The sequence below is a fragment of the Triticum aestivum genome, chromosome 7D (genome assembly GCF_018294505.1).
Source record: "Triticum aestivum cultivar Chinese Spring chromosome 7D, IWGSC CS RefSeq v2.1, whole genome shotgun sequence".
NCBI classification, from domain to species: domain Eukaryota; kingdom Viridiplantae; phylum Streptophyta; class Magnoliopsida; order Poales; family Poaceae; genus Triticum; species Triticum aestivum.
Window position 1 is genome coordinate 638,636,846 of NC_057814.1, and position 72,089 is coordinate 638,708,934.

General features: G+C 45.1%; 1 protein-coding gene and 2 pseudogenes across 1 annotated transcript; 1 reads left to right on the plus strand and 2 right to left on the minus strand.

Moving 5' to 3' along the window:
- Nucleotides 1–25,266: 25,266 nt before the first annotated feature.
- On the plus strand, nt 25,267–32,293 carry LOC123165802 (protein argonaute 1D). Its single transcript, XM_044583533.1, has 22 exons — nt 25,267–25,520; nt 25,773–26,586; nt 26,690–26,839; nt 26,939–27,072; nt 27,815–27,924; nt 28,205–28,311; nt 28,444–28,582; nt 28,729–28,845; nt 28,954–29,061; nt 29,260–29,331; nt 29,467–29,589; nt 29,702–29,867; nt 29,951–30,072; nt 30,154–30,291; nt 30,413–30,555; nt 30,649–30,711; nt 30,862–30,925; nt 31,005–31,140; nt 31,236–31,309; nt 31,403–31,497; nt 31,599–31,630; nt 31,755–32,293. Exons 2-22 carry the CDS (start codon nt 25,787–25,789, stop codon nt 31,955–31,957), a joined length of 3,096 nt encoding a protein of 1,031 aa, XP_044439468.1. The 5' UTR covers nt 25,267–25,520; nt 25,773–25,786; the 3' UTR covers nt 31,958–32,293.
- Nucleotides 32,294–32,631: 338 nt separating this feature from the next.
- On the minus strand, nt 32,632–36,362 carry LOC123171513 (DNA (cytosine-5)-methyltransferase CMT1-like; annotated as a pseudogene).
- A 6,973-nt stretch (nt 36,363–43,335) lies between these two features.
- LOC123171753 (uncharacterized) lies at nt 43,336–43,474 on the minus strand (annotated as a pseudogene).
- Between the last annotated feature and the right edge of the window lie 28,615 nt (nt 43,475–72,089).

The window sequence follows — 72,089 nt, forward strand, 5'->3', positions numbered from 1 at the left end:
GACATTCTCTTTTGAATTAGGGAAGGCCTTATGGTGCAAATTTATCCCAAGATAACTGACTACTAGAAATTCTCCATGGAATGAGTTATGGAATAGGCTGAAAAGATATCATTCTTGAAAAAGTTCTCTTCGTGTCACTGCATGTTCCAAGAATGACATAACACAACTTCTTCGGCAAGTTAAAGCTTAGAGAGAGTGAAATAAAATTAGAAAAAGACAACTCTTAAAAGATATGGGAGAAAGAAACTTGTGCTTATGGATTGCAAGTTGAAAGTGCAACTATCCCCGGGTGGTTTTGGTGATTATTAACAACATATAGCTCATTGAGCTAATGCTATTTCAAGATAAATATTTCAGGAAAGTTCATTGATTGGCATGGCATGGATTAGAATTGTGGACCCCTCAAAATGCTAAGGACACATATTGGCTCATGCTCAAGACTCTACATTTTACTTTTAGTGATCCAAGATCACATTGAGTCCATAGGAAAAGCCAATACTATTAAAAGGGGATGAGGTGTTGCTTAACGGCTTGCTTGCTCAAAATGCTTAGTGATATGCTCCAAAAACCCTCAACCACTTTCTCATATCCACATATGTCCCAAACCAAAAGTCAAACTCGGCCCCACCAAAATATTCTATCCGGCGCCACGGAGTTCACTTGACATAGCCACTGCCACAAACCCTAGTCACTTCGGTCTCACCGAGATGGGATTGCAAACTCTCTGTTTTCCATTGTAACGTTTCGGTCCAACCGAGATGAGCGATCGGTCCCACCGAGTTCGCAATGCAAACTCTCTGTTTCCCCTTCGTAACATTTCGGTCTCACCGAGATGAGCGAATCGATCCCACCGAGTTTGCCTGGCCAACTCTCTAGTTAGCTTATTACCAAAGTCGGTCTCACCGAGTTTGTGTAATCGGTCACACCGAGATTACGTTATGCCCTAACCCTAATGAAATCGGTCCCACCGAGTTGACATGTCGGTCCCACCAAAAAGCCTAACGTTCACATTTTGAACTAAATCGGTCTGACCGAGTTTTCTGATTCGGTCCCACCGAGTGTGGTGAATTGTGTGTAACAGTTAGATTTTGTGTGTAGGCTATATATACCCCTCCACCCTTCCTTCATTCGTGAGGAGAGCCATCAGAACATGCCTACACTTCCAGCATACATTTTCTTAGAGAGAACCACCAACTCATGTGTTGAGGTCAAGATATTCCATTCCAACCACATGAATCTTGATCTGTAGCCTTCTCCAAGTTGCTTTCCACTCAAATCATCTTTCCACCAAATCCAAATCTGTGAGAGAGAGTTGAGTGTTGGGGAGACTATCATTTGAAGCACAAGAGCAAGGAGTTCATCATCAACACACCATCTATTACCTTTTGGAGAGTGGTGTCTCCTCGATTGGTTAGGTGTCACTTGGGAGCCTCTGTCAAGATTGTGGAGTTGAACCAAGGAGTTTGTACGGGCAAGGAGATCGCCTACTTCGTGAAGATCTACCCTAGTGAGGAAAGTCCTTCGTGGGCGATGGCCATGGTGGGATAGACAAGGTTGCTTCTTCGTGGACCCTTTGTGGGTGGATCCCTCCGTGGACTCGTGCAACCGTTACCCTTCGTGGGTTGAAGTCTCCATCAACGTGGATGTAAGATAGCACCACCTATCGGAACCACGCCAAAAATCTCCGTGTCTACATTGCGTTTTCTCCCTCCAAACTCCTCCCTTTATCTTCATGTGCAATGTTTTACATTCCGCTGCTATACTCTTAGACTTGCATGTGTAGGTTGATTGCTTGACTTGTGCTAAGTTGTTAAAATCGGCCAAGACTTAAAATTGGGAAAAGACTAGATTTTTATTTGGTCAAGTAGTCTAATCACCCCCCCCCCCCCCCCTCTAGACATACTTTCGATCCTACACAAGTTGATGAACTACTTGAACTCCTAAAAGATGGATGATGAATATCATCTTGACCACCTTAAAAAAGCCATCATGGAGTATAGCTTGAATAATAGATCCTTGGGAAAGAAGATAATCACTTGGAACATAAAAAAAAAGATGGGATACTTGGTACCTTGATAGTATCAGTTGACGAAGAATGAAAGAAGCCAAAAATAGAGTGAAAAGATGACAATTGGCATCACAAGATATCAAAATAATTTGAATCGCCTAGCGTAACAAGGATAAAAATTGTAGTATTTTTCACTTCATCAGCTGAAAAGCTTGATGAAAAACAATGGACTTGACATACTACTTATCTTTCTTAAATAGATTGAAGAGAGATAGCAGAAACTTGGAGAATCTTTCAACGAATCAACGGAAGAGTTTGGAACAAGAACGAAGAGACTTCGACGGAACAAAGAGACCTAAGAACGAAACGCCGGCCGTTAGAGCACCGTTGCAACATCTCGCGTCGAAGTTCCAGCTATGCCCGCGGCACGTTCCAACAAAATCTCACCGCGGCTGCAGCTTTTCTGCGGCTCCCAGTCAGCCCGGTTGAGCACTATTGCATCATATCGTGGTTGTGGCTCTAGCTTTGCCCGTGGCCGGTTCTCAAAAATTTTGACCACAGTTGCAACTGCGACATCACCCGGTTCCAGCGAGCGATCACCGCGTCTCCAGCATCCAGATGCATTCATCGCAAGCCGAAGTGGTTGTGGATTGCTGCATGGCAAGGGTCTATAATGACCCACAAGTATAGGGGGTCAGTGGTAGTCCTTTCGAAATGTAAGAGTGTCGAACCCCACGAGGAACAGAAGGAATTGATAAGCGGTTTTCAGCATGGTATTCTCTGCAAGTGTTGTAAGATACTTTTGATAGATAATTTGATAGCAAGATAATTGTAACAAGTAACAAGTAACAAAAGTAGCAAGGTGGCCCAATCCTTAATGTTGCTAAGGATAAGCCGGTGGAACTTCTTATAGTGATTAAAAAGCTCTTGAGGACACACGGGAATATCTTCTAGTTATTTTCACCATGATTCATCGACTTACGTTCATTGCCTTGATAAGTTGTTATGTGGGTCGACAAGAGCTAAGGTACTATTCTTACTTGTATAAACACCTACTTATGATTATACCCTCCATGCAAGCATCCACAAATACAAGCGGGGTAATTACGATAAATCTAACCATAGCATTAAACATATGGGTCCAAAACATCCCCTCACGAAACAATTCATAAATTGGGGTTTAGGTTTTAGTCAATCCGGCAACCCATCATCTACAAACTAGTTCCACGATGTCTTGCCCTAGGCCAAAAGATGGTGAAATGTCACGTAGTCGACATTCACATGACACCACTAAAGGAAGAACAAGACAACATATCATCAAAACATCGAACGGCGTTGAATTTCGCATTATTACTAATAACAAGACTTCTCCCATGCCTTCAAGAACAAATAGAACTTCTCACAACTCATAATATTAAACATGTTCAGTCTGTATAAATGCAATCAACAATTTGAACATAAGATCTTTCACCAAGTAAACCAACTAACATCAAACTACAAGATGTAATCAACACTACTAGCACCCCCAGCAGGTACAAATCTGAGGTTTGATACAAATATTTGTCAAAAGAGATGAACTAGGGTTTGGAGATGACACGGTATTGGTGAAGATGTTGATGAAGATGAATCCTCCGACGATGAGAGCGTTGGTGAGATGTCTTCAATTTTCCCTTCCCGAAGGGAAGTTTCTTCGACAAAATTGTTCCGCTGGAGAGCAAAAGTGCTCCTTCACTGGTTCCTCCTCGAGACGGCGGCGGAAAGTCCCGAAAGTGTTTTCTTTATTTGTTCTAGGGTAAATGGCTTCATATAGGAGAGGCGTCAACAGTGGACCTCTGTGAGCCCCACAAGCCTAGGTGGCGCGCCCTGAGGGGTAGGAAGTGCCCCTTGGCTTGTGGGCCCACCGAGGCTCTTCTTCGGCGCTTCTTTCTTCTACTATTTTATATATTGCAAAATAAATCTCCACAAAATTTCACGTAATTTTGAGATTCGGAAATAGTTATCTCTGTTGTAGTTTTTTCAGGTCTGAATTCTAGGTACCAGTAATATCTCTCTCTATGTATCTTGCAGTTTAAGAGAGAGAAAGCATTATAATTGCATCATAATAAGGAATATAACTCGAGTAGGGCGTTTTGGTGCCCAGGCTCATCTGCACCCGGTTAGAAAAAATTCATAAAAAATTCAAAACAAATTAAAAAATTTCGAAATAAAAATTGTGTGGTAGACAATCTGATGCGTGAGGCCCGCTCCAAATTTCAAGTCATTTGGTCATATGAGCAGCTCTCAGCAAAAAAGACAAATCGAGCCAAAACAGTATATGAACAGTAAATATTTTTACAGACCCCCAATTTGTCTTTTTTGCTGAGAGCTGCTCATATGTTCAAATGACTTGAAATTTGGAGCGGGCCTCACGCGTCAAATTGTCTACCACACAAGAACTTTTTGAATTTTTCTAGTATTTGTTTTGATTTTTTTCGTCGGCGCGGGTGCAGATGAGCTCGGGTGCAGAAATGGATTTTCGATATAACTCCAAAATAAGATACAAAATAGATGATGCAAAATGAACTTATCAGGTTCTCGCGCACGGGCATGTCGCCGCCGACGAGGGAGCTTGTGGTGGTTTGTGACCAGCGTGCAGGAGCGAATCGCAATTGTGGAGAGCAGAGCATGCATGGCTGGATGAAGAAGAAAAGGCTAAAGGGAAGACCAAGAAAAGGATAAGGGTAGGAGAGGGAGGCGGTCGCGCAACACCCACCACGTGCACATGTCTCGCACGCGCGAGGGGGGGGGTGTTCATGGGCATTGGAGCCACCATGAGACAGAGGCACGAGCCTGCCGACCGATTATAAACGTTTCCCTTCAAGAAAAGAGAGAATATATGGAATAGAAAAATCAATATAAGGCTGCTCGTAATAGAGAGTATCATACACTAATATCATGCATATGATACTAGTGTATGGCACTACCTCCGTAATACATAATATTATACGTTAGTATCTTAGGTTGTCTTATTAATTGTCATGCATAACACAAAGTAGTACATCATTTAATATGATACGGCATCATGATATTGATACCGCATTCTCTCTTTCCTCATTTAACATGCATGATACCGTTTATGATACTCCCATTACAACTAGCCTAAGCATTTTGATGGAACTACTATTGAACAAAGGGCTTGTGTGTCGTGCATGCATGTGGCGGCATGCATCAACACTTTGCCTGCTTCTTCCTTGCTAGGTGACGGGTGTTTCTATCTCGATCTTCCAATTAGTCTTAAGATAATGCCTATAAACCACAAAGGACAAAACATGCATCAAGAAACGGTACCATGCAACTCGGATATTTAAATGCAGTGGAGTTTGGTTGGCTCGCGTGGCTAGCTTGGTCCCGTCCCGGCCTGTACGACACGGCGCGGGACATGGTGCACCAAAAAGGTTTTGATCTCGTGATGATGGCCAGGATATCATGTATGTACGCACATGCATGCAGTAACTTTGACTTTGCACAAAAAGATTTACCCCTCTCTCTCTCTACCGTTTGTGTGATGATGCGATGTATGTACACTGGGCTGCAGGGACGTGCACCGGCCGGCCGGACTAACATGTTTCAGAGCTCGGAGGGATTTATCTTGCAGGAATGGAAATAGAGGCCAGGCGATGAATTTTGTGGTATTGCCTCGTGGTGAACTTATACTCCATGAGTCCATGTGCAGGTGAAGACCGGTTCAGCTAAACCTACTTAGCTAGCGCAAACAAAGTGATTAGCCGAAAGAGTAGAGAATCCTATATATACATACGTACGTACGTACGTACATACAACGTGTATATATGTCATACCCAACGTGCATGCTAAAGATCTAAAAGCATCTCCACCTGTTGCCCCCCCCCCCCCCCCCCCCCGCCTCCCAAGGAGGCATAAAAATCGCCGCCGCTTGGGGGCGAGCCGGCGTAGAATCGGCTCTGGGGGCGGTTGGGCATCCAGCCGTCTCCCCCAGGCGCCGATATTGGCCCATTCCTGGCCGCCTTTCGGCCCACTTTCGACGAAAAATGGCCCTGATATCGGCGCGAATCGGTCCATATTCGGCGTGGTTTTTGTGTCACATATTCATCACAGCAAAACAATAAAAATCAAACTAGTACAACAACAAATAGTTCAATACAAATTATATAGTTCAAGAAATAAAAACTCATATTTCATCACATGTCGAGCTAGGTGTCGCCCTTGATCCTCCATAGATGCTCCACCAGATCCTGCTGCAGTTGTTGATGCACCTGTGGGTCTCGGATTTCCTGACGCATATTGAGGTAGGCAGTCCAGGTTGCCGGTAGCTGGTGATCAACTTCGGCTAGAGGACCCTGCCTGTAGTATGTTTCACTGTCAAACACTAGCTCTTCCTACTCGCTCTCGATGGTCATGTTGTGCAAGATGACACACCATGTCATGATCTCCCACATTTGATCTTTCGACCAGGTCTGAGCAGGGTACCGGACAACAGCAAATCTAGATTGGAGCACACCGAATGCCCGCTCGACATCCTTCCTGCAAGCCTCCTGCAACTTGGCAAAGTGGGACTTCTTGCCTCCTGGCACAATGTTTGAGATAGTCTTCACAAATTTAGACCATCTCGGATAGATGCCATCAGCTAGGTAGTACCCCTTGTTGTAGTGCTGCCCATTGACCTCGAAGTTCACCGGAGGAGAATGACCTTCAACAAGCTTGGCAAAGACAGTGGAGCATTGCAGCACGTTGATGTCATTGTGAGTTCCTAGCATACCAAAGAAGGAGTGCCAAATCCAGAGGTCCTGTGTGGCCACCGCCTCAAGTACCACACTTCAACCGCCTTTGTCGCCTTTATACATCCCCTGCCAAGCAAATGGGCAGCTCTTCCATTTCCAATGCATGCAGTCGATGCTTCCAAGCATCCCAGGAAATCCTCTTGCTGCATTCTGTGCTAGGATCCGAGCAGTGTCTTCCGCATTGGGTGTTTACAATTATTGCGGTCCAAATACTGCCACCACTGCCCTGCAGAACCTGTAGAAACACTCAATGGCCGTGGACTCGGCCATGCGCCCATAGTCGTCCAGTGAATCACCGGGAGCTCCGTATGCAAGTATCCTCATCGCTGTCGTGCACTTCTGCATTGAGGTGAATCCAAGTTTGCCGGTGCAATCCTTCTTGCACTTGAAGTAGCTGTCGAACTCTCGGATGGAATTCACAATCCTGAGGTAAAGCTTTCGGCTCATCCGATAACGGCGCCGAAATACTTTGTCGCCATGTAGTGGAGCGTTGGCGAAGTAGTCGGAGTAGAGCATGCAGTAGCCTTCCAGACGATGCCGGTTCTTTGCTTTCATCCGCCCCGGCGCCGAGCCACCTCGCCGCGGCTTTTCATTGCTCGCGAGTAGGCCGGCGAGGGCGGCGAGGACCATGAGATGCTCCTCTCCCTGGACGTCGGCTTCGGCTTCCTCCTCCAGCAGCGCGGCGAGCGCCTCCTCATCGTCCGAGTCCATCGCCGAGCAGGCAAATCACCACCGAACACCTAGCGGGCGTGGTGGGCGCACACTGCCCTGAGCGACCGGAACGCCGGAAAAATCGCCCGGACGGTGGTGGAAAGGCTGCCGCGGCGAAACCACCTCTCTTTTCCGACGGGGAATGACCTATCTAGTGGTGGTGGGCGGTGGGCGGCGCCGGGATCGGCAGGGTGCCGCCGAGAGCGCGGGGGGGGGGGGGGGGGAATCTGGCCGGTTGGCTTGACTTTTTGCCTAACAGTGTGGGCCAGGCGTGCTTTTCCCTTGCGCCAGAGCCCCTGAGCGCCCCCAGTGCGCCGGGTTCGTCCTGCGATCGCCGGGCCCAAAAACGGGCCGAGCTGGCGGATTTCGACGTCTTGAGGGCGCGACTGGGGCGTTTTTTCGGCGCCGGCGTGTAAAAAGCCACCTGAGGGCCTATTGGGGGCGCGGCTGGAGATGCCCTAACGGAGGGGAGTAGCTGCGAATAGCCATGCATCTGGTCTTGGACTTGTTCTCTCCTCCTCATGTCGTATACTACTGCATGCTACTGCAGGTCATAGGATCAGGCAATGAGATGTGTGTGCACAAGTAGTGGTCCACGGATAGTGCTAGCTAGCTGCTCCATGCATGCACTGCTACACGCACACGCTAGCTGGTAGCTTGCTTGCTTGATTGAATGATTGATTCTGACTCGTGACTTCCGGATTGAGTTGAAATTTTTCAGAGATTGGTTCAGATAGGTCGCAGTGGTGGTACAAAAGAGAGACCACGCATCCGATCGATCGCTGCTGCATGCATGGCTGGTAGAGATCAGGCCGGACGGAGAACATCACAACTTCTTGACAACTATCCAAGTGTTGGTGGTAGCTGCATGGCTGCATGTAAGTAAGTGGCGTCGAGCCATGCCATGCACGTGACAGATACTTTTTCAATGGCATCTACGTACTATACAACGAGTGTCTATATTTTTCAATAATTTTTTTTACTTAGCCATATATAGCATGGATAGAGATAATCCAACCATATATTGAGAGTTCACTCCCTGCCTCTACATAACGAGGTGAAATGCACATATCACATATATTGGTGTGTACATAACATAACATGATACGTCACTACAGGAAATGTTTTATAAGCCGAGTGCCCAACAACACTAGGCTTATGCCGATTTGCACTCGGCTTATCGAATCATAAGCCTAGTGGCCAAAAAATAGCTCACACCTTATAGACTAATGCACGGCAAAACATGATTTTTCCTGTAGTGTGTGTTTGACTATTAACGAGAGCTAAGATAGGCTGGCACGCATCATTTTTGTTTTGTTTTCGTGAGAGGGGGGGGGGGGGGGTAAAAGGCCGCCTCATTCATTGGTTGAGAAGAAGAGAATTACCTGGTTAGTCACTGAAAAACTGGACGAAAACCACTATAAACTTGTCCACAACCAAGCTAAACTCAACATAGGCCCAAACTCGACACAACCCATGCATCCGATTTGACTGCATGCATGCATGCACGTATGTACCACAAAATTTGCATGCAGTGGTTACTGTGTCATGGTCCTGGTAATTCATCATAAAAGAAAAAAGACAAGGAATGACTTTGAGATTAATTTAAGACTGCAACCCCTTGCTTGCTTGTGTGCCACTGCCAGACCGCGAGAGGTGGGGGTGAGGTCGGGTCGTGGCCCGCCTGTCGGCCACCTACATTGCTTTTTGCGCCAAGTCATGCATGCATGCACGGTGCGTGTGTCTGTTGGCTGTGCTCCGTGGTGAGGGTACTGAACTGATCAACTGAGCCGAACTGAATGGGTTCGTAGTAGTAGTAGTACGTTTTGATCTGGTCGCTTGTCTTGTTGCTGCTGTTCCACTGCTACTCTGCTAGTGCTAGTGCTAGTGCATGCATGATCACACACGCACACGCCAGTAGCTTGATTGATTGATTCTGACTTTTTTTGGGAGAGAGATTGATTCTGACTCGTGAGTGCACCATCTTCCCATGCTCCATGGTGTTTTCTAACACTGATGGCTGAATGAATGCACCATCTTCATTTCTTCTGTGCACAACACAGCACATGCATTATATGGCTGCTAATTAAGTTCAGGTTATTCAATAAGGCATTTTATCAAATTAATAAATGGTGGGGTTCAGCATTACGCAGGGTTTTTTTTGCGGGTAAGCATTACACAGGGTTAACAAAGGATTGTATCTTTTTCTCTAGGGAAGGCCATCATGCCTAGCTTTATCAACTCTGAGCAAAATTACATCATCCACAGATCTGTTGACGACACGACCCGGAGGTTCGTCAACCCAAGTCTCGGAACAATTATAACAGAAACTAAATTTGGCTAGCTCATGGGCCGCGGTATTAGCCGCGCGGAGACAATGCGTAAATTTGACCTTCTCAATTGTTGATGTCATCTCTAAACATTCAGTGAAGATTGCAGCAGCCACATCCCACCATTGTGTTTGTCCTGTACAAAAGTTGGTGACATCAAGAGAGTCTGCTCAGCTTCAATGCGGAGAAAACCCTCTGCTCTGGTGCCTCATTGCTTCGAGATGATGCCTCGAGGAAATTACCTGTAATAGCAAGACCCGTGATCGGCCATCTAGTAGGAGGTGGGCTTGCGTGACTTGACGTCGGATCCGCCAATAATACCAACTTTCCTCAACAAAATAAGAGTCACTAATACTGACAAGGCAACAACCAATAGCCGGAACATCTTCAGTCTTGCTAAGTCTCAGTTGAACGAGTCTTCGTTAAGTCTCAATCGATACTATATTTGTGAGTTCTTACATTGAGATCCGTATAAAAGTTTCTTTTCAGCTTTTTCTTTTTCTCCCTTGCATGTTATGTCACTTGACTGAGACTTGGTTAAATATCTGACGTCTGAGACCTAGCCATACCCTTACAGTTTAGCTTTGGCACATAATATGCAGAAGACTTGTTGGCAGGTGGTTCAGCAAGAACTCCATCACCACAACTATCTGATTGCGGAAGCACATTGAAAAAAAATCTGTGACGCACATCTTGAGCCCCAGAGTGGTTAACTGGGAGCTCTCCACTTACAGGGATGATGTGTCTATTAGCCAATATAGCTTTCAAAGGAGTAAATTGCACAAACCCCCCACATTGAAGGCTAGGTTAGCAGAAAACACGAGTTTATATTATTATTTTTGACAGAAAACACCATGTCTTGTGTAATCTTCTTGCAAAAGCCAATGATCAGCGGATTTGGCTCTCTTGAGTACATTTTCATGACAGATGGGTATGTTAACAACAACCACTCGAATCTTATAATGTAAACCATCTAAGAACTTAGTGCCGAAGTAGACTGGATCAAATCCCGGATTGTGTGCGAGGAGGTGGTGTGTCATTTCTTCAAATGGACTCATATACTATGTCATTGCGCCTGTTTGAGAGATGCGCCTGATGTTGACTGCGTCTGAATTTGCCGCATAAAGCAGTGCAAAGTTCATCGCAATCAAAGGATTTTGTGCTTGACTCATGTCACTGCAACCATCTAGCCACGCTACCGGTGAAGGGAAGAGTAGCAACGCGAACCCACATCTCACCGTGCACAACATACACATCGAAGTACTTTTCACACTTAGTTTTCCGGAACTGTGGATTTTCCCCCAATGAATTGCGGAAAATATAAGCATGCGGAATGTGTTGTGCGCCATGTTTGAGCTCGGTGTCGGGAACACGGCTCAGATCCAGACCACTAGAGACGAAATCCGTAGGAGGATAAGAGGGAAACACACCCTTGACCGAAGGCGATTCCGGGGTGGTGACTACCCCGTGTAACAAGCCCTCAGGGTTGCCGATCTCGCTTTGGCCACTTGGCCCGTGGTGCCCTGGGTCGAAGGCTGGTCACGTCGGAGCCATACACACCACTTGCTCTCTCACTGCAGGCGTAGGATCTGCGAGCGCCGGGTGGAGCACGATCCTGCCCACCTGGGTACCGAGCTTATCTAGTGGATGCTGGAGGTTGGTGACCGCGGGATGCCAGAGCTTGAGCGAGTGCTGTATTGCCTCCAACTTGACATTGTTGGCGGCTCGACCTTCATTGACCGATAGAAGGAGTGCCACGAGTTGCTCTTCTATCGCTGCCGCCTTGAACGCTTACTTGGTGGTGTAGCATGGGCGGGGGGTACGCCGTCTCCAGGTTGGCTAACCTCTGATACCAACTATTACAGTCCGGTCTATAGATCTGAGGAGGAGAGGGGGTAGTTGGTAGGAGAAAGGGGAAGGAGGAGGCCATAGGAAGAAGAAGGGCGACTTCTCTTCTCTCGAATTTGTATGTTACAATCATCGATGATCCTCCACGGGATACAACCCACGCACTTAACGCCACCTGCTCGGCTTGCAGGCCGCTCACCACACACACACACGCACTAGTGGGTCCCGTTTGTCAGGTTTCACTCCTCTCTTCATCACTCTTCTTGTTGTCGTCAGTCTCCTCGTCACGGATGTGGCACACGGTAACAGTCATGACACACCTTCTTCTTCACCCCCCCCCCCCCCCCCCCACACACACACACACCACATTAGCGCACTGTCATCCTCTCTGACTACCCTCCAGCCATGTTGGCACCGTCTCCACCTTGGGGTATGTCTCGCCATCTCCTACTAGCGGGATTCTACATACGCAACTTCCATGTGTTGATGCATGGCTGCTAGCTAGCGGCGTACATGAGCCATGTCAAGTCATGCACGTGACATTTACTCGTAGTACACAACAACATCGCCGTGTATTCCTTTCTTTTATTTTGTTAACGATGCACGAAGCTAACTTGTGTCTTGTGGGCGTGTACATGACGTTCGATTAGTCTGGCTTTGACTCGAGATGTATGTCGCGAACTGACAAAAACAAGAACAAACAAACAAACAAACGAAAAAAAAAACCTTCTTCTCCGTACTAAAAGAAAAACAAAGTCTGGGCATGTGTTTGACTGTCGACACAAGTGTGCCATTGATGCACGCACGTGCGGATCACAGTCTCAGACGTTGTCACCCTGCGAAAGTCGTAGGGGGTTACTAGTTTATGAGGTCCTAATAATCAAATTCAGACAAGGAATGAGTTGGAGACTGATTGGTTCATGGGTGTTGCTCCATTGCCTGTGTGCCAACCGGGCTGCTTGATTGCACGTAGGCCGGAGACCACGAGAGCAGCCTGGCCACCCGTGATCCGTGAAGCGTGGGGTTGGTTGGTTCGTGGCCCACCCGTCGGCCGCCAACATTGCTTTCGGTACGACCGCATGCGCGCATGATCCATGTGTCTGTTGACTGTGTGCGGTGGTGGGGGCGATGAAGTGAAGTGAACTGACCAACTGAATGGCGTCGTGGTACGTTTTGATCCGGTCGCTTGTCTTGTTGCTGCTGTCCCACTCACTGCTGCGGCCGGTGGCAGTGCATGCGTTATTGATGGCGTGGATTCTACGTACCCCCTCACACTCACTCACAGCAGTCTGAGTGTGAGACTGCGACCCAGTCATCAGCATGCATGGCACTGGCAGGCAGGCCGAGATCTTTTGCTGCCCAGACCCAGCTCCTGCATTATTGATGGCGGAGAAGGGAGGGCGATCGATCGATATCCATTCGTTCGTCCGTTCGTTCGGACAGTGTACGTGCTGCTACTCCACTCTAGCTCCAGCTGTGCCTGCTGTGCGTGTGCGCGCGCGCGCGAGTCTTATCCATCTCACGTACTGCATGCCCTTCCTCGATTCCCAGATGCATCATGCATGCACGCATACACGCATGTTCCTAAATGTAAGTCTTTTTGGAGATTTCACTACAAACTACATATGGATGTATATAGACATATTTTAAAGCGTAGATTCACTCATTTTGCTCCGTATATAATCCATAGTGAAAGCTCTAAAAAGACTTACATTTAAGAACGGAGGGAGTACATACATACAAAAGTATACGTACATGAAGCACGAGCACATATCCTGCCGTTGTACGGGTTATTACATACATACAGTCATCAGGCTTGTACTCATCTTAAGCATGGAGGAGTTGGCTGCCACATACTCCTACCATGCATGCAACCAGTCGAGTAACCATGCTTCACTCCATCCATCACCTTTGTGTTGCCTTAGCTAGGAAGGAATAGCCACTGTGCGGAGATCAGATCACACAGTGTTCAAGAGCTAGTCAAGTCAGTCAAAGAAAGACAGCCTAGCTACTTTACCTTTGCTCTTGTCCGTGCATTCAGGCCGCAGCGCCACATGGCGACTCCTCCCACGAGCTGTGCTGGCTGGCGGCTGCCCGTTTCTTCCCCTCCTCAGACTGGTCTACCATCTCCCACACCCCGCAAAAGACATTGTGGGCCCCACCCACGCAGCACCAGTGTTGTGAGTGACTAGACTAGGGCAAAGCCACTGCTCTTGAGCAGGTGGGTGACTCTACTCTGCTCGATCAGACCGTACCGCCACCACCCGGTCCATGGTCCAACATACAGCGGGTCGACCACGATTTTATCCCTTGGATTGGAGGGAGCTCGGCATTTTGTCCACATAGACAAGTCTATAAATATAATGATGTTTCCAAAAAAAAAAAATTCTTTCCACGGATACGTCTAAATGTTTTCCCACGTATCTGTAAGACCATATTGTTTTTTAGAAATCTCGCAAAAAAAGAGAGAGAGAGAGAGAGAGACTGTACTCAATGATGGGGAAATTTCCATGATACAGAACAAGACAAATGCATGGCTTGAAAGAAACTTAAATCAACCCCATTTCGATTGAGATGTTATACATACACCATGTCTGGAAAAACAAAATATCGATAAACTATTGTACGTGCGCACTAGACAAGTGTGTGTACACGTACAGATTCATTTTCAGAGTATCCAAAGGTGTCGGAATAATAATTCCAGGTAGGTTTTTTCCCCCGAAATTCCCGGAGCGCTCCATCGGGGGCGATTAGGGTTTGCGGGTGGAGTCTGACGGCGCGGCGCACAGGATTTCTGGCTTGAAGATGGCGACATCGTCGGGCCATGGCAACGGGAAGGAGCCCTTGTCGCCCCGTGCAGCGAGGGCGAGGTTAGCGGAGGCTCTAGGTAAACTGGATATCACCGAGGAGGAGGCCACGCCGCTGGTTCTTGATGATAGAGATGAAGGGGTGCTAGAGAAGTGGATGCTGGCCGAAAAAGTGCTGCACAGGCGGATACTACACATCCAAACAATCATCAGCGCACTCTGTCCAGCTTGGGGAAACACTAAAGGTTTGGCTTTCAGATCTGTTGGTGAAAACACGTTTGTGGCTGAGTTTGCTAGTAAAAGAGACCGGGATCGTGTTTGGGAAGGGGCGCCGTGGCATGTTAGTAAGAACGCCGTCGTCTTGGCGGAGTTTGATGAATGCATGCGGTTGTCTTAATTGAGTTTTGACAAGATTCATATGTGGGCAAGGGTTGTTAATCTGCCCTTCAACCTGCATGATGACAAGTGGTGTGCTGCTATAGCCAAGCCCTTCAACCTGCATGATGACAAGTGGTGTGGTGCTATAGCCAAGCAGATTGATAAGCACACATCTTGCGTGCAGTTTGATCAAGCTAATGGCTATCTTAGAGCCAGGGGTGTCAGTTGATGTGGAAAAACCACTAAGGCGTTGGATTCTGATCGAGTCAGCGCGGAGGAAAAGGACCAATCTCTATGATATTCAAGATGAGAATGTTCCACACTTCTGCTTTCAATGTGGATGCTTGGGCCACTCTGATTTGCACTGTCCGTCCCCTGGGACGAGGGCTGCCAATGGGGATCTCCCATTTGGGAAAGGATTGCGGGCACCAGATGATCGTAAAATACCTGGCTCCAGTGAGAACATGTCCAAAGAGCACTCACGCAACCAGAATTATACAGTTGGGACAAAGGGTTCAAGTACTGCAGTCGAGAAAGGAACTGAGGTTACTTCCCCGGCAAAGAACACAAATCAGAACAAAAGAAAGGGAGGGCCACAGGGAAAGAAACAGGAGTACAAGAGGGTTTTGCCCTTGCGGATGAATGAGCCACACGATCAAGGGGGAGACAAGAAGGGTGCCGACGAGGAACCTACTGACTCCTCTGAGAAGAGTGTAGATGGGGAGAGGACGCCAAAGAAAAAGAAACCCACCCCGGAAATCGGCAGAGGCTACGGCGCAGCCCTGCCCGACGCAATGAATTGCCTCAGCTAGAACTGCCGTGGGCTTGGGAACCCAGCGGCAGTTCGTGAGCTTCGCAGTTTAGTGAAGCAAGAAGGGCCTTGTCTTCTGTTTGTGATGGAGACAAAGATTGCGGCAAGGCGGGTGGAAAGCCTAAAGAATCAACTAGGTTTTGTAGGCTGTTTTGCAGTGGATAGTGTTGGGCTGAGTGGAGGCATTGGTCTGTTTTGGTCGGCCGAAGTTCAGGTTGATATTCAGAATTATAGTTCTGGCCACATTGATGTAATGGTGCAGAATAGTGATCAAAGTTCTGAAAGAAGGAGACTCACGGGTTTCTATGGAGCCCCATGAGTAGCCGATAGACACCATAGCTGGAGGTTTCTTCGAACTTTATTTTCCATCCAGCATCCAACATGGTTATGTGTTGGGGACTTTAATGAGGCACTATATGCCTCGGAGCACTTTTCGCGAGCTACCCGTCCCGAGTGGCAGATGCGGGTGTTCCGAGATGCAATTGATGAATGCTCGTTCCAGGATCTAGGGTGGTCTGGAATGGAGTATACATGGGATAATGGCCAGGCAGACAATGATAATGTAAAAGCTCGGCTGGATAGAGCCTCTTCGGGTATCTGGCATTCATTAATCGTTTTGGTCATACTAGAGTGCGGCACATCAGTACCATGGAATCTGACCATTCTTTTGTTTTGGTTGAGATGCGGGAACATGTGGTCGAGGGAAGAAGAGGAGGAGCGAAACAATTTCGCTACGAGGATGTGTGGCAGACACATGCAAACTACGACAGTGTTGTCCTGAATAACTGGCAAAAGGGAGCCGGTCTACAGGGCCTAGCAGGAGTTCTTCATGCACTCCATGACATGCAGAGCTCGCTAACTGCATGGGGTGCACGAGAGTTTGGTAGCTTGACGGCCACAGTCAGGAAACTTCGTGCAAAGTTGAATCGCCTGAGCAGTCGAGCTGCTGGAAGAGGCCCCACTGATGAAGAAAAGGCAACAGTTAAAAAGCTTCGTGAGGCAATTCATCAAGAGGAAATATGTATGCGTCAACGGTCTAGAGTGTCGTACTTACGCGAGGGAGATCGAAACAAGAAGTTTTTTCACGCACAGGTAGCGCAACGAAGAAGAATGAACAGGATTGAACAGCTTGTGCATGCAGATGGGTCAGTTTGTCAAACACAGGAGGATGACAGGATGGAAGTGCAACAGTTCTACTAGGATCTGTACACATCTTAAGGGTTTAAACCACTTGACGAACTGATGGAACCGGTTCCAACTCGGGTGACCGCCCCCATGAACGCACATTTTGATATGACATTCACGGAAAGGGAGGTGCGGACAGCGTTATTTCAGATGTCTCTGTCCAAGGCGCCTGGTGTGGATGGTTTTACTGCGGGGTTTTTTCGGAGACTCTGGTCCTTACTGAAAGATGATATAGTCCCGGCAGTTTTGGGTTTTCTGAATGGGGCTTAGCTACCTGCATGCATGAACGATACATCAATCACACTGATTCCTAAGGTACGACACCCACAGAGGATAAATCAGTATAGACCTATCTCCTTATGTCCTATTATAAACAAAATTGCTGCCAAATGCATTGCCAACAGGATGAGGGAGTTTCTTCATGATATAGTAAGTGAGGAGCAAAGTGCATTTGTGCCGGGGCGCCTCATAACGGATAATGTTCTTATTGCGCACGAGAGTGTTCATGCAATGAAAAAGAGGAAGAAAGGAAAGAATTGGGTGTGTGCTGTAAAATTAGACATGACGAAAACGTATGACCGTGTTGAAGGCATTACCTTGAGGCCATCATGGCTAAACTGGGATTCAGCTCATCCTTTATCCGACTGATAATGAAATGTGTTTCGTCAGTTCGGTTTACAGTACGTGTGAATGGTGAATTATTACCCCTTTTTACACCATCTAGAGGTTTCCGGCAAGGAGACCCGTTTCACCATATCTATTTCTTCTGTGCGCAGAGGGCTTCACAACTCTGTTGAACAAGTTCGGTGGAGTCTATGCGGACAAAGGAATTCGAGCATGCACCCAGTCACCATGGATTAATCATCTACTGTTTGCAGACGGCAGCCTTATCTTTATGCAAGCTAAACTGGAGAGTGCAACGCATTTGAATAACATCCTGAGGATATATGGTGATTGTTCGGGCCAATGTGTGAACAGAGAGAAGAGTTCCATCTTTTTTAGTCCAAACACGCCACGTCCTGTCAGAGTAATGTTGAAAGGTGCTACGGGAATTGTGGTTGAGGCTTTCAACGAAAGATACTTAGGCCTCCCGACTGCGATTGGACGAATTACACCGGGCAGTTTTGATTTCATCGGCGAGAGAGTGAGATCAAAGTTGAATGGTGGAGCAGAACGTTTGGTTTCTTGCACGGCGAGGGAGGTGTTAATCAAGTCAAAGGCTCAGGCAGTCCCGACGTACACCATGGGCTATTTCAAGCTTACGAAAAAAGTGTACAAGAATATCTCCTCGCCGATGGCAAAATTCTGGTGGAGCATTTCGATCGACCATCGTTCCATGCATTGGATAGATTGGAAGTCTTTGTCACTTCCAAAGATAAGAGGAGGAATGGGATTCCGTGATCTCGAATGTTTCAATGTGGCTTTGTTGGGAAATCATGGTTGGAGACTGATTACAAGCCCGAATGCTTTATGCTCAAGGGTGCTAAAAGGTCGGTACTTCCCAATGACAGATTTCATGCATGCTACTGTTCCGCGCAACTCTTCGGCTACCTGGAGAGCGATAGTTGTTGGGAGAGCAGCATTGGACACTGGACTACTAAAGAGGATCGGGGATGGTTCCTCGGTAAGAATTTGGGAAGATAGATGGCATCCAGGGAAATTATCACTACAACCTTTGGAGCAGGTTGGTACCGCCATACTCCATACGGTCGCAGATTTGATAGACAATGATAGTTGGTCCTGGAGAGCTGGTTTAGTCAGGAAAAATTTCATACACCCGGATGCTGAGGCAATTCTAGATATCCCGCTCAGACGGGGTGGTGGTGATGATTTCTGGGCTTGGGCTCATGAGCGGTCGGGTTCCTACACTGTGAAATCCGCGTATCGTGCTCTAATGACTCATAACGAGCAGTTGGCTCTAGAGCAAGGGACGATCACAGAATCTTCAGAGAATAATAAACAGGTGTGGACACAACTATGGAAGCTCAAAGTGTTACCTAAGATCCGTGTGTTTTGGTGGCGAGTCCTTCGGGGTATCCTTCCGGTGGAAACAACACTACAGCACAGACACATAGCGACCTTAGCTTGCTGCAAGGTTTGTAAGGGTGCAGATGAAGATATGATTCATGCCTTGATTAAGTGTTCTCATGTGCAGAGCTTTTGGACAGAGGCGAGAAGTTGGCTCAACCTCAAGCTGCCTGAGCTACACCCTAGTACATGGTGCAAGGACATCCTCTGTGATTCACGTATTGCTGACTCGGACTGGGAGAAATTAATCACTGTCATGTGGGCGATATGGACCTCCCGCAACAACATAACACATGATAGAGTGAGCATGGACCCGGTCCAGTCATTGAAGCGTATAAGAGAAACTCTAGCTTTATTGGAACTTCATTTGGAACAGACCCGGATGTTGTAGGGTAACGCGACAGAAAACAAAAAATTTCCGACCTACGCACCAGCCCAGGACCACTATGGAGACTGCATACATGGTTTGATCTTTTTCGTTACCGACTCGTAGCGCAGCGGGAAGTAGAGTCGATGACGATCGGCGGTGCAGATCCCCGCAGCTAGGATTTACAACCTCCCAACCGCGAGGATGTATACCCTCATCTGCTCCTCAGACAGCCCTCAGGGAGGCGGTCGAACAGCCCCCTCGGACGGTGTCGCGGACAGCCCTTCGGGAGGACCTTCGAAACTCGAACGGTCACTCGGACAGCCCTTCGGGAGGACCTTCGAAACTCGGACGGTCACATGGACAGCCCTTCGGGAGGCACTCACGAACTAAGACCGAAACTACGATCTCTCTACAGAGTTGCACACATACGGTGTCATCTATCCGGCAGGGCTTCGCCGTCCAGAACTAGTTCCCGCCGGAACCCAGACAGCCTTTCGGCTCTACGAAACTATTTCGCGGGGAGGGAGAGAGAAGCCAGATCATTGCATGGCACTTGTATGTGAGAAGGGATCATCCTTTAGGCAGCCCCCTCCACCCCTATATATAGGCCAAGCCCAAGGGTGGCTTCTCCAAGAAGCCAAGGGGGGAAATACCAAAAAGGCCCTCAAGGTGGCTTCTCCAAGAAGCCAAGCAAAAAGCACTTTCACTATTCATGAAGACATTTTTCAGCGTCCGTTCGAACTAAAAATATTTATGTGGGCTCAGAACATTTCCAGTACCCACTAAAATAATTTTCAACGCGTTCCGAAACAATTTCGGTTTAGTGATTTTCATCTGCGAAAAGCAAACAAGAATGCGTTTTCACTATTCATGAAGACAATTTTTCGCGTCCACTAAATCCGAAAATATTTCTGTGGGTCTTAGAATAATTCCAGTACCCACTAAAACGATTTTGGATTCGTTCTGAAACAATTTCAGATTAGTGAATTTCATCTGCGAAAAACAGCCAAAGCGGTACCGGTAGCTCCGAAACATTTTCAGTTTTTATTTCTGAAAATTCCAAAAAGTTTCCAGAATGATTCTGGCACCCTCCAAGAATTATCAGGCATGTGCCGAAACCATTTTGACTTAATGGCATACCCCGAAACAACTTTTTCGGTTTCACCGAAACTCATCCGGTGACCTCTCTCTGCGGTACGATTCCGCTGTCCGAAACTTTTCGGTGTCCGAAACTTTTTCGGTGATTTTCTCTCAGACTCCCTGTCTAGTATTCAGCAGATAGATGACCCTTAAGCGTGTGACCCTATAGGTTCGGTGAAGTATAGACATGACTGGAACCCTTTCCGATCAATGATCAACATCGGAGCCCTGGACACCCATATTGACCCCTATACCCACACGAATAAATATTCGAGTGAACCTCCAGTGCCGTGTGCTATTCCTGTTGTTTCGCGATATGTTACAAATACCCGAGGTGAGACATGTTAGCATTCCCGTGGATCAACAACTTGTCCACTATGCTAGTTACCTCGTTACCGGTATTGTTCTCGTTTCTCGTTATCGTGTTCCGGCATCCCCGTGATCAAATCACAAAGTGTCTGGCCAGACGATGATGGATACCGTAACACCGAGAGGGCCCAGAGATATCTCTCCATCGTTGGAGGAGCAAATCCCAATCTTGAGCTATCAAGTTATTTGACACACTTTTCCATGAACCCGTAAGCCGCCGTAATAGCCACCCATTTACGGATGACGTTTAACAAACCCCAAAGTTCATGAAGCAAGCATGAAGAAACTCGATACTCTCATGGTCTAAGGAATCATGCAAACGTTAACTATCTCTGTGTTATGTACCATTAACTTGTGATGAATGAATCTCATAGCATAACATCAATCCGGGTCGATTCAACACAAATGTTCTCTTAACATTGTGCCCTCAAAATTGCTGGCATAGACATGCCCATGATCAGGAAAACAGAACCATCATGCAACGCTTGAGCTAGTCTTAGAGGCCAGACTAGGAATACTTCTTACCGTTTATTATTCCACACGTGCATATGAGTCTTCCTCCGAGCCTCGTGGATATTGCAGACTCGAGAATCATTGCAGTTATAGCATGGAACATAAACATAATTATGAACTCGGAGATAAATAATATCATTTATTATTGCCTCTAGGGCATATCTCCTACAGATGTTGCCTGGGTTCGGATGGAGACCACCTGATAATGATTGGGTCAAGATCGACACAGATGCTAGTGTATGTTTGACTGAAAATAGGAGTGGAGTAGGAGGTTTAGCTAGAACTCCCTCTTCATTTGTTGCTGCCTGGAGCAAGCCTTACTCAGATGTTACGGATCCTCTGATTGCAGAAGCTATGGCGTTGCGAGATGGGGTGATTTTTGCAAAGCTCTGGAGGTTTTCGTGAGTGCTGATGGAAACAGATTGCTTGGAGGTGGTACAACTATGGCACTCGCGACGCTTTTCGCGCTCTATTGTAGCGCCGCTACTTTTAGAAATTGATGAGCTGGCATTATCCTTTCTTTCTTTTGATATTCAGCATGTATTTAGAAATACCAACCCGCCGGCCCACTTGTGTGCGAAACATGCAAACACACTTGGGGTTACCGACTGTTGGATGGACTCCCCGCGCGGTTTTCTCATGATCAGCGTGATGGCTGATCGTATTGGTGCCGATGCTGTTTGAATAAAGCTCAAAGTTTCCCGCAAAAAAAGAATAATAATTTCTGGTTTCTCAAAATGTGAGGGGGGGGGCATTTTGATTGTTTGGGTCTCTTCAAAATTATTCTTTTCGGCACATCAATAGTGTTTCCCCATTATGGGGGTAGGAAAAAGGAAGGATGGCCTCCTCCTTCCACTTTCCTACCATCTTTCCTTTTTTTGCTGGAAAAAAAGAGAGATGAAGGAGAAGGTCCGTCGTGTGATGTGTTTTCCATCACGTGCTAACAGATTGCAAATTGTATTCCAAAGTTTATCTTTTGAAAACAGTTCCACCCTAGGGTGGCTAGATGTTGATTTGCTTTTTTAAATCCTATTTCAAAGTTTTTGAAACAATTCCATGTGAGGATGCCTAGAGATTACAATGTAAAAAAGCTATAAAAAATTCGGAAATGCTTTGAATGCAATTCCACTCAAGGTTGCTAAGAGCTTGAAATTTCCAAAACAAAAATACTATATTCCAAAGTTATAAAAATGCTTTGAAAGCAATTCCATTCAAGGTTTCCAAGACCTTGATTTTTTAAACATATTTCAACATTTAAGGAATCCTTTGAAAACAGTCTCTCTCTAGGTTGTCTATAGCTTGCAGTTTTCAGAAAAAAATGTTTTAGAAATCTTTTGAAAACTGTTCGACTCTAGGTTGCCTAGGGTTTCAAACTTAAAACAAAAATCTATATTTTTAAAATTTTAGAAATCTTTTTGAAAAAATTCCGCTCCAAGTTTTTAAAGCTTATTGCTTAAAACAATAAACATATTTCAGAGTTTTAGAAATCCTTACCATTTGCGCTCCAGGCTGTGTAGAGCTTGCAAATTTAAAAAAAAATGTATTTCAAAGATTTGGAAATCCTTTGGAAACAACTCTACTACACATTCTCTAGAGCTTGAAACCTTGAAAAAAGTATTACGAAGTTCTAGAAACCGTTTGAAAAAATTCCACTCCATGTTGCCTATATCTTGCAATTTTCAAAACAAAAAACCATACTTGGAAATTTTAGAAATCCTTTGGAAGCAGTTCCACTCCAAATCGCCAAGAGCTGGATTTAAAAAAAAAGATCCAAAGTTTAGAAATCCTTTGAAAGAAATTCCACTCCCGGCTGCCTATAGCTTGCAATTAAGAAAACAACAAAAAACCTTCAAAGTCTTAGAAATGTTGTGAAAATAGTACCTCTCTAGGTTGCCTAGAGCATCATTTAAAAACATATTTCAAAGTTCAAGAAATCTTTTTGAAGACAACTCCACTCTAAAGAGCTTCAAAAATTTCGAAACAAAAATATATTTCAGAGTTATAGAAATCCTTTGAAATGATTTGCGCTCCAGGCTACCTAGAGCTTCCAATTTTGAAAACAGAAAACATATTTCTGAGTTATAGAAATGCTTTGAAAACAGTTCTGCTGCAGATTCCCTAGAACTTGAAATCTACCAAAAGACATATTTCAAAGTTCTAGAAATCCTTTGAAAACATTTCTAGTCCAGGTTTCCTAGATCTCGAAATCTTTATACCAAAGTTTTAGAAATCTTTTGAAAACAATTCCACTCCAAGTTGGCTAGCCCTTGATTTTTAAAAACATATATCAACATTTTGAAAACATTTCTACTCGTGGTTGCATAGACATTGCAATGTTCAAAAGACCAATTTTATTTCGAAGTTTTTGATATCCTTCAAACACTATTCCACTCGCAGTTGCGTAAACCTTGCAATGTTAAAATTTATTTAAAGCCTTAGAAATCCTTTGAAAACAGTTCCACTTGAGGTTGTCAAGAGCTTGCAATTTTGAGACCATACAATATTGTAATTTTTAAAAATTATTTTGAAAACAGTTCCACTCCAGGTTGACTAGGTTTCAAATTATCAACAAAAATAAACGAAGCATGATTTTTCTAAAGCATATTTCAAAATTTTGGCAATAATTCCACTCTAGGTTGCCTAGAGATTTAAAATTTCGAAACAAAAAACGTGCATCAAAGTTATGCAAATCCTTTAAAAATAGTTCCACTCTAGGTTTCCTAGAGCTTATTTTTCTTTAAAAAATAACATATTGTTTTTAAAGTGTATTTCGAAGTTTAAAAAACAATCCCACTCTATGTTTCCTAGAGCTTGCAATTTTGAAAATAACAAATGCAAAGTTTTAGAAATCCTATGAAAACAGTTCCACTCCAGGTTGCCTAGAGTTGGCAATCTTCAAAACCAAAAAAAGTATTTATAAGTTCTAGAAATCCTTTCAAAATAGTTCCACTCCAGGTTTGCTTAGATTTGGAAATTTTCAAAACAAAAAAGCATATTTCAAAGTTTTAGAAGTACTTTGAAAACAGTCCCAGTCCAGGTTGCCTAGGGACTGCAGTTTCGAAATAAAAATGTATTTCAATGTTCTAGAAATAACATTTCCAGTCCAAGTTGAGAGAACGTGAAACTTTTGCAAAAAGGCATATTTTAAGGTTTCAAAATCTTTTGAAAATAGTTCCACTCGAGGTTGCCAAGAGCTTGATTTCTTTTAAAAGCTCAGTTCAAAGTCTTAGAATTCTTTTGAAAATAGTTCCACTTATATATCTAGATGCGCTCTCCATTATTATAAAATTCATCAACAAATCCTATTATTTGTGTGTTATATAAAAACAATTGTGTGGACCTATAACACAATAAAATTCATCAATGGTAGATGCAGAGATATCTATGCGTATCTTTCGTCAACTGAATAAAAACATTCCTCATTTTTATGCTCATTTAAAAGAAACCATTTTCTAAAATAAATATTGTTTCTGTGTTTTTATGTCACTCCCCATCGTTCTTGATTTAATCTCTTTTTTTTCAGTGGGCCCATCTTTCCATTTCTTTTTTGAGAAACACAGCCCATCTTGTTATCAGGTGTTTAAAATCCTCGAACAAAGATAAACCACGATGCCGGCTACAATGCCTGTTGATGCACTACTTTACATAGGTTGGTCTTGTTATGGGATGGATGAGATCCAACCCTTGATCCATGGCAGTTTGTTTTTGAACGATACCGGAGCAGCTCAACAAAACACTCCCCTCCGTTCGGAAATAAGTGTCGTGGTTTTAGTTCAATAAAAAAAATGATGCAATACAATACAATACATCACAAGCTAGAGGAGGACTCCACATGAAGCCGCTCCGTCGCCACGCGTACCGCCACAACGGGAAGTAATTATAAGCTTGCACAATAAATTTTCTTTTTGACAAGATAATGAACACATCAGAATGTCCTTACAAGAACCAGCAACCAGCACATGAACAACTTAAATAAACAAAATAAATGCGTTGTGAAAACATAACCTACCATGAATTACAAATAGCAGAGGAAGTAAGGGAGGAAATAGGAGGAGGAGGGTGTGTGTGGGGTGGGGTGCACTGCAAGACACTAGCTAGAGCATATAAAGTCATCTCCTTGGCGTTTTCTCCCCCCATCCACCTCCATTCCCACACTCACCCTCCCCTCTGAAAGAAAGAACAGAGCAGCGAGAGGCACTCCTGTAGCCCATCTCCGGCCGGCCAAGGTGACGATAGCGAGCTCCGCTCCATCGCATTTCCTCTCCGATCTCTTCTCTTGCGGCCGGTGGATTTGGATTCCCCTGCTTTTCTTTGCTCCAGTTTGATGAAAAGAAAGAACGAACGGAAAGATGCATCTTTTTTCGTTTGATTTGATGAAATCCTGAGAGAAATATCTTGTTTGCTTCGAGATGTTATATGGTTGAGTACGCTCACGCCATTGTTCTGACTGAGATCTTGGTCTCTCTCGTTGGCTGCAGCTGATCGAGCGAGCATGGGGTCGTGGAGGCTGAGGATGCCGGGGTTCGGCGACGAAGGTGGCGGCGGCGGGAGAGGGGTCGGCCAGGGCAGGGGCGCCGGCGGCCGTGGCCGCGGCGGCTTCGGCTTCTACCCTCAGCAAGACGGCCGCGGAGGAGGAGGAGGCTCCTACCAGCCTCGCGGCGCGGCGCAGCAGTGGCGTCCGGCCGCCCCTGCTCCGGCGCATCCACCGCAGACGCACGCCAATGGCAACGGTGGCCCGGCCGCCACGATAGCTCCCGAGCTGCGCCAAGCAAAGACGGACGCCGCCGCTCCGGCTCCGCCCGCCCAGGCCCCACCGCCGCCGGTGGCCCTCGAGGCCGTCGCCGAGCACCTCGACCTCGAGGACGTCACCGACCAGTTCGACGCTCTGTCCATGGACGGCGACTCGGCCTCGGTCACCACCGCCGCCGGCCGGGAGCTCGTCGCGGTCCGGGCGCCGATCCCGCGGGCGGACAGCTCCTGCAAGTTCCCGCACCGCCCCGGGAGCGGGCGGGCCGGCACGCGGTGCCTGGTGAAGGCGAACCACTTCCTCGCCGAGCTGCCGGACAAGGACCTGCACCAGTACGACGTGGCCATCACGCCGGAGACGTCCCGGGTGTCCGGCCGCGCCGTCATGGCCGAGCTGGTGCGGCTGCACCGGGCGTCCTACCTCGGCGGCCGCCTCCCGGCCTACGACGGCCGCAAGAGCATGTACACCGCCGGCCCGCTGCCCTTCACCTCCAAGGAGTTCCACATCACCGTGCTCGAGGAGGACGACGGCTCCGGCCAGGAGAGGTCAGCCGCCCTGCCCCTTCTCACCATCACCACCACCATGCTAAATCCTCTGTTTGTTTATTGGCATTCCATTTCTGACTGTGTTCTTACTGTGGTGATCTAGGCGTGAGAGGACCTTCAAGGTGGTGATCAGGTACGCGGCGAGGGCCGATCTGCGCCGCCTCGAGCAGTACATCGCCGGAAGGCAGGCCGAGGCCCCCCAGGAGGCCCTGCAGGTTCTTGACATCGTCCTGCGTGAGCTGCCAACAGCTAGGTACAGTACATTGCTAGAACACTAGGCATTGTGTAATACTAGTAGGAAGTATGGGTGAAGAACAGAAAGGATGACATGCTTCCATGAATTTTCCCGTAGATATGCGCCATATGGTCGATCGTTCTTCTCGCCGGACTTCGGGAGGAGGCGGTCTCTCGGCGACGGGGTTGAGAGCTGGCGCGGGTTTTATCAGACCATTCGCCCTACCCAGATGGGATTGTCGCTCAATATCGGTAAAGCTCTCGACTTTTACTCAAGAATATATATGTGCTACAATGAAAATGCCGGTGCTCGGGTGCCATGATGAATGATCCTTGGGTGTGTGTTATCTAGTAGGAGTACATGGTGAAGCCACTGATTGGCAGTAGAAATTGCTGCATTTTCAGATTTCCATCAGTGTTGTTCTTGTGGACAGAACATTCAGAACTAGACCCTTACGACGGATATGCATAATTTTCAGTGTATACTAAACGCTACTACTCTTCTGATAGATATTCATTTCAGGCCGATGCACATTGTTGAGTCAATGTTTCATACTGAAAGTTCACAGTGGGTTCCTGCTTATGACTGTGTCATTAAGGCTTTACATAGTGAAAGTTCACATGACTAACTCATATGCATGATACTTTTTTTTACAAAAAGGCAATGGTCTCTAGTGATCTGAAGATAGGAAAAATGATATGTGAATGCACTCTGAACTAGCCAGCTAACTAGCATAATCAGTGACAATTAAGGTTTTGGTGCAACTTCGGAGCCGCGTAGATAGATGTTCTCTGCATTCCAGCTATCTTTGAGATGTGATGTTACTGTTATTTATGGTAGGATGGTCTCTAGTGTATATTCACCATCTGTTACTCTGAACTTTTTTTTGACAGAGATGCCTCTTGATGTTGCTTAATTGTTTATTAATATTTCACACTTCCTTCTATACTTCCCTCAATATACACTGACCTTCCTTTCTCTGCCTTTTTTTAGATATGTCAGCAACATCTTTCTTCGAGCCGCTGCCTGTCCTCGATTTTGTCGGGCAGCTTTTGAACGCTGACATTCACTCAAGGTCCCTCTCGGATGCCGAGCGTGTCAAGGTATACTTGGCTAACACTTCGTAGTTTGTACTCAACATTTTGTCATACTTTGTTTAGGAAGATTAGCCTTTGTTGTAAGACGGTAGTGTTGGGTTTGTTAAATGAATTTACAGTCCATTGTCGGCTTATTGATGAATACGTTTCCGATAACTCATCAAAGTTTGAATGGCTTTATTTTCGCAATAGATTAGTTGAGCTGTGATTTCTTGCATAAATATATTTGGTAATTTTTATTAACTAAGTTAGCAAGCAAAGCTGATGTTATCGCTGAACACGCTAGATCAAGAAGGCCCTAAGGGGAGTGAAGGTGGAAGTTACTCACCGTGGCAACATACGGCGCAAGTACCGGATATCTGGTTTAACACCTCAGACAACTAGGGAGCTAAGGTATGGAGCTTCCTCTTTTCATCATGCACCATTGTGATTTCCCTCTTATTTCCTTTGAAGCCATTCATGTACATTGGAAAACCTATGGTGCTATTTTTGTATTCCTAAAAGAATGGCGTTCTTTCGCCGCAGTTTTCCTGTTGATCAAGGGGGTACGGTGAAGTCCGTTGTCCAGTATTTTCAGGAGACATATGGGTTTGCCATCCAGCACATCAATCTTCCCTGTCTGACAGTCGGCAACCAGCAGCGTCCAAATTACCTCCCCATGGAGGTATAATGCTAATACTGAAAATACACTCCCTTTTCTTTTTTACACAGTGAAGATCCTGTTCTATTTTCTTTTCAACCTTTCATAGCGAAACCTGTGAATCAATTGTTTATGACCTGTGCTTACAATCCTGGACTGAATTTATTCAGGTCTGCAAAATAGTGGAGGGGCAGAGGTACTCCAAGAGGCTGAACCAGGGTCAGATAAGAGCTCTTCTTGAGGAGACGTGCCAGCGTCCACATGACCGGGAGCGCGACATAGTTCAGGTATGGCATTCTCAGTATTTTTGGGACTTCTACCATCCTACTATGGGCAAGTGAGCAATCTCACATGATTATGCAGAACTATAACCTTTTCTTTGTGTGTGTCCACAGATGGTGAATCACAACTCTTACCACGATGATCCGTATGCAAAAGAGTTTGGTATTAAGATCAGCGAGCGCCTGGCATCGGTCGAGGCACGGATTTTACCTGCTCCTCGGGTAGGTGGAAGAAGTACCTCAATTGTGCTGAGACAATGTCTTTTGAAGTTCTTTGTCTTGTGCCCTTATTGTGCTAGTGATCCTTTTTTATGAATGGATGGTCCATGAGAGGTGCCCATACTGCAAAAGTTTCTGTAACTTCCCCTGTTTTCTGAATGTTTGGTACAATGGCTTCCCCTGCTTTTTCTATTCTTTCAGCTTAAGTACAGCGAGACTGGCAGAGAGAAGGATTGCTTGCCTAGAGTTGGCCAGTGGAATATGATGAACAAGGTAACAAAATAATAATCCATCAAACAGCCGTATTAACGCCAGTCTTGGCCAAATTGCTATCTACATGAATTATATGGCCTTTGTGTGCTTTATCTCGACCCTTACTGTTCATTTTCATTTTTTTTCCTTATGCAGAAAATGGTCAATGGTGCTAGAGTCAGGAGCTGGCTGTGTGTCAACTTCGCTCGAAATGTGCAAGAGAGTATGGCTACTGGATTCTGCCGTGAACTCGCTCGCATGTGCCAAGCCTCAGGAATGGCAAGTACCCCTGAAATGCTTCAAGATACACTTTTTTGCACATTGTACATGTTATTTTTTCTCTGCGCTTGTTGTTTACAACAGTAACAGTACTACTTACTGTCATTTATAGGACTTTGCTTTGGAGCCTGTTCTTCCGGTTATATACGTGCGCCCTGATCAAGTGGAGAGAGGTTTGAAAGCTAGGTTCCATGATGCGATGACCGCACTTGGACCGCAGCGCAAGGAGATCGAGTTGCTTATTGGAATTCTCCCTGATAACAATGGCTCACTTTATGGTAACTAAATTTTCGACAATGTCTATTTCTGCAACTGTTAGGCTCAAGGTTAGGCCAAAATGCTCACACTATGATGGTATCAGGTGACCTGAAGCGTGTCTGCGAGATCGACCTTGGGCTAATTTCCCAGTGCTGTTTGACAAAGCAAGTGTTCAAGATGAACAAGCAAATCCTGGCAAACCTTTCTCTGAAGATAAATGTCAAGGTAGGTGTTCAAGCTTCTTGTTGCCTTTTTGTGCATTTCTTCGGTTGTCGAGTGTAACGTGACCTTTTGTTCTTGATGAAGGTTGGGGGAAGGAACACTGTACTGGCTGACGCGTTGACAAGGCGCATTCCTTTGGTTACCGACAAGCCGACGATCATATTCGGCGCAGATGTCACCCATCCTCATCCTGGTGAAGACAGCAGCCCCTCCATTGCTGCAGTAAGTTGAACAATCTCATACTCCATGTTCAGTGACTGTTGTCTACATCATCAATAAGCATATCTGCTGACAAAAAAACACATCAATCTGCAACTATTTGTCATGTCACCCTGCCTTGCAGGTTGTGGCCTCCCAAGATTGGCCTGAGGTGACCAAGTATGCTGGCCTAGTCTCTGCTCAGACTCACAGGCAGGAATTAATAGAGGATCTGTACAATGTCACTCATGATCCTCAGAGAGGAACCATCCATGGTGGCATGGTCAGGTATCCACCTCAGTCCCTCACCCTCCCCAATCTCCTTTCCCTGTCTCTATACTTTTCGGCACAAGTCACACATTGTGCTGCACATGTTTGCAGGGAGCTTCTTATATCCTTCAAGCGAACAACCGGAGAAAAGCCTGAGCGTATTATTTTTTATAGGTATGCTCCCTTGCAGAAATTCTACTCTAGTACCTTGAGACAAATGATTGTAGAGGAAAATACCTGTGATGTTTACACCGGAGTTTGTTTGAAAAAATAGCATGTGATATACTTGAGTGCTGACACTAAAAGGTGGTTGCCATTTCACAGAGATGGTGTGAGTGAAGGCCAGTTCTACCAAGTTCTACTGCATGAGCTTGATGCCATCAGAAAGGTAACAAACAGTACAATTTCCCCTGTTGGGGCAGGATTTTTACCTTCTCCATTCTCATCTTATTTGATCTTTCTCTCAGGCATGCGCATCGCTGGAAGCAAACTACCAGCCGCTGGTTACATTCGTCGTGGTCCAGAAGCGCCACCACACCAGGCTGTTTGCGCACAACCACAATGACCAGAGCACCGTCGACAAGAGCGGCAACATCCTTCCTGGTGAGTTACTGTCATGCCAATGTTTCCTTCACTGTGTTCTGGCATGATCTGATCTTGTCTCCCTGATTGATTTGCCGTGCTTCATTTGTTTTCAGGCACTGTCATTGACTCCAAGATCTGCCACCCTACAGAGTTTGATTTCTTCCTGTGCAGCCATGCCGGCATCAAGGTAAATGAGATGTGACATGCTTGCATATTTCTATATATCATTTAGACCTTTTGAGTTTGAGGTGAGGATTGAAATGATCTCTATTGTCGGTAGGGCACGAGCCGCCCCGCGCATTACCATGTCCTGTGGGATGAGAACAACTTCACTGCTGATGGACTGCAGACCCTCACCAACAACCTCTGCTACACGTAAGTTCCGCAGTCCCTCGCCCGGTTCTCATCGAGTTCTTCATCAACGAACAATGAGCATTGTCTTCCTAGCTTACAATCTCCTCTGACCTCTTCTGCAGTTACGCGAGGTGCACGCGCTCGGTGTCTATCGGTAAGTAGGCACTCTGAAATCTTTGTCATCCTAAGTAACTGTTTGCCAACATGCTGAAAGTCTTGAACTGTAACAAACTTTTCTGACTGTCTGAAAACGTTTTCTGCTTCCCCTGCATTTGCAGTCCCTCCAGCATACTACGCTCACCTGGCCGCCTTCCGTGCCCGCTTCTACATGGAGCCGGACAGCTCCGACAGCGGCTCCATCTCGAGCGCGCGCAAGTCCGGCTCGTCGACGTCCCGCAGCACCCGAGCTGCAGGCGCCGGGGTCGTCAGGCCCCTCCCTGCACTCAAGGACAGCGTGAAGAAGGTCATGTTCTACTGCTGATGATGCTCTACAATCTACTGCTGCTCTAATAAAAAGGCTGCACCTTAGGTGATCAGTTCACTTGAAGGTGTTGTTGTACTGACAATTAAGTAGCACTATGTGCCCTGTTGTGGCTCTTGGGCTGTGAGGATTCCATTACTCTATGCTGAACCAGGTCTCATTAGAGAACTCTATTCTAGTATTTTCTAGTGTGTTTTCTTCAGACTGTATGTGTGCCAGGACTAGGAGGCTGTGCCATGGAAGCTGCATGCACTGAACTTGCCTATGTTAATTTGCCTTTTATTCATGTGGATCTATCTATTCCAGAATTACTACTATTATTATTTGATCTTGATATTCAGAATGTGTTTGCTTGGTTAACATTTGCCCAAATTAATCATGATCCTCACCGAAATGTAATTCGATTTGGTTTTTTACTTGCAACTGCCACCATTTTGGATATTAATATTTTTCTTCAGCAATACCAAGACTGTATGAAGAGTTTTAGAAACTACCCAGAGAAAAGCAACACAAAGAAGCAGAACTCCAAAGAAAAGCAGAACTCAAAAAACTATCTTCAGTGCCAGTCACTTCTTAGATGCAGCTCAGTTAAGTTACAAAATTTTCTTCACAAGTGTGTCCATAACTATGACCCAAATCAACATAACCAATCAAACAATCATTCTACTTCGCCGCTAGCTATGAATTCCTACTCCTGCGGACGATCTTGTGGCAGAGGCTTGATCCAAAAGGCTGAAACTCTCGGGTAGTTCGAACAGGGGCCAGTCTCCGTCGATTTCACCCTTGTAAGCACGCCCGAGGGCTCGAGCAACCGGGTCGGCAACCGCATTGCCGACCTGGGTGTATCTAGGTGATACAAGGTGTATCTAGGTGATACAAAACAAGCACAACGCAACCGAATCAGCTACATGAAAAGAAAATACAGTTACATGTTCAGAGATGGATGGTCTCTATGTTAGGAAACACATAGCAGCTAACCAACTTACTTCTGCTTTATAGTGCCAAAGAGCCTGTAGTAGTCTGGGAAGCCTTGCAGCCTCGCATTCTCGCGGACGGTCAGGACCGGGTCCTGCGTCGGATGCAAGATGACCTGCAAAGAATGATCGTCGACGCATGCTCCATCATTGATAATGGAAGCAACAACCGGTAGTCAGAAATCAAGAATTTTTTTTTTAAAGTTTGCATTATGTACGTAGTTGTGAGGTTCAGCTCTGGTGACAAGAGTCGGAACAATCTCGTCCCACCATACGCGCCTGAATGGTCTGCAACTTAACAAAAAGAAAAATAAGGATCAGATCGTCGATGAGTGGTCGATGTTTTGTACAAACGACACAAAAAGGATATTCGATCGGCGTACTTACTTTGATGACTTCCCTTCCATGAAACTCATGGTATAGTCAGGCACCTACATGCATCAGAAGCAAGCATGCTTAACTAACACATCACAAAATGTAAACCACTCCACAGAATATTTCAGTACCAAAGGCTTCCCTGAAGGCAGAACCGCAGAAGTACACGAGAAATATCTGGAACAAACTCAACGGTGTTGTTCTCTCCGACCCGGACGCCCTCCAAATCATGGAAGTTGGCCCCCTGAAATGCAGTAATTGCGAAGAAATTTTTTTTTGCAGGGAGTAATTGCGAAGAAATTACTTGCATGATAGGGCAAAAGGTAAATAGGATGACACTGCTATTTGGTTTCTGGTAACGAACAAAAAGGGGATAAAACTACTCTATCTTACCTTACCTTTTTTACAGGAATCTGCCGCGCTCTTGCATAATCATCTTTGTTTAGTTTTAACGGCTGATGATCAAACATTTTGCCTTCCACGGGAGCAGCATCACCAAATGAGTAGTCCTTCATCTCTCCAAATGGACAACACAATAAAATAGAGCATAATAGCTAGGACAAGTCAAGTCATAATAGGAATATAACCAAGAAATCATACAGAAACAAGATTTGAATCCATTTACGCAATTAAAGTAGTGGAAACTACATCAATGTGACATCATTTGAATCCATCTACACGATTAAAATAGATAAATAACGACACAAGTCAGCATATATTGAGAGAAAAGGCATACCAAACGAAACTGAATTTCGTAGAAAGAAAAACCTACTTATTGATAAAATTTGCACACTCAACCGGCCGCACTTGGGTGGATTACCTTCACGATTGAGCTGAATATAGCGTTGGAATTCAGTTCTGGGGTTATTGCGATGCTCCAGTACATCATTAGGTTCATTGTTTTTTACCTGTGGAAAAATGATATATAACAAATAAAAATAAAAACCCCATGGGCTCAATCAACATTGGAGGAACAAATGAGCATGGGAGGAAAATGTTATGATGTGAACCTTGGGTAAATCAGATATTGCATCTCGAAGGACAAGAGCTTTCTTCAAGTGCTTATCTTCTGTTTTGTCATATGCAACGACATATTGCTGAAAAGAACAACATTATAGTAAGATGAAATAATAGTAAAAAAATTACAAAAATGTGGTGGCTATTCATGTATTGTCTTACCAAAAATGCTTTTGGCACTACTCCTCCTCCCTTAGCAACGTCATGGGTGGGAAGTGGGAATTTTGGAAGTGCATGTGTTGCCAAATGTACATTATTCTTATTGAGTATTAGTGTTACAAATAAAAAGAAGATAGAAAATAGTCACACCACTCAAGGAAGAAATCCCCAGAAAAATGCACGTATCCTATATTGTGGTAGTCCAAAATTTCCGGCAACCATCATCCCAAGCCTATGTTGGTAATTCATGGAGACAAGGCGGCTTAGTGCATACTTTCCAAGGAAACTATATGCGAATTTCAGTATATGTACTACATTTTCCATTAGAACATATTTGGGTCTCAGATAGTCCACAATATCCATAAAGACAACCAATTATTGTTTGTTGCGTTCATCCTTTTTAGTGGATCATTGAGCCGTTATGTGCCTGCTTAATCCACTAATGCATTGACAAGGAGCCCCCCCCCCCCCCCCCCCCCCCCCATGCATAAGTAGATACCACAACAAAATGAACAAGAAAGAACAGAAAAGAGTAGTATACTTACAGGTAACGGCAAAATACCCTCCCTATATCCACTCTCAATGAATTCTTCGATAGACTCGGGAGAATCACTGTAAGTTTTAACAAGCATAAGGCAATATTGAAAGATTGGAATAAAAAAAGAATGTGATGGAAAAGAACTAACCGAAGGCCATCAATCGGCTCCCATGTATCATCAGCAGGTCCATATCCTTTCCACCTCACCTCTATAAGTAGATAACATATTTGAAAACATTATACGCTAACGTCCTAAGAAACAAGTGTAGAATAATACAAACAAGGTACAATACAATATCAACTCTGAAATATATAAGAACCTTGCATAAGAACATCGAACAATTAAGTATGTGATACCTTAAACCAGAGGCCTACCTGATCATTCTTTGTTGGATCACCATAACATATGTCTAAAAGTTTCGCAACCTCAAATATGTCATGTGGAAGAGATTCATCTTCGTCATCTGCTATCGTTTTAGCGTGATCAAAGCCCAACACTGCGTTGTTTTTCTGGACTTCATATTTCTCACAAAGTTCATACCAATAATGAAGAAGGGACAGAAAATCTTCGGCCTTCTCATTTCGTACATGTAAAATTGGAGGCAAAACATACAAGACATCATGTTTGGTTGATGGAAGAAGGATGTCATTCATTGGAGCTTTGTTGATGGAAAATACTACCTTTGTGCATGGGTGGTGATCCCCTAGACTACTGCAAGCATGTTCGTTTGTATCCACCACCCATCTCTGCGTGAGACAACAGCTTTAAGACTGTCAATTGCCTTTAGATTCAGCTAAAAGCTACTAGAAATATGAAGCACATAACGTACATTCTTTAAATTTATGCCAGTCAATGCAGCACCCATGCAAAGCCCAGTTGACATGGTGCCGCATCCGAGTAAGGATCCAACAATGTTGTAGATTCTATTTGTTCATTAGATGATACCGCAAGTTCAATCACTGATTTTCCATTGGGAGTGTCATCATTATCCCAAGAATTATATGATGTTGCTTCGCTGCCTGATACACCATCATTTTCTACATCTACACACGCAAAAGAAAAACTTGTTAGATCAATATCATGATGAACAATATCGATGCACCCTTATAGTTTTGCCAAATGTACTTCAATAATATATTAAAGAAAGTCAATTATATTTTGTCATTATATAAGTTCATGATCACACCATCTAGTTCTACTACTATATTGTTATGTTACATGCAGTGGCAAGAAGATAACCTACACGGTCCGCCTATGATCATTGTAATAGAAAGGAAAAATCATAGAAAGATTACCCGGTGGCAGATTTGCAAATTTAGAATATGCGACTGAGTAATACATATCATAATAGAAATCGCAATCTGTTATGGCCTGATCTTTTGCATTTGGTGTCAGCTGTACATAGTTGTTCCACGAAATGACGCACAAGGTCAATATGGACGTCCACGGTTCCGCTATCGATCATTGAATAAAGGGGTTTCGTTCATGTCTATGGTTTATCGAACCTACGGCGTCACAAGCTTAAGGTAATCATGATCTGCTGAGTGTTAGTAGGTTGAAAGTATTGATGATTTATTTGTGGAATTTTTTCATTAATACTCGGAGTAGTTCCGAGAGGCACCGAAAGCGTTTCAGGGTCACCGGAAGGGTTTCGGAGTTTATCGGGCAATACTGGATATTCCCGATAAATAATATATAGGTGGAAAATATTTCCGGAGATGTTAAGATAATAATAATTGTCTTTAATAATAATTAGGAGGCTTTTATATTTAATTGAATATCAACGGGCCTTAAAAGGCCAAGTGGTGGAAACCACTTGGGCCCAAGAAGGGTGGCGCCCTCTTCTCCCCATGGAAAGGGGAGAGGAGGCCGAATTGGAGGGGTAGTTCCGCTCCTCCATGGCCGGCCAAGGGAGGGGAGTTTCCCTCCCCTTTGTGCACCCCCTCCTCTCCTCCTAACCTATATATACTTGAGGTATTGGCCCTTTCCTATACACCAGTTTTTGGAGCCTCCGCTAGTTCATATAGTTCTAGTTCTAGTTGGTCCTAGTTGACTAATTAGAGCTAGACCTCATTCCTCTAATCCTCATTATTAGAAGTCCGGTGTGGTTCTAATCTCCTTCTCTAATTCTCCGGCGACGATCGTCATCAACGGTTCGAGGGACTCCAGCTAGGATGTACACCGACTCGTCTACTTCTGCTGCAACTTCGGAGTCGGTAACAATTGTTGATCCAAACCCTATATGCATCTTTATTTGTTCCTGGGTGATCACAGGGCGATTTTTTTTCTACTACATTTCCCAACACCAGGCTGGTTTCATCATGTGACAACCCTGCGGCCACCCAACATGATGCAAGCAAAGGGGCGCCAAAATCGGCTACATCCCACGGCAATGAAAAGCAGAGCATGCATCCAAAAACACGCTAAAACGGCCAGGAACAGCAACGTCCAGAGGCCGAATGGGGAAGCTCCTGCTGATTTAAACAAGACCAACTGGCGGAACCGCCCCACAAGGCAACCCGACACCCATCGGCACGACACGCAAGTAAGGGTGGTTGTTCGGTTTATATGGTTAATTCCACTCGGTTTATTCGGGTTTGTTGAATTTCGGTTTATGTAAAATAACAACAAAGATAATCACAATAAAAATTGGCACCGAACCTTATTAACCAAAATTTATCGGTCCAGTTTGTTCGGTTAACCAGAAAACTGAAATACATCTGCATCATCATCAGTGGAAGCAATGCATCATTTAGCGATTTGGTATACTTTTTACAGACATAGCCATCAATCATCTCATAAGAAAATGATGATCAACAATCTTAGCGGCATGGAATAAAGAGAAAAGAAAACAAAAAAGACTTACTTCACTGGTTAGCTTGGCCAGTGAACGCTTTTTTTCCTCGGCAGACCTGATAGGCCAAGCTTAGCTAGGATAAGCTGGCTCATTTCTGCGTCGTGGGAGTCGCTTCAGCAAACTCGATTGACCAGCGACCAACTAGCATGGCTGGTCCGCGAATGCCTCATAAGCCGATACAGCGATCAGTGCAAGGCTATTTAAGCTGGCTACGTAGCTTGCACGGGAGCGGTGTGGGACTACACAACGTCGAGCCTACCCGTGTAGCTGGCCGTGCTGCTCCTTCCCGGTCGGCGTCAACCAACTCGGACAGCCTTCCAATACTTATCCAATGACAATGCATCCGGTAGTACTAGTATATTTTTTACGGCGGCTGCTAGTCTGCCGTCCGATCTGGACGAGATAATCTGTTACACTGTCGTGCCCGTACTGCTCGGCCGCTCCAAACATGCGGTCGGATGTGACGCGCTCATGCAGCTACCTAGTGGGATGGTGCGCCATGCACGTAGCCGTTTCTTTTCTCCCGAACGTGGACGACGCTACGTGAGTTAGCTTTTGAGCTTTGTAATCACGTAGGAAAAGGAATGAGAGAAAACAGAAAACGCCGCAACAGTTTCCGTAGCCCAAATCTCTGTCGCTCATTCATGTCCATCTCTCCCCCCCCCCCCCCCCCCCCCCCTCTCTCTCGTTTCTCACTCTCTGATCTAGCTAGTTTGACAACGACAATTTGCATAGGACCAGCGTGCCGCGGGAGATGGTGCGAGTACTGGCGGCCAAGGACACCGCTAAGGTCGCCTGGGAGACGATCAAGACTTTCCGGATGTGGAGGGAGCGTGTCCGCGAGGCCAAGGCACACGTGCGCCGCCCAGTGGCGGACCTACGGGTGGGGTGGTGGGGGGCGCCATGGCCCCCACAAACAATTTCCAAAACATTTTGTACTAGTGCATTTCATATGTATATTTAATACTTTATTAACTATTTGTAATGTGTTTTGACAAGAAAATGTTACACTTTGTGACATTGCCCCCACCTTTATCAAATTCGAGGTCTGCCACTGGCGCCGCCAGGAGTTTGAAGATCTCCAGTTCAAGGACGGCGAGTCTGACGAGGATGTCACGCTGCGTCTCACCTGCATGATAGCTGACCTGGAGTTGTATGGCGATCCAGTGACGGAACACAAAGCCATCCAGAAGTTCCCGCGGGTGGTGCCGCGCAAGTACCAGAAGATGGCCATGGCAATCGAGTCCCTCATCGATCTGAAAATGATGACGATCGAGGAACTGGTCGGGCGCTTCTCAGCATGTGAGGACCACTACGACCTCGACGACGCCTCTCAGTCCGCTGGTCGCCTCCTTCTCACTGCAGTGGAATGGGTAGCGTGCCGGTACCTGTTCGGGGGGCGTCTCTTCCTCGGGCGGGAGACAGCAAACCAACGACCGGAAATGGCGGTGCAGCTGGATCGTGTCGCTCCGATGGAAAGAAAAAGGGCAAATGCCATCACTACGGGAAAACTAGGCATTGGAAGAAGGATTGCCGATCTAGGATCAAAGATGAAGAGCAGCATGGCAAGAAGGAGCAAGCCAACCTCGTCCGTGGCAACACGCATGATCAAGGACTGCTTATGGCCATGGTCACTGACGTGGTCACCACAGAGATCACCTCTCCCCAAGCTGTCTTCCTCAACGAAGAGAAAGTGATCCCCTTTCCCTCACCCGACGACGTCTGGTTCTTTGATACCGGCATGAGGGGCCATATGACCGGTGAAAGGGGCATGTTTGCAGCCCTAGATGAGACTGTGCACGGCGCGATTAAGTTTGGGGATGGGTCCAAGGCGGCAATCCGCGGGCGTGGCTCCGTAGTCTTCCGCAGCAGAAACGGTGATCAGCGAGCTCTCACCCCTGTCTTTTTAATTCCCAGTCTCAGAAGCAACATCATCTCTGTCAGGTAGTTGGATGAGGCTGGGTGCGTCATCAGCATTGAAGATGGGATCATGCAAATTCAAGACCCAGGGCGGCACATCCTAGCACGCATCAAACACTCTGAAAGCAGGTTGTACACCAGTCTCCTCTCAATTGACACTCCAGCATGCCTGTTGACCCAAGGGGAGGACCAAACATGGCGTTTGCATGCCAAGATGGTGCATCTTCATTTCCGTGCGCTCCGAGCCATGTCCACTAACAGATGGTGCGAGGGATGTTGTGATGCGCCAGTATGTTGGCGCCGCCCGCTGCGCCACCACTAGTCGCTGACTTGCCGCCCTTCTTGACCTTATCGCTGTTCTTGTTCGCCTTGAAACCGCCATCGCCGGACTTGACCGACTCCTTGTCGCTGTCTGTCATCGTAGATCATCGAGGCTCTAGGTATCAATTGTTGCTTTTTGATTAGTACATCAATTCACCAGTAACCGGAGGAACACGGGTGTGCAAAGCTAGCAAGCACACAGCCTAGTAGCTTGATTGATGAACAATAGCTAGCTAGTACGTGCACCGTCGTAACCAACCTCCCGTTTGTGATGCTGGCTAGCTAGTGCCCTAATCGCTCGGATCAATTTGTGACGAAGGCGTCGAAGGAACTCTGGAGTAACTTGACGACTGGAAACAAATCGGTTTGATGGCCATAGGACCTTGTCGGTCGTGTTGAATACTTCTTTGTATTGCTCTTTTCTGGCGATGCAGATTACAGGGGTTATACGTGAGTATATATAGCATCTAGGACTAGCGATCTAACCTACTCGGTTAGGAGTTCTAATCCTACTACTACTATAGGTGCCTAATCAGAGTCCGACTGGGATAAAGCACTACACGTCATGTTTGAAAGATGGCGTTAAGCGTATGCCTAGCAGGAACGCATTCCATGTTTATATAGGCCACCATGCGGCTAGGGTTTACAAGGATCTAGTTGGTTAGGTTGTGGATTGATCTCCAAGTTAGCTATACAAGATAGAGATCCTCCAGCAACCTACCAACCGGATTACAATGAAGCAAATACACCGCACCTAGTCCTACAATGTATATATGGTTTATAATACACCATATATACGTATACAAGTAGTCAACACTCCCCCTCAATCATAACTTCACCAAGTTGAGATTGTTCTTGAATTCTTCTAATTTTTGCCAAGATAGGGCTTTAGTGAACCCGTCTGCAACTTGGTCATTTGTGGGAATGAACCGAATATCAAGTAGCTTCTTAGCTAGCCTTTCATGCACAAAATGATAATCCACCTCAATGTGCTTTGTTCTTGCATGGAACACTAGATTTGCTGAAAGATAAGTGACACCAATATTGTCACACAACAAACGGGCAGCAGGAGAGTGATTTACATGAACCTCATTCAGCAAGGTTTGAATCCATATTAATTCTGCCATAGCATTGGCCAAGGCCTTATACTCAGCTTCTATGCTTGATCTTGACACAGTAGCTTGTTTCCGTGCACTCCATGATATGAGATTTGGTCCAAAGAAAATAGCAAAGCACCCTGTTGATCTTCTATCATCAGGACAACCTACCCAATCAGCATCAGAGAATGCACTCACCAAAGTTGATGTTGACCTTCTGACTTTCAAACCTATACTCATAGTACCTCTCAGATATCTCAAGATCCTTTTTACTGTTGTCCAGTGTGCAAGAGTAGGGGTATGCAAGAACTGACATACTTTATTGATAGGAAAAGATATATCAGGTCTTGTAAGTGTTAGATATTGCAAGGCACCTACCACACTTCTATAGTTTGTAGATTCTTCAGCACTTAAAGGCTCACCTTCTTCCTTAGCTAGTTTTTCAGAAGTTGAGAGAGGCATATTTGAAATCTTGCAATTCATCATACCTGCTCGTTTTAACACATCTGACACATACTTTTCTTGACTCAAGACTATGCCATCTTTAACCTTCTTTACTTCTATCCCCAAGAAATAAGGCAAATCATCAAGATCTTTAAGAGCAAAGTCTCTCCTTAGATCTTCAAGCAATGCCTTAGTTGCATCCTGTGATGAACTTGCAACAATATATCATCAACATATACTAACATGAAAATGGTGATTTTTCCTTTTCTGTAAAAGGACAGTGATGTGTCAGCTTTGGATGGCTGAAAACCAAGACTTTGGAGTTTCTCACTCAGCCTAGAGTACCATGCTTTGGGTGCTTGTTTTAAACCATATAAAGCTTTATCAAGCATGCACACATAATGATGCTTATCTTTTACCTCATACCCAGGTGGTTGCTTCATATATGCTTCCTCCTCTAGAACGCCATGAAGGAACGCATTCTGCAAATCGAATTGATGAAGACTCCAATTGTTTGATACTGCAATAGAGAGAACAAGTCTGACAGTAGCTGCTTTCACAACTGGGCTAAAGGTATCCTCATAGTCTATGCCATACCTTTGCTTAAAACCCTTTGCAACTAGTCTAGCTTTGTATCTATCTATTTCTCCATCTGCTCTTCTTTTGATTCTATAAACCCATTTACAATCAATTATATTTCTAACTTTTGCTGGAGGAACTAAATGCCATGTTCTGCTTTTCATAAGAGCATTATATTCCTCATCCATTGCATTTTTCCAATCGTTATGTTCTGAAGCTTCTACCAAGTTGTATGGTTCTACTGTAGCAGCAAGACCAACAAACCGTACCTTATCATACCTGACCGTACCATCCGTATGTACTTTTGGTGTCGAGATACCATGTTGTGACCTTGTTCTCTGTGTGGGTGCAGAAATAACTGCAGAGTCCTCCGCCACAGAAGATCCATCCATGCTCGATGCAGGCGCAGGAGCAGCCGATCTAGATGCACCGGATCCAACGCGGATGCTGTCGCGTCATGTTGCGCGCCTGATTCGCCGACACGAGGAGCGAGGCGGATCTTGCTCCCCACCCATGACGTGCCTGGCTGGTCAGCCCGACCGCCTAAAGGAGACCACGCCACTTAGCGGCTCGAGAGAGGCGCGTGACTCGCTCTGGGTCCATCGGGCGAGGAGTGCACTTCCAGGCCCCTCCTTGCGGGCCCGCGGCTGGACGCGTGGGACGTCGCGGATGGCTCGCCTCCTCCCGAGGCGGATACTGTGCCGCCAGTGCTGGCTGGTGCGTAAGACGAGGGGGAATCGTCCCCGGGATCGCTGCTATCAAGATCAGCTACAACACCTGAATCTGCATTGTGTTCCGCGCGTGTCTGCTGCATAAAATCATGATATACAACGGGATTTCCACCAAAATTGACAGCCGGATTTTTATGAAGATTATGAAGATTAACTGAAGGATCAGCTGTTTGTTCCTCCGTTCTCGCGGACACTGCCACGACCTTGGCCACGGCCATCGCCCCCGTTGCCTCGGTCGGCTCCATAGCGACCACCGTTGCCACCACGGCCTCCGCCATGGTTGGGTCCGCCACGCCCTCCATGGGAGACAGCGTTGGCAGAGGAGTGAGAGGACTGGCCGCCACCCTCAAACATGGCCAGCCTACTTTCATAGTTGATGAGCTGCGAATAAAGCTCGCTCACCTTGATGGACTCAGTTTGGGCGCAGATGGTAGAGACGAAGGACATGTAGTCGAAGTCGAGTCCCGCAAGGATGTAGGACACCATGTCCTCGTCGGTGAGGGGCTTCCCGGCAGATGCCATCTCATCTCCGAGCGATTTCATGTGCTCGATGTACTCGGCCACCGTCGGGTTTTCCTTCTTCGTCATGGAGAGGGCAATCCTCGTATTGACGATGTGCGCCTGAGTCTGGGAGATAAAGATCTCCGTGATGGCGACCCATGCTTCAGCCGCCGTGTTGCAGTGTGCAACCTGGATCATAACGGGTGCTGAGATAATTTAGTTGAAGATGAATCTCAGCACCTGGGAATCTCGGGCCCTGTCGATGTCGTACGCCGGGTTGGGCACGTCGGTGGGCTTGCCATCCTTGTCGGAGAGCTTCCGGGCCGGCTGCTCCCTCTCTGGATCGAGATAGGAGATGAGCTGAGCACCCCGGATGGCTGCCATACCCTGTGCGCACCACACCAGGAAGTTGGAGCGATGGAGTCGGTCAGTGATCGGGATGAGAGCTGGTGCGGCGACGGCGGAACTTGAGAAGGCCACGGCTGCGAGATGTGCTAGAGGAGATAGGCTCTGAATACCATGAAAGATGGCGTTAAGCGTATGCCTAGAAGGGACGGATGTTTATATAGGCCACATTGCGGCTAGGGTTTACAAGGATCTAGTTGGTTAGGTTGTGGATTGATCTCCAAGTTAGCTATACAAGATAGAGATCTTCCAACAACCTACCAACCGGATTACAATGAAGCAAATACACCATACCTGGTCCTACAATGTATATACGGTTTACAATACACCATATATACATATACAAGTATTCTAACAATGTTTATTCCTACAGCTCATGACCAAGTTGATTCCACTTTCTCAGGTAAACTAGCATCCCTCTCCCACATTACCACATATCTCTTTTGCCTTGGTCTGTTTTGTATCACTTCTTCAGCCTCACACTTCAATAGCAGTGGTATATTGTCTGAACATGGTCTGTTTTGTATCACTTCTTCAGCCTCACACTTCAATAGCAGGTTCACTATGCTAGGGACGCGTGGCGGACGAACGGGCTGCGCATTCAGATTCGTCTCGTCGTTCTGAGCAACTTTCATGTACAAATCTTTTCCATCCGAGCTACGGTTTATTTTATATTAATTTTAAAAGATTTAAATCATTTTTAGGATTTATCTAATTAATTTAATTCAACATTATCCAGAACAGTGCATGATGACGTCAGCAGTCAACAGGGCGTTGACTGAGTCAAACTGACATGTGGGACCCACGTGTCATACTCTGTTTAGGTTAATTAGGATTTAGCTAACGTAATTACTGTTTAATTAAACTAGCTAGTTAATTAGATTAATTAAACGAGATTAATTAACTTAATTAATTCACTAATTAATTAATTATTAATTTTATTAATTCATTTCTTTATTTTACTTCCTTTTTTATAAAAACATTCCGGGGGTTTGGGGCCCCTTTGTCATTGAGCCAGTGGGCCTTAGCGGGCACGGCGCTAACGGGTGTGGGTGCAGGCGAGCGGGCGACGGGCGCCACCCGAATGGCGCAGGCGCGGGCTACCGGGGTCCGGTGCCGGCGCGGTTGTGGTCGCGGCCATAGCTGGAGCAGGAGGGGCGGCACGGTGAGCGGCGGGGCCGGGCGGAGCCAGGCGCTGGGACAGAACCCGCCCGGTGCGGGGAGGTCACTGGGCGACGGGGAAGCAGGGGGGCCGCATAAGCGGGCTGGCAGCAACGGACGGCGCTGGCGAAGGGCGGCGGCGGCGGCTGGCACTAGCAGGGCGGAGGTGGCTGACGAGGAAGCGACCAAGTGGCTAACGAGGGGCTCCAGGGGCGGGGGATCCACGGGCGACCAGCGTCGAGGAGCAGGGGTCGCGCGGGCGCGGGCATCTGCGGGCGAAGGGGCTGGCGGCGGGCGCCTGTGCGCGGTGGCGCACCGAGCGTGACGAGCAGGGGAGGCCCGGACGGCGCGGGGACAGGGGGAGAGAGGAGGATCGGGGTCCTCACCGCGGGCGTAGGGTTCGGGGCAGTGGGTGTCGGGGTGGTCGACGGGGACGACGGCGGAGAGGAAGCAGGCCGGTGGGGAGGAGGAGGCAGGCCGGCGGGGAGGTCCGGCGAGGTCGTCCTCCAGGGGGTGGCGATGCGGTGTCGACGAGGTGGTGATACATCTCCGTCGTATCTATAATTTTTGATTGTTCCATGCCAATATTATTCAACTTTCATATACTTTTGGCAACTTTTTATACTATTTTTGGGACTAACATATTGATCCAGTGCCCAGTGCCAGTTCTTGTTTGTTGCATGTTTTATGTTTCGCAGAAACCCAATATCAAACGGAGTCCAAACCGGATAAAAACGGATGGAGAATTATTTTGGAATATTTGTGATTTTTGGGAAGTAAAATCAACGCGAAACGGTGCCCGAGGTGGCCATGAGATAGGGGAGCGCGCCCTCCCCCCGAGCGCACCTGGCACCCTCGTGGGCCACCCGTAAGGCGGTTGACGCTCTTCTTTTGCCGCAAGAAAGCTAATTTTATGAGAAAAATCTGGGCGAAAGATTCACCCCAATCAGAGTTACGGATCTCCGGATATAAAAGAAACGGTGAATGTGCAGAATCTGGGAACGTAGAAACAGAGAGATAGATCCAATCTCAGAGGGGCTCTCGCCCCTCCCACGCCATGGGAGCCAAGGACCAGAGGGGAAACCCTTCTCCCATCTAGGGAGGAGGCCAAGGAAGAAGAAGAAGAAGAGGGGGCTCTCTCCCCCTTGCTTCCGGTGGCGCCGGAGCACTGCCGAGGGCCATCATCATCACCGCGATCTTCACCAACAACTTCACCGCCTTCATTACCAACTCTTCCCCCCTCTATGCAGCGGTGTAACCTCTCTTTTACCCGCTGTAATCTCTACTTAAACATGGTGCTCAGCGCTATATATTATTTCCCAATGATATAAGTGAAGCACATAGAGTATTCTAATAAATTCCCATTCATGTGCGTCTCTCTCAAAAGGTGTGTACAGAAAGGATGATTGTGGTAAACTAAAAAGCAAAGACTCAAATCATACAAGACGCTCCAAGCAAAACACATATCATGTGGTGAATAAAAATATAGCCCAAGTAAAGTTACCGATAGACGAAGACGAAAGAGGGGATGCCTGATGGGGCATCCCCAAGCTTAGGCTTTTGGTTGTCCTTGAATTTTACCTTGGGGTGCCTTGGGAATCCCCAAGCTTAGGCTCTTGCCACTCCTTGTTCCATAATCCATCAAATCTTTACCCAAAACTTAAAACTTCACAACACAAAACTTAACAGAAAATCTCATGAGCTCCGTTAGCGAAATAAAACATACCACCACTTTAAGGTACTGTAATGAACTCATTCTTTGTTTACATTGGTGTTAAACCTACTGTATTACAAATTCTCTATGGTTCATAAGCTACATTACTAGCCATAGATTCATCCAAATAAGCAAACAACACACGAAAAACAGAATCTGTCAAAAACAGAACAGTCTGTACTAATCTGTGTCTAACGCAAACTTATGTAACTCAAACAATTCTATCAAAATAGGAAATCCTAGATAATTTGTTTATTGATCTACTGCAATTGGAATCAGTATTTTATCACGTTCTGGTGATTTTTAACAATTGTTTTTGTGAACAGAAAGTTTCTGATTTTTTTCAGCAAGATCAAAGAACTATTATCCAAGAAGATCCTATAGGTTTTGCTTGGCACAAACACTAATTGAAACATAAAAAAAAATCTAACCAGAGGCTAGATCAAATATTTATTACTAAACAGAACCAAAAAGCAAGGAACTAAAATAAAATTGGGTTGCCTCCCAACAAGTGCTATCGTTTAACGCCCCTAGCTAGGCATAAAAGCGAAGATAGATCTAGGTATTGTCATCGGTTGGTAATTCCTCAATAGAACACATATACCCCTTAGGAGTTTCCTTCTTCTTATCGATAATCAAACTCCTAGGTAAGAAATCAAGAAATTCATTCGTGGCAAAAGGCTCCTTAATGATAGCGAGAAAGTTGGGGTGAACACTTATTGTTTTGAGATCCGCAGTTTTCTTACTAGAAGATTCACCCTTATTTTTAGGAACATATACATGACTTTGGCAATTTTGGTAGTAGGAGGATTTGGAGTATTTCTAATGAAAGAAAAAGCGGACCCTAAGTTGGTAATAATACCCTCAAGTTTATCGATTCTAGTGGAATCTTGATCTATTTTTTCATTAACTATGGGTTCCTTTTCTTTAAAAAATTTCAAAGTAACTCCTACCTTAGATCCATATTGGGTAATTTGATTGTGGATCTTTTTATCCAAATTCTCAATCAAATCCGTAGACGCAACTTTATTTTCAATAATTTCAAGCCTTTGCATCACATGTTCCAAAGTTAACATAGTTCCATTAACCAAAAGAGGTGGTGAGCCAAATAAATCTATCATAGCATTATAAGAATCAAAAGTATGGCTACCCAAGAAATTCCCTCCGGTAATGGTATCAAGAATATATCTATACCAAGGAGTAACGCCTACAGAAAAGTTGCGAAGAAGAACGGAAGTAGATTGCTTCCTAGTAGATCTATTTTGAGCATTGCAAATTCCATACCAAGCATATTTTAGATTTTCTCCCTCCCTTTGTTTAAAATTAAGAACTTCATTCTTGGGAGACAAAGGAGTAGATAAAGAACTAGCCATAAAGACAACGCAAGCGAGAAAGAGGCGAAGGGAAAAGAGGGCGAATAAAATGGCAAGGGTGAAGTGGGGGAGAGGAAAACGAGAGGCAAATGGCAAATAATGTAATGCGAGGGATAAGAGTTTGTGATGGGTACTGGTATGTCTTGACTTGTGCGTAGACTCCCCGGCAACGGTGCCAGAAATCCTTCTTGCTACCTCTTGAGCACTGGGTTGGTTTTCCCTTGAAGAGGAAATGGTGATGTAGTAAAGTAGCGCAAGTATTTCCCTCAGTTTTGAGAGCCAAGGTATCAATCCAGTAGGAGGCCACACACAAGTCCCTCGTACCTACACAAACAAATAAGAACCTTGCAACCAACGGGATAAAGGGGTTGTCAATCCCTTCACGGCCACTTGCAAAAGTGAGATCTGATAGAGATGATAAGATAATATTTTTGGTATTTTTATGATAAAGAGTGAAAGTAAAGAAAGCAAAATAAACGGTGGTAGAAATAATGGTAGATTAATATGATAGAGAATAGACCCGGGGGCCACAGGTTTCACTAGTGGCTTCTCTCAAGATCATAAGTATTACGGTGGGTGAACAAATTACTGTCGAGCAATTGATAGAATTGAGCATAGTTATGAGAATATCTAGGCATGATCATGTATGTAGGCATCACGTCCGTGACAAGTAGACCGACTCCTGCCTGCATCTACTACTATTACTCCACACATCGACCGCTATCCAGCATGCATCTAGAGTATTAAGTTCATAAGAACAGAGTAACGCATTAAGCAAGATGACATGATGTAGAGGGATAAACTCAAGCAATATGATATAAACCCCATCTTTTTATCCTCGATGGCAACAATACAATACGGGTCGTTTCCCTTTCTGTCACTGGGATCGAGCACCGCAAGATTGAACCCAAAGCTAAGCACTTCTCCCATTGCAAGAAAGATCAATCTAGTAGGCCAAACCAAACTGATAATTCGAAGAGACTTGCAAAGATAACCAATCATACATAAAATAATTCAGAGAAGTATCAAAAATTGTTCATAGATAATCTTGATCATAAACCCACAATTCATCGGATCTCGACAAACACACCGCAAAAGAAGATTACATCGAAAAGATCTCCAAGAAGATCGAGGAGAACTTTGTATTCAGATCCAAAGAGAGAGAAGAAGCCATCTAGCTAATAACTATGGACCCGAAGGTCTGAGATAAACTACTCACACACCATCGGAGAGGCTATGGTGTTGATGTAGAAGCCCTCCATGATCAATGCCTCCTCCGGCGGAGCGCCGGAAAAGGCCCCAAGATGGGATCTCACAGGTACAGAAGGTTGCGGCGGTGGAAATAGGGTTTCGTGGTCTGTTCTCATGTTTCCAGGGTATATGAGTATATATAGGCGAATGAAGTCGGTCAGGAGAGCTACGAGGGGCCCACGAGGGTGGGGGGCGCGCCCAGGGGGGGCAGGCGCGCCTCCCTGCCTTGTGACCTCCTCGTTGGTTGCTTGACGTCCACTCCAAGTCATCTGGATCAAGTTTGTTCCAAAAATCACGTTCCCGGAGGTTTCATTCCGTTTGGACTCCGTTTAATATTCCTTTCCTTTGAAACACTGAAATAGGCAAAAAAACAGCAATTTGGGCTGGGCCTCCGGTTAATAGGTTAGTCACAAAAATAATATAAAAGTGTCTAATAAAGCCCATTAAACATCCAAAACAGAATATATAATAGCATGGAACAAAAAATTATAGATACGTTGGACACGTATCAGTACGCTCCTCCGGTGAGAACTTCATCAATGATGCATGAAGGGACCCTCCCACTTGGGCTTGAGTTTGTCATTTTTCTTCTCCGGCAGGCGTAGAACAAGTTTGCCAATATTGTAAGTTTTGGCCCGCACTTCTCTGCTTTGATACCTGCGAGCTTGCTGTTGATAAAATGCGGAATGGGCTTTTGCAACGCCGCGCTCCTCCTCCAGGGCATCTAAGTTGTCATGCCGATCAAGCTCGGCCTCTCTCTCTCTTCGTACATGCGCACTCGAGGTGAGTCATGAATAATGTCGCCGGGTAACACAGCCTCTGCGCCATATACCATGAAGGAAGGTGTATATCCGGTAGTGCGATTGGGCGTGGTCCGCAGCACCCAGAGTACGGAGTCGAGCTCCTCAACCCAGTGCTTGTCTGATTCTTTCAAAGACAGCACCAGTCTAGGCTTGATACCGCTCATAATAAGACCATTGGCTCGTTCGACTTGACCGTTTGTTTGCGGGTGTCAGACGGAGGCGCACTACTAGGAAAATGGCTATAGCTAATATGGACATTAATGGCGCACCAAGTATGTGGTGCGCCACTGCTATATAGCAGTGGCGCACCATATATAGGTACGCCATTAGTGTACAAATACTAATGGCGCATCACACACACGGTGCGCCACTACTAACATTTTTTTTTCCAAAACAAGTAATGGCGCACCAGGGTAGAGTGCGCCACACCATCTGTGCGCCACTACTAACAATTTTTTACTCTATTTTTCAAAACTAGTAATGGCGCACCTGGGGACAGTGCACCATTACTAGTAAAACTAGTAATGGCGCACCACAGCAATGGTGCGCCACTACTAACAATTATTTTTTTATTTTTTTTCCAAAACTAGTAATGGCGCACCACACACCAGGTGCGCCATTACTATGTTTGAAAACATTTCACCAAATGCCCCCCCGGTGGACCGCCTTTTCAGTTTTTTTAAAAAGAAAATGATGGAAATGTCAAAAAAAATAAAAGAAAATAAGTTTCCCATGAGATATGTGGTCTAGTTGTTGGGAAAATTTACAAATATGAATTTTGACTTTATTTACAAAATCTTTCTGGAATTTGTAAAATGGGCATAGCTTTTGCATACGAACTCGGATTAAAAAGTTTTTTATATGAAAAATGATCTACTCGAAAAGTTACATCCGAATTCAACTGGGGAAACCCTGTTGAACATTTTTAGAATCCCCAAAAACCTAATAGAAAAAAAGATACGGGGCTTTTAAGATCTAGAGGGGGGAAAATGGAAAAAAATTCAAACTTAGTAATGGCGCACCATTTGCTAGGTGCGCCACTAGTAACAGAAAAAAAATTTGGTTTCGAATTGTTTTTTTTCGAAAAAATGTTCAAAATATGATACGTAATATGACCGGGAAGTTTGAAATATTTATTCAAAATTTCATGACACTCATGAACATGAACAAAGTCCTAGACATCAACAAGGTTTAATAGGATTGATATGATAGATATATCAACAAGTGCTTGTTAAGTGAGCTGGTGTTGGGGTTGGATAGAACTCTGAAGTTAAGCGTGCTCGGGCTGGAGTAGTGTGAGGATGGGTGACCTTTCGGGAAGTTTGGCCATGAAGTGCGATTTGACTTGAGATTAAGCATATCGACCCGAGATTAAGACATAGTGACCCGAGATTAAGAAAAAAAGAAAAAAATTGTTAGTAATGGCGCACTTCTATGTGGTGCGCCATTACTAAGTCAGATAGTAATGGCGCACCACTAAGCACAGTAATGGCGCACTATGTGGTGCGCCATTAGTATCCCAGATAGTAATGGTGCGTCATTACTATTTAGTGCGCCACTAATTAGCCTTTTCCTAGTAGTGGCGTAATCGAGCTTAATGCCCAGATTGGCGCACCAGTTTTTCACCTTATCGGCTGTGAAATTGGAGCCGTTATCGGTGATGATGCTGTGTGGGACACCATAACGGTGTACAACGCCGGATATAAAGTCTATCACTGGTCCGGCTTCGGCCGTTTTAACTGGTTTGGCCTCTATCCACTTAGTGAATTTATCCACCATGACCAGCAAATATGTTTTCTTATGGCTTCCTCCTTTAAGGGGTCCAACCATATCAAGTCCCCAGACCGCAAAAGTCCAAGTGATGGGGATTGTTTGCAAAGCGGTGGGTGGCATATGGCTCTGGTTGGCGAAAGGCTGGCATCCGATGCAACGTTGGACAAGGTCATGTGCGTCTGCTAGGGCCGTCGCCCAATAGAAACCTGTACGAAAAGCCTTGCTTACAAGGGCCCAAGCCGCGGCGTGGTGACCACCGAGACCGGCATGAATTTCAGCCAAGAGCTGCCGCCCCTCTTCCTCGGAGATACATCATTGGAGTACTCCAGTAGCGCTTTTCTTGTAGAGTTCTCCATCGTGAACCTTGTAGGCTTTAGAGCGCCGGACAATGCGGCGAGCCTCATTCTGATCCTGAGAGAGTTCTCGCCTATTAAGGTAGGCCAAGAAGGGTTCGGTCCATGGGGCAATGACTGCCATTATGAGATGGGCCGACGGTGTTATTTCGGTGCCTGAGCCCCCGATGATATCAGTGTGTTCGGCATCTGAGGTTATAGTCGGGTCCGGACTGTTGTTACCGCACCACGGACGGTTTGAAAAGCCTTTCCAGAAAGATGTTAGGTGGGACGGGGTCGCGCTTGGCACCGATACGAGCAAGGACGTCCGCCACTTGATTACTTTCTTGAGCCACATGATGAAACTCGAGCCCCTTGAAATGGGTCGAGATTTTAAGAACGGCGTTGCGGTAAGCCGCCATTTTCGGATCTTTGGCATCAAAATCTCCATTTATTTGAGATATTGTGAGGTTTGAGTCCCCGCGCACTTCCAGGCGTTGTATGCCCATGGAGACAGCCATCCGAAGCCCATGCAACAAGGCCTCATATTCGGCCACATTGTTGGAGTCTGTGTATAATATTTGGAGTACGTACTGAACTACGTGTCCAGTGGGGGACGTTAGGACAACACCCGCCCCTAACCCTGCCAGCATTTTGGAACCATCGAAGTACATAACCCAGTTGGAATATGTGCCATACTCTTTAGGGAGTTTCGCCTCTATCCATTCGGCGATGAAGTCAGCCAATACTTGGGATTTAATGGCGTGGCGTGGTTTGTATGTTATGTCGAATGGAAGGAGATCGATGGCCCACTTAGCAATCCGGCGCGTGGCATCGCGGTTGTTTATTATGTCGTTGAGTGGTACCTCGGAAGCCACCGTAATTGAGCACTCTTGAAAGTAGTGTCGCAGCTTCCGGGATGCCATGAAGACCGCGTATGCTATCTTTTGGTAATGAGGGTATCGGGATTTGCATGGTGTGAGGACAGTGGATACATAGTATACCGGTTTCTGGAGCGGGAATTTGTGTCCATCCTGCTCTCGCTCGATGACGAGCACGGTGCTCGCCACCTGGTGTGTTGCCGATATGTATAATAACATGGGTTCGCCGATGTTTCGCGTGGCCAGGATTGGGTTGCTCGCTAAAAGGGCCTTTATTTCCTCCAGTCCGGCTGTTGCCGCGTCCGTCCACTCGAAGTGGTCAGTGCGTCGGAGAAGGCGATAGAGTGGCAATGCTTTTTCTCCCAATCTGGAGATAAAGCGGCTTAAAGCTGCCACGCATCCCGCGAGTTTTTGGACCCGTTTAAGGTCTGTTGGCGTAGCCAATTGTGACAAAGCTCAGATTTTGGCTGGATTTGCCTCAATTCCTCTATTGAAAACGATGAAGCCCAACAGTTTTCCGGCAGGGACGCCAAAAACACACTTTTCTGGGTTGAGCTTGATGTCATATGTACGGAGGTTGTCGAATGTAAGACGCAAATCATTTATCAATGACTCGACGTGTCTGGTTTTGATGACGACATCATCCACATATGCTTCAACTGTCTTGACGATTTGTTTCTCCAGGCATGTTTGAATCATGCGTTGGTAGGTGGCGCCAGCGTTTTTGAGCCCGAAAGGCATAGTGTTGAAGCAGAAAGTCCCATATGGGGTAATGAATGCCGTTGCGGCTTGATCAGACTCCTTCATCTTGATTTGATGGTATCCGGCGTATGCGTCGAGGAAACACAGTGAGTCGTGTCCTGCGGTTGCGTCAATAATCTGATTGATGCGAGGCAGGGGGAAGGGATCCTTAGGGCAAGCCTTGTTGAGGTCTTTGAAATCGACGCATTAGGCGCCAGGATTTATCCTTCTTTGGTACCATCACCAGGTTTGCTAGCTAGTCCAGGTGTTTTATTTCTCTGATGAATCTGGCTTCGAGTAACTTGGCTAGCTCCTCTCCCATAGCTTGTCGTTTGGGTTCGGAAAAACACCGCAATGTTCGTTTGACCGGTTTATATCCCTTTAAGATATTGAGGTTGTGTTCGGCCAACCTGCGTAGGATTCCTGGCATGTCAGAAGGGTGCTAGGCGAATATGTCCCAGTTCTCGCGCAGGAACTCTCATAGTGCGGCATCGACCGTTGGGTCGAGTTGTGCCCCGATGGATGCTGTCTTCTTGGGGTCCGTCGGGTGGACTTGAAATTTGACTATTTCATCTGCTGGTTTAAAGAGGTGGATTTGGGTCGTTTGTCCAGGATTACGTCATCCCTATCCATAGTGGAGCGCAGCGCGGTCAGCTCTTCGGCCGCAAGGGCTTCAAACAACGCCTCGAGGGCTTGGGATGCGGTTTTATTTTCGGCGCGCAGTGCTATGTCCGGATCACTGGCAAGAGTGATGGTGCCGTTGGGCCCGGGCATCTTGAGCTTCATGTACACGTAATGAGGTATAGCTTGGAAGCGTTTGAATGCGTCTCGCCCCAGTAGGGCGTGATATCCGCTGTAGAAAACGGGCCACTTGGAAGGTTATCTCTTCGGATCGATAATTCTCCGGCGTGTCGAATACCATGTCGAGCGTGATGTTTCCCGCACATCGTGCCTCCCGATTGGGAATGATTCCCCGGAAGGTCGTGCTACTTTGCTCAATGCGGCTCCTATCTATTTACATTTTTATGAGTGTGTCCTCGTAGATGAGGTTTAGTCTGCTGCGGCCATCCATGAGCACTTTGGTGAGCCGGAAGCCGTCCATGATTGGACTGAGGACCAAGGCGGCTGGTGCCCGGACTGTCCTGAATTTTGGTTCGTCATCGGCATTCAAAGTTATGGCCGTGTCGTTCCAGGGTTTTATTGCTGCGACTTGGCAGACTTCGGCGAGGTCGCGGAGTGCCCTTTTGTGCTAATTTTTTGAAGCAAAGGTCTCGAAGACCGTCAATACTCTGAGGTCGTCGTCTTCCGGGGGGTGTTGTTCTGGGGTATTTTTGGTGAGGAGATCTTCGCCGCTCTTGGCCACTTGCCGGAGTATCCAACCTGCTCTAAGGCTGTGGGTTGGTGTGGTATCCGGTGTTGCATGTATTTTGCATGGCCTATCGAGCCATCCCTCTAGAACAGTTCCGTGCCCCATGATTTCTTTACTATCGGGTCAGGCGCCCCATGAGGGTGCGTCCTTTTTGCCCGGACGAGGGGCTGAGTTGAAACCGGTGGTTCCCAACGAGCTGCCTGAGTTTTCCAGGCGCTTTCCATTGCGCAGTACTTCCGTACTATGGTTGCCAAGTCAGCGAAGTGTAATACGCGGCGGCGGTTGATGGCGTTGAGGATTCCTTCGTCCGTGCAATTGTTGCAGAATACTGAGATTGCGTCTTCATCGCGGCAATCTTTAATCTTGTCTTTGACAAGGAGGAATCTGGCCCAAAAGTGATGGACCGTTTCCCGAGACTGCTGTCGTATGTACATAAGATCGCGTATAGCTGGGTGGGTGGGTGGTTTTAAATCTGGACGACTCCGGGATATCAACTGATGTTTTAGGCCCGTCGTCCGATTCTAGGTTCGGAGGGCAGGGCACGTCGTTCCGCGGACAGGTATCTGGCTCCTCGAGCTCGAAAATCCGAACATAGTTCATCCTCAATATAGAGGAAGAGTTATTGTCTTGCTCCTCCACTACCGCTATCTGATGGGTGATCGGCGGAGATTTGATTTCTCTCTGGTCAGGTTTAAGCCCAATCCGATCGTAGTCTGTAGCGACCCCCAAGGTGGCGATGCAATTTAGGAGTTCGTTTAAAGACAACAAATCCATCGGATCCATCCGTTTGGAGTATTCGGAGTGAACGCGGAGACGATTTTCGATGACTCAAGAGGTCATCGTCGGCTTAACGGCCGAACAGGCGGTCTTGGTAAAGCCACCAAGTCGGAGGGTTTGGCCCGGAGGCAGGGCTCCTCTGGAGGTGATATTATCCTTGACAACAAGGCAATCCATCAACCATGTCTTTTCGACGTCACAAAGGAACTCTCAATGAAAGCACCAATGTCGGTGTCAAAACCAGCGGATCTCGGGTAGGGGGTCCCGAAATTTGCGTCTAAGGTCGATGGTAACAGGAGACAGGGGACACAATGCTTACCCAGGTTCGGGCCCTCTCTATGGAGGTAATACCCTACTTCCTGCTTGATTGATCTTGATGAATATGAGTATTACAAGAGTTGATCTACCACGAGATCGTAATGCCTAACACCCTAGAAGTCTAGCCTGTATGACTATGATTTTTTATGATCCTCCTTTCTCTACGAACTAAGCCCTCCAGTTTATCTAGACACCGGAGGAGACTAGGGTTGTACAAAGTCGGTTACAGAGAAAGGAATCTTCATATTTGGTCACCAAGCTTGCCTTCCATGCCAAGGAGAGTCCCATCCGGGCACGGGAGAGAGTCCTCGGTCTTCGTATCTTCACAGCCCATCAGTCCGGCCCATGTATAACAGGTCGGACGCCCGAGGACCCCTTAATCCAGGACTCCCTCAATAGCCGCCTTCAAGGTGAGGTTCTGACATTTCGTCATAAGCTGGCAATGTTGAGCCTCCGTGATGGGGTAGCTAGGAGCCGTGAAGTCAGGCTGCTGAACGAGCTCTGTGGAAGCCATGCTGCTTCTTCGCTGAGATGGCCGGGTAGCTTCTGGGGTAGCTTCGTGCCGCTGAGATGGTTGGTCAGTATCTCGCTGGCTCTCAACTTGTTCCTCTAGCTTTAGTACTCTTGCATTAAGCTTCTGCATTTCGCTCAGCTCCTATTTCCTCTTCCTCTCCTGGGTTTTGTAACCGCTTGCGCTGGGAAACCCAACCCTCCATGGAACGTAGCCTGGCATGCCTCATGTTCGTCCAGGGTGCTCAGGATTCCCGAGGGCCTCAGTCAGCTCGTCCTTATCTCTACCGCGAATGAACGTCCCTTCCTGCGCCGCAGTGATATACTTTTGAAGCTTCTTGACGGGTATTGCAAGTTGCTCGTCCTTCCAAAGGCACTTCCCTGTTTCAGGGTCCAAAGTTCGCCCAACTCCGAAGAACCAAGTCCTTGAACGGTCTGGCTAGTTCAATGTCTCTGGTTCGACCCCTTTAGCAATCAGGTCATTCTCAGCTTTGTCCCACAACGTCCGGGCTTTGAGGTAGCCGCCTGACCCCGTGTGATGGTGATACAACTTCTTTGCAGCATTTATCTTTTTTATCTCTGACATTTTCTTACTGTTGTCTGATGTCTTGTAGGCCACAAATGCGGGCCAGTGATGTCTTACCTTCTCAAATCGGCCGGTGAATTCTGGAGTCTTGCCTTTGTCGACAAACATTGATTTCAACTCATTCTTCCACCTCCTGAATAGATCTGCCATCTTCTTAAGAGCACACGCCTTGACCAGTGGCTCTATAACTGGCTTATTCGGATCCTCCTCTAGCGGTAGGGTGAAATTTGCCTTCAACGTGGTCCAAAGATCATCTTTTTGTCTATCAGTGACATAAGAAACCTGAGGGTCTTCGTTCTTAGGCTTATTCCATAGCTGGATGCTGAACCGGATGATGTCCCTAACAATAGCTCCGCACTGAGTAGAAAATGCTTTCTTGGTCCACCTGGGTTCAATCGGTTGGCCATCGTCCGCGATTGCTGTGATCGTGAACCTTTCATCCTGGCGTAACCTTTTCATTGGGCCTCGTCTCATTACCGAAGTTTGGCTTGATCCGGAGGGCTATAAAAGCAGAAAGAAGAGTTAATATATGTATATACCAAAACAATAAATGCATCAATTAGCTAGTCAACATAGGTTTAATTAATATATATACCTCGCCGGACTTTGTAACAGCTCCCTCCTCCGTTCGGTCACCGGAGCCATCATCATGGTCTCGTTCTTCCACCGGCATTCGGTCACCGGAGCCATCATGATCATGTCTTTCCTCCTCCATTGTTCGATCACTGGAGCCTTCATCCTATCCTTCCAGACCATCGGTGTCGTTGAGAAATGACAAGACATCGCGTCTGTCGCGGATTATGTCCCCCAACAACTCTTCTTGTTCTAAGTCTCTTTGATCCATAGTTTCTGCAAATATTACAACATGGCAATTAATATACAAACATGAGAGATGGATATATTAGTGGCAAACATAGACCTAGCTAGCTAATCACAACAAGGAATTTTAATTAGTGGCCTCGATGCTTCTACGGTTTGGTGTGGCCTCGACAACGCTTCTAGGGTTTGGTGTGGCCTCGACAATGCTCTTTTAACTTGGTAAATTTGGGTGGCCTCGACGCTTCTAGGGTTTGGGCGGGCGAGAGGGGGTTGATCGACGTCCCCCCTCATGTTGAAGAGTTACCAGAGTTTCTATGACAAAAAAATACTACCTATCACATGACATGTCCGGCGACCATACCGGACCTCCTCTCTCATGAATGTCCGACGTCCGGACCGCCTCTCTCATGAATGTCAAACAAGGGATTCGAAAAAATGGCGCCATTCTGGATGTGTAGAAAATGGTCCATATTTTTCCTGGTCTCATCTACCCTTCTATATGTCACGTTGTTTAGTGTCAAAGGATTCAAGAAAACCATGACTTCATCATTAGCCAGAACTAACAGGCGCATAATGGTACGAAGCTCTCCAAAATTGTTTTGGAACGGAGTCCCGGATAGGATAATTAGCTTTTTGGTACGAAGTTCAGCAAGAGCCTTCCGAATATCGCTATTTGGAAGGCCTTTGCTGAAATTCTTACCAAAAAATGAATTATTCTATCCGGAACTCCGTTCCGAAACAACTTTGAAGAGCATCGTAGCATCATACGCCTGTTACTTCCGGCTAATGATGTAGCCATGGATTTCTTCAATACTTTGACAGACAACGTGACATATATATATATATATATATATATATATATATATATATATATATATATATATATATATATATATATATATATATAGAAGAATATATATATATAGATGAGATCGGAAAAAAATTGGATCAACTTGTGCACATCCATAATGGGGGCATTCTTGAAACTCTATGTCAAAAGTCAAACTTTGACATATCATCAAATATTGTTGCATATATCAAAATTCAAACTTTGACATATGATCAAACTTAGTAACTTAGCAACATTTTAAGTTAGTAACATTTTAAATTAGTAACATTTCGAGAGAAAACTTTCTATTAACATCTCTCTCTCTCCCTCCTCATGCATGTCCGACGTCCCCTCCTCAAGTCGAAGTTATCGGGGAGGGGTAGATCGACAATGACATCCATACATACATACATACACACATACATACATACATACATAGCCACATACATACATGGAAAAAATGCTATCCATCCATGCATACATAGCCACATACATACATGGAAAAAATGCTATGAACAAAAAAATACATATAGCCATATATATGAAAAAGAATACATATATGAAAAAATGCTATGAACGAAAAAACATCATATAAAGTGCACTTTTTTGTTTTGATCTAAACAGCAAGGTTAAGTTGCTTTGAACCAAGGCTTCAAATTCAAACTCAACATATGAATTTATAAAGTGCACTTTGTTGTTTTGATATAAACAGCAAGGTTAAGTTACTTTTTCATGCATGAAAATGACATAAACAGATTCTTTGGATTTTTCTGATAATGTTTCATATATAATTTATTTCATTTGGAGTTATAGAATATTTTCTATGATTTTTCAAAGTTTGCAATATTTTTCTGAAATTTATAAATCATTTCTGATTTATCTAAAATCTCAGGGCTGACCCAGGTCAAACCTCACCAGTAGGATCCACCAGTCAGTGACCCGGAGCTAATCCCGGTTAAACCTGACGCTGACTAGGGTTTGACCTTGCTGTGGGGCCCGCTGTCAATGGCTGTGACCTTGCTGTGGGGCCTGCTATCAGTCCCTAATGGCCTCGCCACGTCGGCTCTCGCCGGAGCTCGGCCGACGGCGACCAAAACAATGGCGGTTGCATGCGCGGAGACCACCCGGAGGTAGCCCGTGCACGTGCGGATCCAGGGGAGCAGGCGGCTGGGCGTTAAGTGGTCGAAGCTACGTTGGCGACGAGCTTGGGAGGCGACGCATTTCGGTCTCCGACGAATCAGTGGCTACGGCGAGCTATCGAGCATGGGAGTGAGGGGGAAAGAGACAGGGGCTCACGGAGATTGCGTTGAGATGCTCAGCCGGCTCGGGGAAGGGCCAGAGCAAGCACAGATGGCGGCGAATCAGCGATGGGGATCGCCGGCACCCGAGGTCGAAGACGATGATGTTGGCGATGGCAGGGTCGGGGCAGGGGCACGGGCTCGGGGATGACAACGGTGATGGCGACGGGGCGGGGGCGCGGACGGCGTCGGGGCAGCCTGGCGGCGTCGATGTCGTCGGGTGGTCGTGGGCAACTGCGAGATGGAAGTGAATAAGTTCTTAAGTGTTGGTTATATAGGAAAGCCTTTGGTCCCGGTTCATGGCACCAACCGGGACCAAAGGTCAGTTTTCAGCAGTCCAAAGGGCGGGAAATAGGGACCTTTCGTCCCGATTGGCGCTAATGCAACCCTTTCGTCCCGACTGGTGCTACCAACCGGGACCAAAGGCCTTGTGCTGCCCGCGGCCAAAAGTTTAGTCCCACCTCGCTAGTTGAGAGGGCCTGGGAGTGGTTTATAAGCCCCACTGCCGCTACCCTCTCGAGCTCCTCTCAAATGCAGGCTTACGGGCCTAAACACACGGTATCTGCATGTGGGCCTACTGGGCCTTCTGCGGGCCTGAATCCTAGCCGATGGTTGAGTTTCTAGTCGTATTCAGGCCGTGGTGGCCCAGTAGGTGGCTTTTTTTATTTTTATTTTTCCAGTTTTTTTGTTTTGTTTTTTGCTTTATTTATTTTCTTTTGTTTCTATTTACAGTTTTTCAGTGATTCTTTTTGCTGTTAGGTCACAAAAATTATAAACTTGCTGTTAGTGCCATTAGTTTCTAAATTTGAATAGTTTAAATTTGAATTTTTTGAAATTTGTGTGAATCACTAGTTTGTGAATAACTTTACTATAAAAATAGATTTTTGAGTGATTCTTGTTCCTGCTATTTAATATTACTGTGTGATACGTCTTCGTTGTATCTATAATTTTGATTGTTCCATGCCAATATTATTCAACTTTCATATACTTTTGGCAACTTTTTATACTATTTTTTGGGACTAACATATTGATCCAGTGCCCAGTGCCAGTTCCTGTTTGTTGCATGTTTTATGTTTTGCAGAAACCCCATATCAAACGGAATCCAAACGGGATAAAAACGGACAGAGAATATTTTTGGAATATTTGGAGAATATGGGAGGAAGAATCAACGCGATACGGTGCCCGAGGTGGCCACGAGGTAGGGGCGCGTCTGCACCCCCTGGGCGCGCCTGCCCCCCTCGTGGGCCACCAGTAAGGTGGTTGCTGCTCTTCTTCGGCCGCGAGGAAGCTAATTTTTGGAGAAAAATCTGGGCGAAGGTTTCAATCGAATCGGAGTTACGGATCTCCAGATATAAAAGAAACGGTGCTAGGGCAGAATACCAGAACGCAGAAACAGAGAGAGACAGAGAGACAGATCCAATCTCGGAGCCAAGGACCAGAGGGGAAACCCTTCTCCCATCTAGGGAGGACGTCAAGGAAGAAGAAGAAGAAGGGGGCCTCTCTCCCCCTTGCTTCTGGTGGGGCCGGAACGCCGCCGGGGGCCATCATCATCACCGCGATCTACACCAACACCTCCGCCATCTTCACCAACATCACCATCACCTTACCCCCTCTATCTACAGTGGTCCGCTCTCCTGCAACCCGTTGTACCCTCTACTTGAACATGCTGCTTTATGCTTCATATTATTATCCAATGATGTGTTGCCATCCTATGATGTCTGAGTAGATTTTGGTTGTCCTATTGGTGGTTGATGAATTGCTATGATTGATTTAATTTTCTTGTGGTTATGTTGCTGTCCTTTGGTGCCCATCATATGAGCGCGCGCGTGGATCACACCATAGGGTTAGTTGTATGTTGATAGGACTTTGTATTGGGGGCAAGAGTGACAGAAGCTTCAACCTAGCATAGAAATTGATGCATACGGGATTGAAGGGGGACCAATATATCTTAATGCTATGGTTGGGTTTTACCTTAATGAACGTTAGTAGTTGCGGATGCTTGCTAATAGTTGCAATCATAAGTGCATAGAATTCCAAGTCAGGGATGACATGCTAGCAGTGGCCTCTCCCACATAAAACTTGCTATCGGTCTAGTAAAGTAGTCAATTGCTTAGGGACAATTTCACAACTCCTACCACCACTTTTCCACACTCGCTATACTAACTTTATTGCTTCTTTATCTAAACAGCCCATACTTTTTATTTACGTGTTCTTTATTATCTTGCAAACCTATCCAACAACACCTACAAAGTACTTCTAGTTTCATACTTGTTCTAGGTAAAGCGAATGTCAAGCGTGCGTAGATTTGTATCGGTGGTCGATAGAACTTGAGGAATATTTGTTCTACCTTTAGCTCCTCGTTGGGTTTGACACTCTCACTTATCGAAAGAGGCTACAATTGATCCCGTATAATTGCGGGTTATCAAGACCTTTTTCTGGCGCCTTTGCCAGGGAGTCATAGCGTGGGGTGAATATTCTCGTGTGTGCTTGTTTGCTTTATCACTAAGTAATTTTTATTTGCTGTTCTTAGTCGCTTTCTATCTTTTGTTATGGGTAGGAAATGCAAAATACCAAAAAAATTAGTTGTACCTACTACACTAATGGTTGAAGAACCACTCAAAATCTATCACACTGCTGAAGCTTTTTACTTGGATCATCTTCGATCCCTTTGTACACGTGCTGAAACCCCCACTAGCTTAGTTGAGGGCAAATATTTAGATGAGCATGCTTGTCTTGTGCGACACCGTATATCTGAAAAAGGGAAACTTTTACTGGATCAAATTCGTCGTTTGGAATGCTATGCTTCGAATTTATGTGAAATATATGATGTTACTTGTTGTTCTGAAAAGCCTAAGAAACACCTTCCCTACCAATGTGAGTTTATTGATAATGGGATCGTATCTTCGTATGCTAAGGGTGTTTATAATTACTATGATGTTCAACAAATTGAAGAATTGGTTGCTTTTAAGGGTGCTTATGAAATTGCTTCTTTGATTGAAAAGTATGACGCCACTCTTTACAAATCTGAAATTTTTGCCATACTTGAATATTGTTATGATAATTATGCTTCTAATGCCTATGTTAAACCATATATTGAGAAAGTCTCCGCTGTCCAAGAAGAGACTAATATTTTGCAGGAGTCTATGGAAGAAGAAATTGATGAAACTGTGAGCTCATTGGATGAAAAAGATGATGAGGAGAGCGAAGAACAAAAGGAGGAAGAGCGGATTAGCTACCCGTGCCACCTTCTAATGAGAGTAACTCTTAAACTCATACATTGTTTAATTCCCCTTCGTGCTTACCGAAGGATGATTGCTATGATGATTGCTATGATCCCGTTGATTCTCTTGAAATATCCCTTTTTGATGATGCTTGCTATGTTTGTGGCCAAGATGCCAATGTGAGTTATGCTTATGGAGATGAACTTGCTATAGTTCCTTATGTTAAACATGAAATTGTTGCTATTGCACCCACGCATGATAGTCATATTATCTTTTTGAATTCTCCAAACTACACTATATCGGAGAAGTTTGTGCTTATTAAGGATTATATTGATGAGTTGTGTTTTACTACTACACATGATGATTTTGATAGACATAATATGCATGTGCTTGCTGCTCCTACTTGCAATTATTATGAGAGAGGAACTATATCTCCACCTCTCCATGTTTCCAATACGATAAAATTGCAATAAACTGGTTATACTATGCATTGGCCTTTACTTTGTGTGCATGAATTGTTCTTTTATGACATGCCTATGCATAGGAAGAGAGTTAGACTTCGTTATTGCTTGATATATGTTACTTTGTGCTCACTACTAAATCACAAATCATTGTTAATTAAAATTGGCTTTGATATACCTTGGGATCCGGGTGGATCCATTACTTGAGCACTATTTGCCTACCTTAATGGCTTTAAAGAAAGCGCTGCCAGGGAGCCAACACGGAAGTTTTAGGGAGTCATTTATTTCGGTTGAGTGCTTTCATATAGTTTAAAAACAAAAAATACTAGTAGAATGCCCGTGCGCTGCTACGGGCCATGAATGATAGAAATGATAGCCCGTAAAATTAATTGAAAATCCACTTCACTTGTAATGTGTTGATAAAAAACCCTAATAGAATGATGTGTATACACAGAGCAGTGATCCAACTATTTATCTTTTACAAACTAAGATCTACTTGATGTGTTTAAGATATTTACGTACAATGTGAGGAATGTTATTTTTAGCTTCATGTGCGTGGTACAATGTAAGTCACATCCCGATTTTAGTGAGCTTTAAATTCTAGGCTACATATAGATTGTTTGGTTGGTGTTTTCCTAATAATGACTTGCTAGACTATGTGACATTGATGTCACCACATAGAAGCTCCTCCTTCTTCTTTTCTTGATGGAGAAAAAAGTAGCCACTCCTTTCCGCACTCACCGCACAGCCGCCTCCTACTCTTCTCGCAAAGCCAGCCAACCACCGGTTGTCGCCGCATCTCATCTTCCGGCCACAGTGTCGTCGATGCCATCTCTCCTAGGAACCACCCCTCCACGCTATGGTGAAGCCCACTCGCTCCTCTCTCAACCGCCCCCTTCTCATCCATGACATGGCCCGCCTCCTTCAACCCCTGAAAACCTCTCGCGCCGCTGTCTCAGCACCGAGCCAGTGTGCCCGCAGGTCTGGCATCCTGGGTAGGTGGACCCGCTAGGGAGGTGTAGAAGGGACCACAACTCTTTGTTCGTGCCAGCCATGTAGCTGACCCGTTCGTATGTGGGTTGGACAACCTCGAGCACAGTGGTGTGGCACTGCGAGTAGGAGGGATACGCCTTCATCGTCGTGGCTGGTCACCCTATACTGATTCACAGTGCCAAGGAGTGCACACCGTCACGCGAGGGTGCCGCCAAGGCGATGCGACCTACTACTCACCGTAGTGCGGCCACCCTCTTCGAGTGTGGTGGCCACCATTGGATTAAAAATATGACTCTCACGGTCCATCCCACTCACCCTACTTGTCTAATGCTGCGGCGAGCATGTCTGCCTTCCTCCTGATTAGCTTTTTGGATTATATTTCAGTCCTAGTGACCATTGACTCAGAGTGATCAAGTGACCCAAAGTCACACACTACGCCTTCATTATTTCTTTTCTTCTTTTGCTGGGTAAATGAGAATTTTTTTCCAAATGTGCAGAACTACAATCATCATATCGATCCCTTATTTGTTATTCTTTTCTTTGGTCATGCATCGGAGCCTTGTATCACTAACCTCTTTGGGATGCAAATGGCATATTGCTATGCATTTGCTAAAATAAATTACACCCAAGCAGGTGTATACTTTTCAATATTGTTCCCACCATGCCAAAGCATCACCCGATTGTAGTGGATACTCAATTGTGGCAGAGTAAAAGCCTAATAGCCCATAAAAGCAATTGAAGTCCACTTTACTTGTAATGTAAGTTGATAAAAAAACCTAATAGTACATAGAACGATGTGTACTGATAGAGCGGTGATCCAACTAAACGTACCATCACGACCCCAGACTGCTCCTCTAGGAGTAGAGATTTTGATAACGTATGAAAAGTTTAATTAATGTGAATGAGTGATTTATGTTAAGGTTAACTAATTTAGATTTGATCTTTAGAGATTGATTGTGATTGATTCTTTCAAAAAGACATTACTAAATAACTTGTGCCAGTATGGAAAGTTCTGATCCTTTCAAAATTTTGTTGTTGTGTGAGACGTGACGCAAAAATGAACCGATGAGGTGGTGGGAGGGTAGATGAAAAAAAATTTGAAGAAGAAAACCAGACAAAAGTGAGGGACAAAAAAACCCGTGAAGGCTATCCTACCATGTGAGATATTAGAAGTAGACATTCATATAATGACAAAAATTCAGACCAATACATGATTCCCTAATCATGGTCTAAACACAAGCTCTACACCTCGTCACCTCTGCACCGTACACAACAGACCACTGAAAAGGATGATGCAACATGTGCAAGAATACTGGACATGAGCTATGCACATGCTTGCGTCTTTGAATGGATGCGATTGACTGACAACCACATGTATATATATATTGTTGTTGTTGTGATTCTTACTTTTTTTAGATGCAAGACCCCTATGTTGATGAGTTTGTTAATGAAGTTATGAACATTCTCACGTACGTCAATAGTGACTAGGGTCTAGATGAGAGGTATTGACCTGAAACTTGCAGCCTTCAACACGTACAACACTTCAATGAGAATACGAGATGCGCCGAGCTTATTTTCCTGTTCATATTTACATGCCATGTTAGCTTAACAAATTTAATAAAAACCAGAGTGAAAAGGAAAAAAGAAGGGAAAAAACTATATATTTAATTTATTAGTGAAATACAAGAAGGAAAAAATGAATCAGGGAAGGAAAGGCCTCGGCAAAACAAGGTGATCCACATGTAGAGTATGAGAATCTAGCTTCAATACAGATGGCAGTCAATTACTGAATGGAACACATAAAAAATTCGATTCCTTTTTTGTCTCACTTATACATATTGCCCTTCCTTGGACCACTATCACCATCAATGGTACAAATTAATTACTGAAGTTCTTTCAGTTTTATAAAGACCTCCCACAAGAAATCATGTGATTAGGCTAACAAGATAATCCAACACACAATTATGGTCATCTTTCTTTTGGTAGCTGGCTGTATAGAATTCGCCAAGAAAAAACACTCCTTTTGAATCTACAGGTCGATGAAAGCACATAACTCAACCATCTACCCTTGGTGGCTATGATTTAAGTTTCACATTTTTTTCTCTAGGTGAAACAATGTTGTATCATGTGATGTCTGTATTCATACTACAGCTGGTCTCACACAAGCTTTATAATAAAGCCTCTGTACATATGTCTCCTTTATTGGCATCTGATTGCTTCTGCTTTATGCTTCCCTGATACGTCTCCAACGCATCTATAATTTATGAAGCATTCATGCTATTATATTATCTGTTTTGGATGTTTACGGGCTTTATTATACACTTTTATATTATCTTTGGGACTAACCAATTAACTGGACGCCCATCCCATATTGTTGTTTTCTTGCCTATTTCAGTGTTTCGAAGAAAAGGAATATCAAACGGAGTCCAAACGGAATGAAACCTTCGGGAGCGTGATTTTTGGAACGAACGTGATCCAGGAGACTTGGAGTTGAAGTCAAGGAAGCTTCGAGGTGGCCACGAGGGTGGAGGTTGCGCCCCCTACTAGGCGTGCCCCCTATCTCGTGGGCCCCTTGTGGCTCCCCTGACCGACTTCTTTCGCCTATATAAGTCCATATACCCTAAAACCTTCGGGATATGTATAGATCGGGAGTTCCGCCGCCGCAAGCCTCTGTAGGCACCAAAAACCAATTGGGACCCTGTTCCGGCACCCTGCCGGAGGGGGGATCCCTCACCGGTGGCCATCTTCATCATCCCGACGCTCTCCATGACAAGGAGGGAGTAGTTCACCCTCGGGGCTGAGGGTATGTAACAGTAGCTATGTGTTTGATCTCTCTATCTCTCGTGTTCTTGACTTCGCACGATCTTGATGTATCGCGAGCTTTGCTACTATAGTTGGATCTTATGATGTTTCTCCCCCCCTCTACTCTCTTGTAATGGATTGAGTTTTCCCTTTGAAGTTGTCTTGTTGGATTGAGTCTTTAAGGATTTGAGAACACTTGATGTATGTCTTGCCATGCTTATCTATGGTGACAATGGGATATCACGTGATCCACTTGATGTATGTTTTGGTGATCAACTTGTGGGTTCCGCCCTGGAACCTATGCATAGGGGTTGGCACACGTTTTTGTCTTGACTCTCCGGTAGAAACTTTGGGGCACTCTTTGAGGTACTTTGTGTTGGTTGAATAGATGAATCTGAGATTGTGTGATGCATATCGTATAATCATTCCCACGGATACTTGAGGTGAGAATGGAGTATCTAGGTGACATTAGGGTTTTGGTTGATTTGTGTCTTAAGGTGTTATTCTAGTACGAACTCTATGATAGATTGAACGGAAAGAATAGCTTCGTGTTATTTTACTACGGACTCTTGAATAGATCGATCAGAAAGAATAACTTTGAGGTGGTTTCGTACCCTACCATAATCTCTTCGTTTGTTCTCCGCTATTAGTGGCTTTGGAGCGACTCTTTGTTTCATGTTGAGGGATAGTTATATGATCCAATTATGTTATTATTGTTGAGAGAACTTGCACTAGTGAAAGTATGAACCTTAGGCCTTGTTTTCTATCATTGCAATACCGTTTACACTCACTTTTATCATTAGTTACCTTGCTGTTTTTATATTTTCAGATTACAAAAACCTATATCTACCATCCATATTGCACTTGTATCACCATCTCTTCGCCGAACTAGTGCACCTATACAATTTGCCATTGTATTGGGTGTGTTGGGGACACAAGAGACTCTTTGTTATTTGGTTGCAGGGTTGTTTGAGAGAGACCATCTTCATCCTACGCCTCCCACGGATTGATAAACCTTAGGTCATCCACTTGAGGGAAATTTTCTACTGTCCTACAAACCTCTGCACTTGGAGGCCCTACAACGTCTACAAGAAGAAGGTTGTGTAGTAGACATCAAGCTTTTTTCTGGCGCCGTTGCCGGGGAGGTGAGTGCTTGAAGGTATATCTTTAGATCTTGCAATCGAATCTTTTTGTTTCTTGTTTTATCACTAGTTTAGTCTATAAAAGAAAACTACAAAAAAATGGAATTGAGTTTGTCTAATACGCTTCATCTTTTTAATATCTTTCGTAAGTATGATGAAAAGGAAAATTGTGCTCAAGTGCTAGAAGAAGAAGTCTATAAAATTTTTGGTACTAAATCTTTGCATGATGAGCATGATTGCAATGCTGTTAGTATGAATTCCTTGAATATCCATGATGCTAATGATATGCAAAGCCACAAGCTTGGGGAAGCTATGTTTGATGAAGATTATATTTTTTGTCCCCCAAGTTTTGATGAGAATATTTATTATGATGAAAGCATGCCTCCTATTTATGGTGATTATATTGATGAAAGTGGGTTTGGAAGAGTGTCAACTTTAGGAAGTAATGATCCCACTATTTTGGAGGATGTTGAATCTTATAATATTTATGAAAGTGGATTTGGAAGAGTGTCAACTTTATTTAGTGATGATTCCACTATCTTGGAAGAGGTTTCAATTGATTACGAGAATAAAGTTGCTATTTATGATGATTATTGTGATGACATGTATGCTATAAAGAATAATGATAACCATGAAACTTGTCATCATGATTTTAATTTTCAATTGGATTATGCTTCACATGATAGTTATTTTGTTGAGTTTGCTCCCAGTACTATTGATGAGAATAAATTTGCTTATGTGGACAGTAATAAAATTTCTATGCTTGTAGATCATGAAAAGAATGCTTTATCTGATAGTCATATTGTTGAATTCATTCATGATGCTACTAAAAACTATTATGAGGGAGGAACATATGCTTGTAGGAATTGCAATAATATCAAGTTTCCTCTCTATGTGCTTCAAGTTTTGAACTTATGCTTGTTTTAACTTCCTATGCTAGTTGATTATTGTTCCCTTAAGTTGTTTGCTCACAAAATCCCTATGCATAGGAATTGTGTTAGGCTTAAATGTGCTATTCATATGCTTCATGATGCTCCCGTTATGTTTCATTTCTTATCTTTTATGTGAGCATCATTGTCATCATCATGCCTAGCTAGAAATGCATTAAAGAAAAGAGCTTGTTGGGAGACAACCCAATATTTACCTTTACTGTTTTTGTGTGTCCACATGATTATGCTACTGTAGTAATCATGTTTTATAGCTTTTTCTCAATAAAGTGCCAAGTAAGACCTATAGGATCTTCTTGGATGATAGTTATTTGATCTTGCTGAAAATTCCAGAAACTTTCTGTTCACGAAAACAATTGTTAAAAATCACCAGAAAGTGATAAAATACTGATTCAAATTTCAGTAGATCAATAAACAAATTATCTAGGTCTTCCTATTTTGGTAGAAGTTTTGGTGTTCCAGAAGTTTACGTTAGTTACAGATTACTACAGACTGTTCTGTTTTTGACAGATTCTGTTTTTTGTGTGTTGTTTGCTTATTTTGATGACTCCATGGCTAGTAAAATAGTTTATAAACCATAGAGAAGTTGGAATACAGTAGGTTCAACACCAATATAAATAAATAATGAGTTCATTACTGTACCTTGAAGTGGTGTTTTGTTTTCTTTCGCTAACGGAGCTTACGAGTTTTCTGTTAAGTTTTGTGTTGTGAAGTTTTCAAGTTTTGGGTAAAGATTCGATGGACTACGGAATAAGGAGTGGCAAGAGCCTAAGCTTGGGGATGCCCAAGGCACCCCAAGGTAATATTCAAGGACACCCAAAAGCCTAAGGTTGGGGATGCCCCGGATGGCGTCCCCTCTTTCGTCTTCGTTCATCGGTAACTTTACTTGGAGCTATAATTTTATTCACCACATGATATGTGTTTTGCTTGGAGAGTCAATTTATTTGGTTAGGATTTGCTTGCTGTTATTTAGAACAATGTTTTGCATCTTTTATTTCAATAAAAGTGGCATTGATAGCCTTTACCATGCCTATTTTACAAGTCTACATGTTGCTGTTTCAAAACAGAAAGTTTACCACTGTTGCAAAAATTCCCTAGAAAAGTCAGAATGTGATAAAATGTTGAAACCTTTTTCATAATAAGCTCTGATAAATTTACTACAGTGGGAATTGTCTTTCATAATTTTTGGAGCTAGGGAAGTATGGATCTTGCTGCATTCTTTACAGACTGTCCTGTTTAGTCAGATTGCTGTTATGTTTGCATTGTTTGGATATGTTTGCTTCTTTAATGATTCTATTTGAGGATAGGACAATTAAATATGCAGAGGCATTTATTATGAAATGTTGAATAATAATTTTAGTGATTTGTTACAGTAGAAAATGATAAGGTTTTTGCATTGGTTTATACTAACTTATCTCACGAGTTCTTGTTGAGTTTGGTGTGGATGAAGCTTTCGAGATTTAGGAAACCGAGATATAAAAGGAATTAAGGATACACAAAAGCTCAAGCTTGGGGATGCCCAAGGTACCCCAAGATAATATTTCAAGAAGTCTCAAGCATCCAAGCTTGGGGATGCCCCGTTAGGCATCCCACCTTTCTTCTTCAACAATTATCGGTTAGTATCGGTTGAGCCTAAGTTTTTGCTATCCTTGCAAGGTCATTCTATTTTGCTTTGCTTGCTGTTTGAATAAAATACCAAGATCTGAAATTCTTAAATGAGAGAGAGTCTTCACATAGTTACATAATTATTTAACTACTCATTGATCTTCACTTATATCTTTTTGGAGTAGTTTGTCATTTACTCGTGTGCTTCACTTATATCCTATGAGTAAATGGTTGAATGAGTTGAATGTCATAAATCTGAAATTATATATGGTTCATATGCTTATCCCATGGGGAGTAATGACTTCACATCTAAGAAGTAGAGGTGGTAAATTTATTGAAGGTTAGCAAGCATTGTATTGGTCACTTGTACAATTCATGAAAGAATATTGAAGGAAGAGAGATTTCACATATAAATACACTATCTTAGACATCTTCTACGATTGTGAGATCCATTAATTATTTTCCAACCTGAGCAAATTAGTTGAAATTGGACATGGAAGACGACGT

What these genes read in the sequence shown, in the direction of transcription:
- LOC123165802 (XM_044583533.1), top strand. Translation starts at nt 25,787, where the DNA reads ATGGGGTCGTGGAGGCTGAGGATGCCGGGGTTCGGCGACGAAGGTGGC. An exon ending in GACGGCTCCGGCCAGGAGAG is followed by an intron (nt 26,587 to 26,689) that starts GTCAGCCGCCCT and finishes GTGGTGATCTAG; the next exon opens with GCGTGAGAGGACCTTCAAGG. An exon ending in AGTGGAATATGATGAACAAG is followed by an intron (nt 29,332 to 29,466) that starts GTAACAAAATAA and finishes TTCCTTATGCAG; the next exon opens with AAAATGGTCAATGGTGCTAG.